This window comes from Gossypium hirsutum, chromosome D01, assembly GCF_007990345.1.
Source record: "Gossypium hirsutum isolate 1008001.06 chromosome D01, Gossypium_hirsutum_v2.1, whole genome shotgun sequence".
Taxonomy (NCBI): Eukaryota; Viridiplantae; Streptophyta; class Magnoliopsida; order Malvales; family Malvaceae; genus Gossypium; species Gossypium hirsutum.
The window spans coordinates 57,034,037-57,089,937 of record NC_053437.1 but is presented as its reverse complement, the minus strand read 5'-3'; the positions used below and the strand labels follow the sequence as shown (position 1 = coordinate 57,089,937).

General features: G+C 31.7%; 4 protein-coding genes and 3 pseudogenes across 10 annotated transcripts; 2 read left to right on the top strand and 5 right to left on the bottom strand.

Moving 5' to 3' along the window:
- Positions 1-10,358: 10,358 nt before the first annotated feature.
- On the bottom strand, positions 10,359-13,294 carry LOC107922468 (U-box domain-containing protein 15). The gene is made up of 4 exons (XM_016852517.2): positions 12,638-13,294; positions 12,414-12,530; positions 11,606-12,028; positions 10,359-11,519 (listed from the first exon to the last, which is right to left on the bottom strand). Exons 1-4 carry the CDS (start codon positions 12,932-12,934, stop codon positions 10,464-10,466), a joined length of 1,893 nt encoding a protein of 630 aa, XP_016708006.1. The 5' UTR covers positions 12,935-13,294; the 3' UTR covers positions 10,359-10,463.
- Positions 13,295-14,813: 1,519 nt separating this feature from the next.
- On the bottom strand, positions 14,814-15,629 carry LOC121213603 (photosystem I P700 chlorophyll a apoprotein A2-like; annotated as a pseudogene).
- Positions 15,630-19,275: 3,646 nt separating this feature from the next.
- Positions 19,276-22,394, top strand: LOC107922605 (G2/mitotic-specific cyclin-2). 4 transcript variants are annotated; one of them, XM_016852713.2, is made up of 12 exons: positions 19,276-19,504; positions 19,619-19,719; positions 19,938-20,076; positions 20,163-20,216; positions 20,337-20,382; positions 20,518-20,670; positions 20,764-20,883; positions 20,996-21,085; positions 21,274-21,495; positions 21,571-21,669; positions 21,779-21,957; positions 22,054-22,394. In XM_016852713.2, the coding sequence occupies exons 2-12, from the start codon at positions 19,671-19,673 to the stop codon at positions 22,190-22,192; spliced, it is 1,290 nt and encodes a 429-aa protein (XP_016708202.1). In that variant the 5' UTR covers positions 19,276-19,504; positions 19,619-19,670; the 3' UTR covers positions 22,193-22,394. The 4 variants fall into 4 exon arrangements, with proteins under 4 accessions (XP_016708202.1, XP_016708201.1, XP_016708204.1 ...); XM_016852712.2 differs by having other exon boundaries at positions 19,323-19,405; XM_016852715.2 differs by lacking the exon at positions 20,764-20,883 and having other exon boundaries at positions 19,323-19,405.
- A 310-nt stretch (positions 22,395-22,704) lies between these two features.
- On the bottom strand, positions 22,705-25,839 carry LOC107922604 (SEC1 family transport protein SLY1-like; annotated as a pseudogene).
- A 603-nt stretch (positions 25,840-26,442) lies between these two features.
- Positions 26,443-34,926, bottom strand: LOC107922391 (ubiquinone biosynthesis O-methyltransferase, mitochondrial). 2 transcript variants are annotated; one of them, XM_016852409.2, is made up of 11 exons: positions 34,584-34,926; positions 33,147-33,290; positions 31,582-31,823; positions 31,391-31,480; positions 31,165-31,243; positions 29,833-29,910; positions 28,863-28,911; positions 27,957-28,006; positions 27,554-27,703; positions 26,952-27,032; positions 26,443-26,856 (listed from the first exon to the last, which is right to left on the bottom strand). In XM_016852409.2, the coding sequence occupies exons 3-11, from the start codon at positions 31,806-31,808 to the stop codon at positions 26,752-26,754; spliced, it is 909 nt and encodes a 302-aa protein (XP_016707898.1). In that variant the 5' UTR covers positions 31,809-31,823; positions 33,147-33,290; positions 34,584-34,926; the 3' UTR covers positions 26,443-26,751. The 2 variants fall into 2 exon arrangements, with proteins under 2 accessions (XP_016707898.1, XP_016707899.1); XM_016852410.2 differs by having other exon boundaries at positions 33,147-33,242; positions 34,584-34,828.
- An 818-nt stretch (positions 34,927-35,744) lies between these two features.
- On the bottom strand, positions 35,745-40,135 carry LOC107922566 (protein LAZ1). 3 transcript variants are annotated; one of them, XM_016852653.2, is made up of 8 exons: positions 39,709-40,135; positions 39,546-39,602; positions 38,817-38,925; positions 37,701-37,885; positions 37,519-37,607; positions 36,918-37,179; positions 36,495-36,746; positions 35,745-36,423 (listed from the first exon to the last, which is right to left on the bottom strand). In XM_016852653.2, the coding sequence occupies exons 1-8, from the start codon at positions 39,844-39,846 to the stop codon at positions 36,097-36,099; spliced, it is 1,419 nt and encodes a 472-aa protein (XP_016708142.2). In that variant the 5' UTR covers positions 39,847-40,135; the 3' UTR covers positions 35,745-36,096. The 3 variants fall into 3 exon arrangements, with proteins under 3 accessions (XP_016708142.2, XP_016708144.2, XP_040943406.1); XM_016852655.2 differs by lacking the exon at positions 35,745-36,423 and having other exon boundaries at positions 36,495-36,780; positions 39,709-40,127; XM_041087472.1 differs by lacking the exon at positions 35,745-36,423 and having other exon boundaries at positions 36,495-36,751; positions 39,709-40,124.
- A 15,143-nt stretch (positions 40,136-55,278) lies between these two features.
- Positions 55,279-55,901, top strand: part of LOC107921161 (probable flavin-containing monooxygenase 1) — a 2,126-nt pseudogene continuing 1,503 nt past the window's right edge.

Here is a 55,901-nt window from a genome sequence, read left to right as displayed (position 1 = left end):
GTCAGCACGTTCAGATCCATCTGACATCTATACAATCTATAAGAAAACAAAGGTTAGATTGGATCATACACCTCACACTATCACACATTTATATGACATGTGTTTCTAGACATTTCGCATGCTATGTTCAGTCTAAGAACCAACTAAACCATAACTCTAATACCACTAAATGTAACACCCCTAACCCTTATCTGTCACCAGACCAGGGTTACAGAGCATTACCGAACTTTTCAAATCAAATACTAACATTTCATATCAATTAACATACATATCAGAAACTAATCATAGTCACTCATCTTGTCCTTTATATGAGCCATTGAGACCCAAAATATGCACTTAAAATGAATCAGAACTAAATCAGGAACTCAGAGAATTTTTCACAAAACTTCAAAATTTTTCCTAGGTGCAGGGGACACACGCCTGTGTGGCTAGGCCGCGTGCCTCACTTCGAATACCCACACGGCCTAAGACACGGGTGTGTCTCTTGACCGTGTAAGCCACACGACCTGGCCACACAGGCGCGTGTCCCCTGCACCTAGGAAACATTTTGAAGTTCTGTGAAAAATTCTTTGAGTTCCTAGTTTAGTTCCGATTCATTTTAAGTGCATATTTTGTGTCTTGAGGGCTCATATAAGAGAAAATATGAGTGACTATGATTAGTTTTTGATATTTATGTTAATGGATATGAAATTTTCGTATTTAATTTGAAAAGTTCGGTAATGCTCTGTAACCCTATCTCGGTAACGGATAAGAGTTAAGGGTGTTACATTTTTGAACTTGTTAGATTTGGGGGTAACATTATTTTGAGGTCCAAAAACAGAAACAGGGTCTTGAAAAGGTAAAGCAGAGAAGAACCGAACCACCGACGTTGGGCTAGGAACATTCAAGAAGTCATTACAGAGATAGGTATCTTTAGGAGCCAGGAAGAAAGGCTTAGGGTCTAGGGTATAAGTTAGACATTTAACTTCAATTAGTAGGCTAGCCAACCAGGATCTAGCCCATGAATTTTTTTTTATTTTTTTATATATATTTCCATATAAGAATTTTGAAAAAAAATAAAAACAAAAAGTCCAAATTTTTTATGCTACTTTAAAAAATAATAAATAAAAGGCCTAATTGCAAATTTTAATCTTTTAATCTTTATCAGATAAATTAGAATTAGATGTGGCAGTTAGTTGACTAATGATCAACTATATTTGCTGATGTACATGTACTTAATTGTAGAGTGGACTATTTCATCATATATATCACATCAATAAATTATTTAAAGATTATAATTTTTTTTAAAAAAATTCAAAAAATGTGAAAATTTCTGTAAATTAAAAAAATTATAAAATTTTAGAAATTCTTATATTTTATAAACATACTTTCAGATTAAAAAATATTTATAAAAATAAAAAATCAGGGAAAATCCAAATATTACAGAAAATTCATTGAAATATTTGAAGAAAACTGATATGGATCAGGGTTGTAGGGGAAGGAATAGAACTGAACAGTGACATATTGCAATAATCAATGCAATTAATGTCATTACTTTGCTCTCTTACGTCTTCTTCAACATTATTTTTATTTCTGAATTTTGTTTTGACGCCTGACTTTATTTTTCTCACAAAATTCTACGATCACATTTTATGCCCTTTTCATTCCATCCTTCAAGTCATTGCTTATTCCTCTTCTTGAGAAAATTTACAAATGAAATTAGCTAAATAATTGATTAGTAAATGGTTACAAGAATGCACATAAATAGTCAAATGAGGAAAAAATCTAACCAGTTAAACGAGAAATTGGAGGTCGGTGGTTAGTAGTCAACGGTAAACAGTTGACGGTGCTTAACCGGTACTAGACAGTGGTTAGGACAACTTGAGAGTCGAGGGCTGGGGGATTTGGGGGAAATTTTAGGTTTTGACCTTTTGGGAAATTTGAAATGGGACTTGGAAGTCGATGGCTGTGAGTTTCAATTGGGGGAAAAAAAATCTTTTAATAAATTGGGCATTGTAGAATTTTCTTTAAAATTTGTTGTAGGTTTATGTTGGGCTAATACTTATATGTCCAACTTTAAAGAGAATTAATAAAAATTTTATTTTCATTAAAAATTGTATAAATTATAATAATATTTAATAGTATTTAAAATTTCATATTAAAAAAAATCATAAATTAGATTTTAAATTTCAAGTGTTATTTATTATATTATTGTCAATGGGTCCATTATTTAATATTTATACTTATAATCTTATATTAAACTTCTGATTGAGTTGGTGATAAGTCAACTAAGCACCAATTCAGTTAAAAAATTACTAAAATACTATTACTTTACATATTAACAAATATCAGTGTAAGGATATTTTTATCTTTTCATATTTTTTAGTAAAATAATACTAGAAAAAGATTTGAACTTAAGGTTTAAGATCATTAATATAACAATGTGCATTATAATAACTTAGTTGTATAGGGTTACATATCATTAGTAATCTACTTTAATTATATAATGCTAATTGTATATATTATAATTGTTAATACACAATATCAATGGAAGTGGAGAAGGATGAGAGGGGGTGGTGTTGAAGAAGGTTAGTTCACTTGTTCTAAGGTCGATAGTCGAAAAGAAGTCTCCCTACTATGTTAGTCCTTAGGGTATTTATAGGCAGGCGAGGGTTCTTACCCAATTATGCCACTCATTGGATCTTGAATGGCTCAAAGGAGAGTCCAATTGGGTCTAAATTGAGGTAAGGGTATAAGTATAACAATAATATATGATAAGGTTAGCTGCACATTTAGAGTTTAAGGTTGCGTATCATTAATATACAAATGTACATTATAGTGGCATAGTTGTATATACTATATAGGGTTACACATTATTACTATATAAGGTAAGGATATAAGTATAACAATAATATACGATAAGGTTAGTTGCACATTTAGGGTTTAAGGTTACGTATCATTAATATACAAATGTACATTATAGTAACATAGTTGTATATACTATATAGGGTTACACATTATTACTAATCTACCTTAATTATATAATGTTAATTTTATATACTATAAATCTACGATAAAGTTATTTACATGTAGGGATGATATCAGTTTGTTTCAATTAGGTTTTTAGTGTCCATCATAATTCAACTCAATTCAGGTTGGTTTGGTTCTCGATTTTTCGTTGTTTTACTTTTTGTTTTAAATTTTTTAAACTTTTTTAGAACTTTTAAATTATTTTCACTATTTTAAATATAAAATATTTTTATATAATAAAAATAAAAATGAATTATTTATGAAATAAGAAATAGAATTCAGCTTGGTTTCGTGTAATTGCAGTTTTTAAACTTGCATTGTGTAAACCATCCAAATATAATGATTCAAATAATAAAAAGAATAATCTCAAATTATTGATTGAGTTTTAACTAAGTTGACATCAACATTATTGTTAGTTCAAATCTCCGGTGAGGAAAATCTCGAACACATGAACGGAACTCGAACTCGAACAGAAAAAAAATAGGACAAAGCTCCAAGGCTTATATCAATCCATTATCTTTAAGGTTATATTCTCCCCCACCTATCTTCGGTGTGCAAATGAGTTCCAAGCAAATTAACCTCGAGGATACAATGAAGCCAATGACTATTTGCGTTTTGTACTGACGAGAATAGTCCACTACACACTGAGCAATGTATAACAAAAACTCAATTTCTACAAAGGATTTCTGTAGTAATAATTTATAGAATAATCTAATAATATTAGAAAATGAAGGAAAGAAAGAAAGAATATTAGAATTTGTTGGTGTGTTTTCCAAATGAAATCCTATTCCACTAGTAGATGCATGATCTTCCAAACTTGTAATCCAACTAGCATCCGAACACCCTTCTAAAACTGGAGGATATCCATTATAACACAATCCATAGTTAATAGTTTTCTTTAAGTACCTAAGTACTCTATTCAAAGCTTGCCAATGCAAACTACTTGGATTACTTTTGTACCTACTCAATTTTCCAACAGCATATGCAATATTTGGTCTTGTACAAGTCATTATGTACATAAGACAACAAATTAGACTTGCATATTTTAATTGATCAATTTTCCTACCAGCATTAAATACTAATTTTATTTGAGGATCCATAGGTGTAAATTCTGGTATACAGTTGAAAAGATCAAACTTTTTGAGCACATTTTCAATGTAATGTGATTGTGATAAAGCTATAGTGCTTTCATCTCGAGTTATTTTAATCCCAAGAATAACATCTGCTACACCTATATCCTTCATAGCAAAGTTGTTTGACAAGAATTTCTTTGTGTTTTCTATTTTTTCCAAATCCATGCCAAAAATGAGCATGTCATCTACATATAAGCAAATTATAACACCTTTTCCATTTTTAAATTTGCTATATATGCACTTATCAGATTCATTTATTTTATAGCCATTAGCTAAAACAACCTTACCAAACTTTTGATGTCATTGTTTTGGTGCTTGTTTAAGCCCATATAAAGATTTAACAAGCTTACATACCTTATGCTCTTGTTCTGGGACAACAAATCCTTCCGGTTGCTCCATGTACACTTCCTCTTCCAATTCACCATTTAAAAATGTAGTTTTAACATATATTTGGTGAACAACCAAATTATATATAGAGGTAAGTGATATTAAGAGTCTAATTGTAGCAATTCTTGCTACTGGAGCATAGGTATCAAAGTAATCAGTAAAACCTTTGGCTACCAACCTTGCTTTAAATTTATCAATGGTTCCATCGACCTTCATTTTCTTTTTGAAGATCCATTTATAACCTATTGGTTTGAAACCTGGTTGAAGATCAACTAAGATCCAAGTTTGATTTCCCATTATTGAATCCATCTCATCATTTATTGCTTCTTTCCAAAAAGCAGAGTCTTAAGATTTCATTGCCTCTTCAAATGTAATAGGATCAGATTCCGTATTAGAACAATAAGGTATCTTATTGCATATACTTTTACCTTTTCCTTCTATAAGAAACATAATGAAATCTGGTCCAAAATCTTTGACCTTTTTAATCCTCTTACTTCTTCTTAATTCTTGACAAGATTCATCATTATTATCAATTTGTTCCAATGGGATCTCATTCTTATTTGAAGAATGAATCAATTGTTGTGGCTGTAATTGTCTTGATATAAAATTAAATCTATTTTCATAAAAAATAGAATCTCTTGATTCAATAACAGTATTAATTGAAATTGAATCATTTGGTTCAATTACCATGAACCTATATGCCTTGCTATTATGTGCATAACCTGTAAATATGCATTCAATTCCTCTTTTACCTAACTTTTTATGTTTAGGTGTTGGAACTTTGACAATAGCTCTACAACCCTAAACCTTCAAATAATTAAGGTTTGGTTTCCTTTTCTTCCATTGTTTATAGGGGCTTATTTTAGTTTCCTTATTAGGAACTCTATTCAATGTATAACAAGCTGTTAGAACAGCTTCTCCCCAAAAACCTTGTCCAAGACCTGAATATGATAACATTCAATTTACCATTTCAGTCAAGACTCTATTTTTCCTTTCAACTATACCATTTTGTTGTGGTGTGTAAGAGGCTGAAACTTGATGAAAAATTCCAGTAGATTCAAAATAACTTGGATTATAGTATTCTTCACCTCTATCCGATCTTAAGCACTTGATAAATGATTCACACTAAAGTTCAACTTTAGATTTATAAACTTTAAATTTATCAAGCGCTTCATCTTTTGAATACAATAAATATACATAACAATATCTAGAACAATCATCAATAAAAGTAACAAAATATTTCTTTCCACTTAATGTAGGAGTATTATGTATGTCACATAAATCACTATGTATCAAATCAAGCAATTTTGTTTTCCTTTTAACCTTAAGGAAATGGTTTCTTGTAATTTTAGTCAACATACATGTATTGCATTTTTCAATATTATTATTAAAAACAGGAATTAAATCTAACTTATACATGTTATTCAATTTTCTATAATTCAAATGACCTAATCTATAATGCCACAAACAAAAAGATTCAACCATATAAGCAGAAATAGTATTTTTATTCTTATTAATAATATTGAGTTTGAATATACTCTCATACGTATATCATTTCCCCACAAAAATTCCTCCCTTAGACAAAATAAACTTATCTGCCTCAAAAACAAGTTTGAAACCAAACTTATTCAACAAACTTCCAGACACTAAATTCTTCCTAACTTCTGGTACATAATTTACATCATTTAAGGTTAAAACCTTTCCAGAAGTGAATTGTAGTTCAACAAACCCTTTGCCTTTGATTGCTACGGTGAAAGAATTTCCCATGTACAAGACATTGTCATTTTCACATTGTGTGAATTTTGTGAACATGCTTTTGTCTTTGCTCACATGTTTGGTTGCTTCAATATCAATCCACCATGTATTATCATCTTGTGCCATATTAATTTCAGATATCATTGCAACGAACTTTTCGTTATTATTAGCCTTAGAAGATGATTTCTTCTTTAAAAATTGACATTCATTCTTGAAATGTCCCGACTTTCCACTATGATAGCTGTAATATGCCAATTTAGCCCGGGCTCATAAAAAATAATAAACCCAAAATAATAAAACAAAGTCCAAAACTATATCATTTGGCCCGATCGGGATGGCCTATTACTTGAAAAGGTTGAAGGTCTATCTACAAGCTTGATGCATATGGAAACATAATCTTCAAGGATATGCAATCTTAGATATAATATGCAATCTTAGATATGATATATAATCTTAGATATGATATGCAATCTTAGAAGATATGATTTTGTAATCTTAGAGATTTAATTTGTAGATACCTTTTAATCTTAGCCGTTGATGTAATTCATCTGTACCGTTGGATTTGGGGAGGTTCAACTATAAATAGATGCCTCTCCCTTCATTGTAAAAGACGGAAGTGGGGAGTAATAATAATTCTTAAGAGTATTTACTCAAATTTCTCTCTCTCTCTTGCGTTCTTATTTTGTTGATTTGTGTATAATTTATTATTTGATTTGTATATTGTTGATTTCAAATCTCTTTTTCCCTTATTATTCATTTTCAAATTCATTATTTTCAAATTTTTTTACATTTTATTTGGCCTTATTTTTTTTATACTCTTTGTTTTAAATTTATTGGTCTTTGATTATTGATGCGATTTAATCCTCTATTTGTTATTTTAATTTTTTTATTAAATTAATTATTTTAATATTATTAATACTATTATGTGGCATCATTAATCTTGTATCATTATTATTATTTATATTTTTATTTTTATTTTTATTTTTATATTCATGCGCATGCATCGTTTTTATGTAATATATATATTGTTTTATATATAGTATACGTATGCTTATATATATTTTATACATATGTTTTTGTTTTTATTTTACTTCCTAACTTTTATATACATATATATACTTTTATATTTAGTTTCAAATTTTTTTTTACTTTTGTATATATGTACATGTATATATTTTTTTCTAATGAATATTTTTTTATATTTATATATATACATATATATCTATGTTTTTTATTTTTGAAAATGCTTAAATACATACTTATATTTTTAATGCATATTTTATAATTTATATGTATATATTTATATATTTTTCTTATGTATTTTGTTTGTATAAATTTATAATCCAAAATTTTATATGTAAATCATATGTTTGTCTTTTATTCCTCATAATTTCAATGTATATATTTTGTATTTTTTATTTTTTATTTCCTTCATTTGTCTATTGATTTATGTTTTCATTTATATTTTGTTCATTTATTTGATACTTTGCATATCATGGATTATTGTTTTTTTTTGTATATTAATTTCGTTTATTTATTTGTTTATATTATTTATATGCCATTGATGTATTTGTTATTGTAACATTTATGCATACATTCAATCACATCATCTTTTTACTCGAATTTAAAATAGAACTTTTCAAAATAGAGATAATACTCGTATTTAGGATTTTCAAAAAAGTTGAGCCCTAACGTATTGAGTTCCGATTTTCTTCGTTAAATCTAGCAATCGAGAATAAAACTTGTCATCGAGAATTCAATATGTTGTGTCCTAACGTATTGGATGTGACACGTTGATTTCTCGAGATAAAGATTTTTTTTAAAATAAAATAATAAAGAAAATATTGAATGTTTGAGATTTTAGGAAATCGTGCCCTAACATATTGGGCTGCGATTTCTTCATAAATTTTAAACAATTAAATATTTTCTTAAGTTTTATTACACGAGTTTTTTGGACCAACTCATCTTGAAAGGAATAAAATATTGTGCCCTAACGCATTGGGTGTGATATTTTCTTTTTTTAAAATGAGAAAGTCTTAATAAATAATTTAATTTAACTAAGGATTGTATTTATTAATTCTCGACATTACGACACTAATTAATCAACTTGGTACCAAATTTTGGGCATTACGAGGGTGCTAATCCTTCCTCGTACGTAACTGACTCCCGAACCTGTTTTTCTAAAACTCGTAGACCAAAATCATTCTAGGTGATCCAATCACACCTTAATAAAATATTGGTGGCGACTCTAAATTTTCATTGACAACTAAATTTTGTTTTTTTTTTCAAAAATAAAAATGGTTTCGACAATAGCATGAGCCCTTTTGTTTCTTTTTGAACTTAGGTGCTCTATCAGTCTGTTTGAACTTTCTCTTAAATGGTTTAGTAGTCTGTACTTCCTCCGTAACATGCACTTTGGCATTTTTAGAATTTAGGTTCTGATCTTGTTTTCGATATTCTTTTTCAATACGAAGATGATTTGCCAAAGTCTCAAGAGATATTTCCTCTTTCTTATGTTTTAGACTTCTTTTTAAAGTCTTTTCAAGATGGAGGAAGTTTGTCTATTATGGAGGATACAACAATCATTTCATCCATTTTCATGTCATATTGCTTGAATTGATTCAACATATTTTCAATATCACGGAATTGTTCCATAACAGAATGACCATCAACCATTTGATAATTATTGAAACAACTGACAAGAAATTTCTTACTTGTAACATCTTCGGTCATGTATCTTGTCTCCAATTTGTCCCATAATTCTTTAGCGGTGACCTCGTTTTGGTAGGTATCGAACAAATCATCAGATAAACCATTCAATATGTGGCCCATGCACATGTAATCAGCATTGTCCCATTTTTGTCTTTCTCGGGTTACAGCAACAGATTCGTTATCATTCTCTTCAGGTCTTGGAGTATCCAAAACAGAAGCAATCTTTAAAGTTGATAATAAGAAGTGCATCTTTTTCTGCCATCGTCAAAAATTGTCACCATCAAACCGATCAAGTTTGACAAAATTGGAAGCCAACTCTCTTATTGTTCCACTTTCATGTGTTGTGGTAGTCATCATGAATGTTATAACCTTAAAATTGTTAGTTCAAATCTCCGGTGAGGAAAATCTCGAACACACGAAAGAAACTCAAATAGAAAAAAAAAAGGACAAGGCTCCAAGGCGTGTTTCAAGCCACTATCTTTAAGGTTATATTCGGCCTTACCTATCTTCGGTGTGCAAATGAGTTCCAAGCAAATTAACCTCGAGGATACAATGAAGCCAATGACTATTTACGTTTTGCACTGACAAGAATAGTCTACTACGCACTGAGCAATGTATAACAAAAACTCAATTTCTACAAAGGATTTCTACAGTAATACTTTATAGAAGAATCTAATAATATTAGAAAATGAAGGATGGAAAGAATATTAGAATTTGTTGCTGTGTTTTTCAAATGAAATCCTATTCCAATTTATAGGAATTTTCATGTCTCTTCATAGAGACATCTTTCATCAATAGGTGTCTTTCTGAATAATAATGTCTTTAAAATAAACACATAATTATTCATTTAATATTATAACTATTCAAATAATATTATTTAGATAGTTATAATTTTTTTTCAAAAAATTAAATAATATAATATTTTGATTAATTACACCCATTCATTCATAGTTGTTGGAACACTATAAATATTTGAAAATGTTCCAACAATTATTGCTAGTGCAGAAAAACGTGGGTTTGAATGCGTTAAAGCGCAATATCCTCTTATTTAAAGGTTGGGGAGGGATTGTGAATTAAACATGAATTAAACAGATTTATAGCCTTCCCTTGTAAAAGGTCATGCTAGAAGCAAAATGATAAACATTTTGTAACCCTTATTTGGATTGGATATTTGTGAATATTCGATCCGCAATCTAAATTGTCGTCCCTAAATTAACCATGTTTTATAGCATAAGTATTTTTCTAGTTTCATTGTGTCACTATTAAGAAATAATTTTTCAAGAGAGTTATCTTTAGAAAAACAAAAATATATTTTAAGAATATTAGAAAAAAACCAAAAACAAGTTGTTTGAACAACATAACTGACACAAAAATCACAATCTCTAATACGTTGTGAAGCTGCAAAATTTACAATGACAGACTGAAACAAGGGAAAATATATTAGCAATTGGAACCATTTGAGGAAGTTCAAGGAATATGTTCACACTTACTCATATGTTGTAATAACGAATTAGCTTTTCTTTGAGCTCTGTTTGTTCCAGATATGGAGATTTCTCTTAGGGGTTCATAAACACCAAACTGGAGAGCAGCTAAAATAAGGGATGAATTGTTTAACCCCAACTCTAGCAGAACTGAAACCGCACATTCCTTGTTCTTGGGGGTCCCGTTTCTAATGATTTCTACCAGAGTTTCGATGAATGACAATTGACCGATTTCGTTCTGGCCCTCGGGATGAGATGCAAGAAGTAACAAGATGGAGAGTGCTTCATCAATCATACCCAGATTTTTGTCAGCCAGTAAGTGAAGTAATGGTGGTATAATGCCAGCTTTAATGGCTCTGGACTTGTTGGCTTGGTTCAAAGACAAGTTAAAAAGTGCAGTGGCTGCATCCTTTTTACCCCTCATTGTCCCGTTTTTTAACAGAGCTACTAATGGTGGGATCCCATTGAAGTTCCCTACAAGAACTTTGTTCTCATCAAGCATTGACAAGCTAAATAAGGCTGCTGCAGAGTTCTCTCTAGCTTCATCAGTTCCATTTTGCAGTATCTCAATAATGGCAGGAATAGCTCCTTCTCTAGCTATAAGCCTTTTGTTGGTCTCATCAATTGATAAGTTCAAGAGGGCGGTGACAGTGTGTTCTTGAATGTTGGAATCTGGATAAGATAATAGCTGAACTAAACGTGGGATTCCTCCATCGTTGGCAATGAAAATTCTGTTCTCCGGATTCTCTTTCGAAAGCATACGGATCTTCACAATGGCATCTCTACGCACATTTGGCTGACTAGAAGATAGGTTTAGAACCAATGAAGACATTTCTTCCATGATTTCTGCAGAATAATTAACTGAAGAAGCATAATTATCCTTTTTGGGCAGTTCAAGGTTGTTCTTCTCACACCATTGCAGAATAAGGTTGCGGAGTGCGAAGTTTGGTGCTAGAGACAAGTGTTCTAAAGTTTGTCCAGTCTTTGGACAGGTTCGATGGTTGGAATTTAACCACTTCCGAATGCTGTCTCTTTCATAAGTCTTCAACCAAAAACAAAAACAAAAAACCTTTCTCAGTTTGCTTGAAAAATGTGGAACAGTAATAAATGCAGTAATGTGAGGATTACCTGTCCAGTTGCTACAATAACAGGATCTGTCATGATTTCCAACATAATTGGGCAGACAAATTCATGAGGTACTAAAGGAGATTGACATGTTTGGGCAGTTCTAGTTGAAATAGGACCATCAAGTGAAACGGTTTCATCAATCCCTGCAATTTGCTTGAACTTTCCCAGGAGATCTACAATTTGGTGCATGGTTTCATTATATCCACCTCTTTGCTTTACCAGTTTTGCTATAGCTGTTTTTTCAGCTTTCAACTCTGCATTGGTATGCAATTCTAGCTTGTTTGCCAGCCTTTCAAGTATAGCAATGTCTGCATTCCTTTCATCTTTTTTAGAGAAAATCACTATCATATCCATTGCTAACTCCATATCTTGTGTATCTGTCCTCCTCTTTGCTCTTTTAAGTTGCATTCGCATTAGCTCAACCTGAAGGAATTCAATCAAAAAACATAACCACCCCTTTATTGAACAAGCTAAAAGGAAAAATGAGTCTTTTCCAGGGCTAATTCACAAACTCAACCAATGTAATAAGAAGTGTCACAGGTACAAGCGGCTAATTGGATACACTCATTTCCCTGTGCTGTTTAATGCCGTGCCTGTAATCTGGTATTGTCCCGATTGTGAACACGATACGGTGCGGCATAGAGAAACGAGAGTATCTATCTTGTCCATCGGTTGAAACAATGATTAAGAACTAAACCAAACCAGGCAATGATTCATTGTATATATTGATTTAACAATGTGAAAAAATGGGAGTTCAAGCAATCTATTTAGAAAGATGAAATTAAGATACACATAAATGAAACATTACTTGTTCTTTCACTTCAATTGAAACTCCAAGTTTATCAAAAGGGATGTTATCAAGCGCCTGGTTTATTTTGTGATAAACAGCATGAAATCTACACATCACCGCCTCACTTTCCATTGCCTAATTTTAACAAACAGAAAAAATGCAACATCTTGAATCAGCCAAATGAAAAAATTGAAAAAAATACAAATAAAGTAGGCAAATCAATCGGCATTATAAATGATTACCAAATATATCTTGCTTCCATAGTTACAATTCTTCAACAGCTTCTTTGCTCCAAGTAGTGCTTTCTTCAAGTTAAGCAGAGAATTCAAAGCCAAACCCAAACCCGAAACTGAGTAATCAAGCTCCTTTATCTCCTCCAAAAGTGGCACCAAAAGCTTCAATCTCCTCACCAAATTCAAGCACTCCTTCCTTTGAGTTACCCTGAATCCAGCGTAGGATCCAACCGTCTCTATCACCTCCATCATTTCCCTAACTAATTCACTCGATGAACTCGAATCCATCACAAATTGCCTCTCCATTTCGAACCAACAAGCTTAAATCCCCAAAGGGTATTCAGAAAATTTGTGATCTTTGAGTAAAAAGAAAAAAAAAGGGGGTGTGTCAGCTGATAGTGTGAGCATTAATACAATGAACATGGTCATTTTCTTTTTTCAAATTTGGCGGTTTTATTAATGAGGATGATTAATAACGGTTAGTTCGCGGGATTTCCGGTTTACTAAAATTGGAATCAGCAAAAAAGATGTAATTGAAAGCAAACAGTAATGCTCTTATTGCCAATGCTAAAATTTTGATATTTTTTTTTACTGAAGATTTTGAGTTAGAACATGAACCAATATTAATCAAATTTTGAAGATCTTATTTTTATATAATAATAATATCGAATAAATTAACTAAAATCAAATGAATCTAATGCTAAATATTGAGATACCAAGGTCAAAGACAAAAAGAAAAGGGAAATAATGGAGTTCACGCGGTTTTTTGACATTGTGACGCGTATTCACGTGCAAATCCTGTTTTACAAACTGACCCACGCTCTACATCTCTATCTCCAACTCATTCAAACCTTCGGAATTTCCTTTCCCTTTTTATCAACTCCCCTCATGTTTAATATCCCTTCTCCCGAGTGTATGATGGTTCTTCTTTTCTCCTTATTATTACACCTAACCATTTGTTGATGAGCTTGTATTTTTCCAATCCTGAATATATTCATTATATCTACCAACTTTAAATGAAAAGTTACCAATAATTAAAAGTTGTTACTGTTTCTATTAAATAATTATGTCACTATTTATAAAAGCAAAATTTCATTTGTATGACACACCTAAAACCATAGAAATAAAGTTTCTTTTTATTTCTCCCACCATATTTTATATTCCTAGATTATTCTATAAAAAATTACAGTAAAAATTCTTTATAGAAATTGATATCATTGCTATACTCCGCTCAATACTCAGTAAATTATTTTTGTCAATACAAAATATAAATAGTCGTTGAGCTAATTTCTTATAAATTTATTTTTATCTACTTGAAATTGAGGGGTTGATAATATCACGGATGGTTATGAATTTTTGGTGCAAAAACAAAAGTAGGGAACAGCGGGAAATCATCATGAAGGTACATCATTATTTGATTGGATTTCATCCATCTAAATTGACTAATTGTCATATAAAAATCCCAAAACTTTAATTTGGCAAAAAAGGGGTTCTAAGTTAGTAATATTTGAGATTGGTTTAGATATGAAATTTACTTGATTTTGTTATAGTTTAATAAAATTCACACCCAAATTTCGATTCAGAGTTGAATCTTTTACCATCATTGTCTTGATTTATGCTCATTAAAACAATTCACAAAGTCAACGGGAAACCTTTGAAAAAAAAATTAAATTTCTCTATTTTATAAAATTGAAAAGTTAACTATTCATATTTTATGAAAGGGATAATTGCAAAATAATCCTTTGTACATTAACAAAATTTTCAATATAGTCCCTTTTGCTTTCCATTTGTCTAATGTGGTATCTGACCTTTTATTCCGTCTATCAATATGGTACTCTCATTTAACGGTATTAATTTCTGATGCAAAATGACACATGTTCCAAAGAAAGAATGACACGTGGCACTTTGGGTTAGGGATATCCTGATATATAGTAGTGGAGGATTATAGGACAAAAAATAAATCAACTTAGTTTCAAACTTGGTACAACCCAAAGTCATCATTCTCTTTAGTTTTCACAATCTAAAAAGTATTTCAAAGGTCTATAAGAAGATAAAAAAAAAAAAAGACTGTATCAAGAATTATGTACAAAAAAATATGAGACTATTTTATGGTGTCGAGGGAATTGCAATATAGAGATTAAAAAAAGACTGAATCTAATTCAGGTGATAATCTATATGAGATCTCCTAAATTATTAATTGAAGATAAGCCACAAAAACTTGAAGTACTACAATTTCAATCAATTCTTACCAATATCCGCGCCAATAAATTAAGAACATAAATCCGTAAGATGTCCAAATAAGAACATCCACGCCTAGGCTGATAAACTATTCATACCAAATAGGTTATACCTATTGATAAGTTGTGTAGAGTTTAACTATAGATAATCTCTTAACCATTCCATCAAATAAGTAGAAGATTCATTAAACTGTGAGACGTTACCTTGCCATAATGTGATGTGTTTTCAATGCCAATAAAAAGTAACCCATCCAATGGTATTTAACATCCAGAAAACCGCCAAATAAAATGTGTCCTTCACCGAAATATCACAAGTACCCCCTCGCCCCAAATCATCGCAAGGAAAACTATAACCGAAATCCTTTTTATCCAACATTAACTTGGAACCGCGCACAACTAAAGAGCCCTTTACTAAGATCAATGTAGTTGTATGTAAACCTAGAGCAATAGCACAATGAACCAAGAAATCTCCAAGACCTACTATTAAGAATAGTGAATTATTATTTTCATTAACAATATTTAACCAGCCAGGCAACCGTATGCTTTGACCCGCATTGAATGCTAAGCCATTCGTTGAAGATAAAAGCACATCAAACCCAACTTAAACGGTTAAAAAGAGGACTTAAAAAAAATTCTCCTTTTTTTTAAAAGCCAAAAGTAAAAAATAAAAATTGTTCTTTTTGCCAGTAAAAAGAATGATTTATTTCTTCAAATTTTCTTCTCTTTATTCTCTAACATATTTTTCTCGCTTTTCTTAAATCCATTGCTCATTTTTTCTTCTCAATCAGTGTCTTTCACCATGCAAAGAGCTCCCTTTGAGCTATAAGAATGATTCATCCCAATAGCTAATTTTTAAGAATTTTGGGAAACTCGATTGGGATTAAGGAATCAACGATTTTTTTTTGTTTTTATTTTATTTAACAAATTGGAAATAAAAAAAATCAGAGGGTTTTTGCTTAACTCAATTGTTGGGTTTTTTATTTTTTGTTTTAATTTGCTTAACTCGATTGGGATTAGGGAATAACGATTTCTAGGTTTTTATTTTTTGCTTTAATTTGTCTAACAAATTAGAAATCAACAAATTTTTTTTATTTCATTTAACTCCATTGAGATTATTGGATTTGAGAAATTGAGTTTTTGTTACACTTCCTCATTTTAATCGACCTAGGTTTACTTGAGAAAAGTCATTATTTGAGGATTAAGGGAAGCCCGAAAAGGAGTTGGAAGAGAAGTGTAACACCTTGAAAATTATAGTGTCACTAATAGCAGTATTTCGAAAGATAAATAGCAAATTTTCTCAAAAATAAAAATTTATCGATTGAATAATAATAGCAACGTAAAAAAATTGAATTGGACAAGAATGAATGAATAGTGAATTTTTAGTGAAAATTAAATTGAAAATTTATGAAAAATGTACTAAAAGTGTAAATTTAGTAAAAGAAAACTGAATTTAGCATGATAAAAATGTTGAAATTGTAGTTGAGATGTAGAACATGATGAAATTCGGGGATTTTCAAATTTTGAATTTTTATTTAATTATTGTTTAAATGTTAAATGATTTTTGAGGTTTAAATGTTTTATTTATTTGTTTGGATTATTTAAGTTGAGACTCTTAGCATATTCTGACATAAAAAAATTCCGATCAAAATGACACTTGACAGCTTATCATTAGGTTACATGTCAAATGGTATCAGAAATTAACACCGTTAAATAAAATTATCATATTGATAGGCTAAATAAAAACTTAGGTACCACATTAAATAAATTAAAAGTAGAGGTACCACATTAAAACTTTTTTAAAGTAGAGACAAAATTGTGATAAATTAAAAGGTAAAGTAATATGTTGAGTCTCAATTTCGGTGCCATGATACTTAGATTGGATTGCAATCTATAAGATCTTTTAACAATGATAAATATTAGGAATTATTTATCTTACCCTAAAATTTATACCTAAATAAATTTGAAATTTAAATTTAATATCCTCTAATAAATTTTTTTTACGTAATCTATTCATACTTGTTGCTATACAGATCAACAGTTGTGGAATAAGATAGAGTTGAGTGGTTAAATTAGAGGAAGAAGAAAGTCCCCTCCCTTTTAAGATGTCTGTCGACTTTTATTAAATTAGATCGGATCCCGAATCAAATTTAGAGTCGGATTATAGTGATATAACAATACTAAAACAACTACAAATTTAACATCTTTACTTGTTAGTATTATTTAACTTTTTTGCAAAGAATTTTGTTAATTCATGTTATATCCTCATTCACGATTATAGTGTATGAAATATTAATAACAATAAAAATGAGGGTTGTCAATCTAATATTTCTTTTTAAGTTACGTAGAATTGAAATTGAAATTAAAACTTATGCTACAAATATGTGGTCTCGCAAAAAAAAAAAATATTTAGATATTTTATAATTTATGAAATTTTAAATTAATAAAAAATTAATTTAATCTATTAAAAATTATAAAAATATAAACTATTAAAATAATAAAATTATATTTTTATTATTATAATTTAATTCTAAAATTTCTGACTTCGCCTTGTCAACTAAGTCTTATTTTTTGATCTGATTTAAAAATTAATTAAAAAAAAAAAAAAAGGAACGTGGGTGTCCCGAACTACAAGATGCAGAGAAGAAGAAGGGAGGGTGAGGCGATTTGCGTTAGGTAGGTTTGAACGCAAGAAGAAGGGCTGCCTGCACAGTGTTAAGTCCATGAAGCAAACGACAGGGGGCGTGGGTGGGGGATCCTATCCAAGGCTTCTTCCTCATTCTCCCCACCATTTCCGTTGGAATGGGGCCGCCATTAAAACTAAAGTTGGAGCTGAGAATCAAATAATGGTGCCAGCTCATTTTGCCTCTTCCTTTACGTAATATAAGAATATAGAATCAATCAATGAAGTTTACTTCACCTTCATATTTTATTTATATTTCTACACTCATCCCTTCTTAACTCCAATTAATTATCCTTTTCCCCCTTTTTTTTTTTAATGTCAAGTAATTTACGGTAAATTTGAATGAGCGTAACATTTAATTTATTTTTTGACTTATGTTATAATATTTAATATCACTGTAATTATTATTTTTACATTAACTGCAAGTAAACGTATCAATTATCTAAATCTACCTTTAGTATAATATCTCTTGAAGGTTTGATATTTATTTTGTTATCGCTCGACTAATAATTTAGTTGGCTAATTTCCTTTTATGAGTTAAATAAAATGTTTATTTTAGAAAAAAATTATTACAAGATTTGGAACATAAATTACATAATAATAACTGTAGTATTCTTACACGATTTAATAATTCTTAGTAATGAATTTTTATTATTTGCAAGTGTTTTAAGACTTGCATATTATATTTTAACTAACAATATTTTAGACATTTTTTTGTTCCTCTAAATTCTAATCTCATAAATTTGTTGAACAACGCAACAATAAAATTACTTAATTCAATTTAAAAAAAAAATATTTTAACATTTTATTTATTTTTTCGTCTCTTTTAGTTTTTGAACATATATATTTTTTGTTAAATCATTCAAACTGGATGAAAAAGTTAACGATAACTTTGCTAACATAACATGTCAACATTTAATTAAAATTTTTAAAATATTTTTATACTTTTTTTAATAATTTAATGATTTTTTTATTTTTCTGCATTTTTAAAATTTAATTAAATGCTTATGTGTCATCCACGTTTATGCCACGTCGGCAAAGTAAAAAAAAAAGAAAAACGTTAAATTTTCCATCTATTTTGAGATGATTTAACAAAAAATGCTAGTTCAAAAGCTAAAAGATGTGAAAAATCAAATGGGAGCTAAAATGATTTTTTTAATAAAATTAGAAAGCCAAATAAATAATTATGCGAAATTAAACCAATCCAAAAATCATATTATTGGTTTAATCCAGGGATTCAATTAAATTGAATTATCGATCTCATTCAACGGAATTTAGATTGGAATCAGATGAGACTTTTGATAAATTTGGTGAAGTTGGACTTAAATAATAAATATGTTTTTATTTAGTTTTAATTTTATAAATATAAAAATAAAAACAATAATTTTTCTAATTCATTATATTAAAAACATTTTCGAACCTTAAAAGACACGAGGGGCCGAGTGAACCAAAAGTCCAAAACCCAGATATTGCCATAAAGTATAGGGACCTATCTCAAACATGAACATAGTAAAGGGACGAAAGTGATAATTTGACAAAAACCGACTTCTCAGCTCTTTTATAGTGGAGAAGAGCGGAAGCAGGGCTCGATATTAAGCTCCTGGGTTCGATCCAGACCCCACATAGCCGAAAAGGCTTTTAACAACGTGGCGTAATTTTAATAGTCCAATGAACCATCGTGACTTTTTTTTTCAATTTTATTTACATCCAACGGTAACCATTTACTAGCCGTTGAGGTTTCAAATAAAAAGAAGGATTAATGTGCAAAAGCACACCCCACTTGTTGGTTCTTTCCTAATTCTTTTCCTTTCCTTTTCATCAAACAGAGATAAAGAGAGATACAAGGCTTAATCACTGGGGGTTTGTCTCGTCTCCCCTTCTTTTTTGTTTTCAATATCAAAATTAAGGATTTGTTTTAGTTTGAAAAATTCATGATTTTACAGTTTCGTTTAAGTGGAGGTGATCAAGTTAGCTTAGTTTTCTTTATTTTTTCTTCCATTTAATTCTTTTAGAAAATGGGTGTTTTTTTCCAATCAATCTAAAGTTTGTTTGATATTCTTGGTTCTCTTGAAGGGTCTTGGAAGTGGGGTTTTTTAGTCTTAAAGAAAAACAAAAGAACAAAAGAATGAGAAGATCAAAGGAGAACAATCCAGGTTCAATTGCAGCACCAAATGGTAAGTCTCTTTTATCATATGATCAGTCCTGACTAAGTCCAGAGTGGAGTTAGGTCGGATCCCATTTGTAGGTTCAAATTCTCTCAATGCAGGAACTCGAGACCTTGCATAAGGGACATCGAGCTCCTTGCTACTCTACACTACCTGTACACTTGTTCCATTTTTCATGAATATTTTTTTCCCTTTTGTTCTTATTGGAATCTTTTGTAAACTGAAAGATGGGCTAAGAATGGGTGGTGCCAAGATGGTAAAGGACATGGAACAAAATCAAAGAAGGGCATTGAGTAGCATCAATCAGAACATTATAGGAGCTTCACTCCACCACTCTGGTGTGGTTAATAAAAGAGAACTTCCAGGGTACTTTCGACTGTCAAAATTCCAAGCTCCATTATTACAGTTTTCTTTGTACATCTTGGGATTGACTTGAGTTGTGTCTTACACAGGAAAGATGAATTTTGCAATAAGAAATCAGCTCTGGAACAAAGATCAGACACTAGGTTCTATCTAGTTGGCTCTTTGTTTTTTGCTTTTCTGTCCTTTATGCTTTGACCTCTTTGGTTTTTTTTTTTGGGTAAATTTTGCTTCAAAAACTTAAAATTTCTTTTTTATATGTTTAGGAGTTTGGCTGTTCAAAGGGTTAGCAACCAGCATCACTTCCTAGAAGTACTATCTACACTGACCACATATTGTGGAAGCTTTATGATTTCCATTAAACTATTTGTTAAGCAACTTCAAATCACTGTAGAAACCAAAACCATAGGAAACTAAATAGAAATTGTTGGATTGAATGTATTGTAGGACGCTAAGAACCAAAGTGAGTTGACAGTGAAGCCCGGTGGTCTAGACGATTTCGAAATCGTTGATGTGGAACAGTGTGGGGAGGGTAATGATGTTACACTCCCTATGTTTGTGAAACACACAGAGGCAGTCTTAGATGAAACTGATGAAATGGTATGTGTATTTATTAACTATTGAAAATGGTTATTTTTTGGGAAGGCAAAGCAGCATGATTACTACATCATCTTTATATTGAACAATATATAGGACATTGAAATGGAAGATATGGAGAACTCTATCATTGATATTGACTGCAGTGATTCTAAAGATCCACTTGCAGTTGTTGAGTATGTAGATGATATCTATGCTTACTACAAGAAAACTGAGGTAAGCTTTGATTTAAATTTGCCAATGAGGCAATTTATGGCAGAGTAGGTGGAGAAACATTCTTTGGAATTATTGGTCTTTTGAGTTACTTATTTAGGGTTCATTTGTGCAGGTTTCTTCCTGTGTTTCTCCAAATTACATGGACAGGCAATTTGACATCAATGAGAAGATGAGGGCCATCCTCATTGATTGGCTCATTGAGGTATGGTCTAACCTTAGTTTGTTTTCTTTTTCCTCAAGGCAATTAGGGTGCAGCAATCAAGAATATACTTTGCATGCAGTAGAACTGTCTCATTGGAAAGATGTGCTACTACTATTGACTTGAAAAATTTGTACTTAATTGTTGTTCAAAGTATGTCTAGAGATTACTAACAATATCATTTTGAGCAGGTTCACTACAAATTTGATCTTATGGAAGAAACATTGTTCCTTACAATCAATCTCATAGACAGATTCTTAGAGCGTTGCACTGTGATCCGAAAGAAGCTTCAATTGGTTGGCATGACAGCCATGTTATTAGCATGCAAGTATGAGGAAGTTTCTGTCCCAATAGTGGAGGACTTTGTTCTGATTTCAGATAAAGCATATACGAGGAAGGATGTTCTAGATATGGTAATTTCCTACAGCAGTCCTGTATTTTCCTTGCATTTCTCTAGACATATTTAATAGTAATCTCTATGTTTCTAGGAGAAATTAATGGTGAACACTTTACAATTCCACATGTCCGTGCCAACCCCATATGTTTTCATGAGGAGATTTCTCAAGGCAGCCCAATCTGAGAAAAAGGTAGATAATTCATAATGGATTACTGTTTGTTAAACCTTTTTTGTTAGTTAAGCCTCACACAAGAAAAAAAAAACTGATAAGATATATACATTACCCTGTGGCATACCAGCTTGAATTTCTCTCGTTCTTCCTGATTGAGTTGTGCATGGTTGAATATGAAATGCTCAAGTTTCAGCCATCTCTGCTAGTTGCTGCAGCAATTTACACAGCACAGTGTAGTCTTTTCCGGTTCAAGAACTGGACAAAGACCAGTGAGTGGCATACTAAATACACAGAAGATCAGCTGTTGTAAGTTATTATATTTGGATTGCTAGGCTTTCCTAGCTTTATTTGACCTTTGTGTAGAACACTAATGAAGGATGCTTTTGTCATGCATGTCAACAGGGAATGTTCAAAGTTGATGGTTACTTACCATCAGAAAGCAGGATCCGGAAAACTCAAGGGAGTACATAGAAAGTATAGTTCATACAAGTTTGGATATGCAGCAAAAACTGAACCAGCACTATTTCTCCTAGATCCCTGACACAACTGCTTGATGACAGTTCATGGGTTGACTATTTTTTAAGTATCTAATCTCGACTAAGGAATTTCCAGTTGCAAAATTTAGCAACACCTAGAAACAGAAGACGAGTTCTTTTTATATCATATGTTCATACTCTGTGTTCTGTTATTTTGGTCTTGTATATTGGAGACTAATCTTTGAAAATCATTCGTGTTACTCTTAATTGCCTTCAAATTTAATTTGTGACTTACATTTTTGCATAATAAATTCAAACATAAAAGGAGTCTAAAGGATACTGTGAATTGATTCTGTGATTTCTTCTCCTTGTCAGAAGAGAAATATAATCAGTGATTTGCTAATCTAGCGCTGATATATTGTTTGAGAATATAAATTATTGTCGTGTCCAAAAATGGATCCAATCCAGTAATCAAAATTTATTGCCATAACCATGAGCATGTGCATTCACACCACCAATCAGGAAAGAAATTACACAAATGAATCATGTTAATGGAACAAAAATATATGTTCTCCTAGTTAGTTGAAGGTTCAAATCACGATTGAAACCAGCAAGAAAAAATAAGGCATGGGTGCTCAGATAATCACCTTCGGATCTGCGTTTACTTGGTAACATGGCATGTTATCTCCATTTTGCATGATGCTGCCTTCTTTATGCACTTGACCAGCGAATTGTAGGCTCTGCAAATTAAACAACAGGCTGCATTAATGGCTTGCTGAAGAAGTAGCAACAGAATTGCCCAATCCCATCTTCTGCCCCAACAGTGAGAGTTGCTCAACAAACTCCATTCCGGTTAAAATTTCTATTGTTCCATATATAATATGCTTGACAGGTTGCTGATGCTGGACAAGGTCTTACAAGCTGCCATACTCCCCTAAATTTCCACCACCAATCATGAACACAATAGCTTCTTTAAAGGGTCCTTTCAGATGGCTACTACTAGTTCCAGAGCTCGATTTAGGGGCACGAGGATCAAATACAAGGTAAGAATCAATTTCAGGGTTTGGTTTCCCCTCCATCAATGCTTCCACAGTCCTGGTCAAAGCCAACTGTCTATCACTAGATAATAGGTTCTTCACACCTGCCGTGACCGCACTAATTGACTGGCCATAGAGCTTCTCAGCCCAATCAACAATATTATTTCTACTAGCAGAATTTGCAGACGCCAATGAAACATTCAATGACTTGATCTTCTTTACATACCGAAATGCACTTGTATTAACCTCAGATTCTACTATTGCTGCTTCCACTGCTTCTGCTTCTGCTGGATTAATGGTTTCAGAAGAGATAATATACTTATAGCAAAACGCAGCTTATCCATCTTGGTACCTTTTCCCTTAAGTACAGCCAGCAACTCATTTCGGTCAATGCCACCTCTCAGCATCATATCATTCTCCTTCTTTACATAAGAGTCAAGAGATCTCTCCTTTATTTCACCCAAGAGCACTGTTGCAATGTTTGTGTGTTTATCAATGACCTGCTTCCGTTCGGTCAGTTCAGGCAGGGAGTTCACTGCATTCATTAAGTGCTTCGTGTTCCCAATCAAGTCTGTCCCGTCAAACTCTGCTCCTGCAGTCCCACCAGTTCTATTCACCTCATCAACATCTTTCTTATATGTGTTCAACTGGGTTTCAATCTCAACAGCAACTTCAGGGAATTCCAATGATCCATTTGCCATCCAAAATGGGTCTGACCTATCCAGCTCGTATGATTTCATTCTACCTTTCTCTCCTGGCACACTCAACCTATTAAGCTTCAATCTAAGAATATCATGTACAAGTGGGCGGTACCTAAAATCATGTTATATGGCAGCCGACAACTCGAAGTTCCTATCAAACATACACAAAATCGGACGCTGAAATGAGCTCACAAAACTCCCACTTTCAGAAAACAAATTGTTCTTTGACAACAAATGATCCCTCAACTTCTGATCCAATGCCGAAGCAACCATCTCTGCCGGTCCACTGCGCAGGCATCTTATTATGGGAACCACAGCCAGTGTAGCCAAAACACAAAATAATCCACTAACAATCCTCTCTATAATATCCTCGATCTCTTTATCCCCTGCTGATGGATCATTCAATTGCACATACGTAGACTTCTGGGACAATGAGAACAAATTATCCTCCAATAACATGAATTCCAAATACTGATCATAAACCTTCGAAATCTTATGGATTGAATCTGAATTCAAAGTCCCAGAAGCCAGATCCTCCAAAAGCGGCCTTGGTATAGACGCAGAGAAATTCAAATGGAAACTATCATAGAGAGAACGCGAAGCATCGGCTACGATTCTCTGGATATTAGATTGATTAGGCTGAACAAAGTAGACAGCTGGTACATCATGGACAGGTTTTCGATCTTTGTCAATAAGGAAGTATAGTGTAACACCGTGTTTTCGAAGATCCTTGACATGTATCAAAGGGGACAGTATATTCTGACAAAATTTGTCATAAATCAAAATCTTGTAAACCTCATCATTAGCAGTTCCAGTGGAATTCACAGGTTGATTCAGATTAAGCATTCGGATTATACATTCTGTAAAAGCAAACCAAAACAGCCAATACGATCAAAGCTCCAAAATGACAGATCAAATTCAACCGCCCAGTAAAGGAAGAATCAGACAAAACTAAATCCGAAAGGTTATAAAATTTAACAAAACAATCGGTAGAATAACGCTACTTTTATAGATTCACATTCAAAGAACATATCAAAGTTAACAAAATTGTAACAGGGTCAAAATGAGAGTTCGATGCAACTGCATTTACATGAAATCTAGAAAGAGAAACGGAATGGGGGTACTGGTAATTTAGGGGAAACGGAAGAAGAGAGATCAAAACAGAAAATTACCTGTTTGTTTCTGGTGAAGATTGAGAGCCATAGGAGACTGGAAAACTGAGCTCTTTGAGTACAAGTCTCAATTTTGTTGCATTCATTTGGTGATATCTTATTTTGTCAATATGACATTCATGTGGATTGGAGTTGATCGATCTATAATTTATCATTGATACATTGATTAATCTTTGTCTCACTTTGATTAATTAATTTGTTTTTTTTGTTTTATATTTTTTGATTGTCATGCTTCATTGGTATATTTTTTACAAGATTTGTCGGTTGATAATAAGTTAAATGTTTATGCGATTGAAAGATTCGTAAATTAATTGAAATATAAGTGAAAATTGATTTAGATTAAGTAGAAGTGATGTTTAGTTTAATAGAAATATTAAAGGGAAAGTGCCGAAGGGTTAATTGAAATCGTATGAAGCTTACTCTTGTCTTTAGTAATGAAAGAAACATTCTTGCGATATAACCTAAGTTTATGCACTGCTTGTCTTACAGTCATAGAGGTATGAAGTTAGGAAGAAGGGGTGCAGGACCTTTCGCCACTAGTAGCCATGACTGTGAGTAAAATTTCTAATCCAAAAAGTAGCACTGTTTCGACACAAACATCATTTTTTTTTGTAACTGATGGTAACAAAGCATGTTAAGGAACCATCAGTTGTTACTACAAGCATTCTTAGGTAACTTGTGTGAAAGAACTACCCTTACCTCTGATCCCAACTTCATCGCTTTAGACGAGCAGGTGCTAGGAAATTCAATCTAGTATCCCTTTATGCTTCCTCAGTGGAATGTGATTGTTTGTCTGGTAAGTTGTGCCACTTTAAATGATTTATTGACACGAAAACAAACCCCAAAGAAAAAAAGCAGCAAAAGAATAAAATATGTCACAAAAAAAAACAATGCATATATAATATTTTGTATAAATTACGATTAAGTGACTACAAATGAAGAGAAAATCTCTATTTATAGTTAGATTTCTCTAAATTCAACGGTTTATACTGAATTACAATCTATACATTTAAACATTTCACTAATCACTAAAGCTTCAAGTAGATGAATTTTTTTATATTTTCCATGAATGGAGTCAACTCATTAGTTGACATCCATAAAATATTCCGCGAGAACATTCGTCGTGAGCTTTCATCCACCGGTGACACTTGCCAAAGATGTTTTCACCTACATTCTTTGATTTGATTCAATGTCAAACCATTGTAGCATCTTATATGCGTAAGATAGATTGCGAGAGTCCAAGCAACCTTTTTAATCCATCTCTATAAATCTTAATTCCTAAAACATAGGCTGCTTCTATCGAATCTTTCATGGAAAATCGAGCCGTTCTAGTCTACAACATAGTTATATTGTTTTCCATCATTAAAATGTCATGGACTTTAAATATTAGCTTGACACAAGGAAATCCACCAAGATCTGAATATTTGAATATTTGAATATTTCCTTATAGTCGCATGTTTATTGTTAAATACTCAAAACATTACAAACAAAATCGAAAGTTTGACAATACAACAAATCAAAAAATAAAGATACATTAGAGAACTCCAACCATGTGATTTAATTAAAAAAAAAAACCTTCATTATGCGCATACCATCTTTCAAAAAGGGAGAGTGGGCGCACTAGATGTGTGCCTCATCAAATGAGGCTCACTCAAAACGAATTTGCGGCGCTACGTTGTTCCAGTCTGGCACACCTCAACAACCCTATTCTTCATTACTTTTCTTTAGTACCATAAGCAATAAAATTTACACTAATATCATCCGATAGTGACCATCTCCCTGTTAAAGGGTTGTACACAAATCCCGCCATCTCTTTCACCTATTCACCCAACAATTCAGCAGCGCAGAGGTTAGTCATAACGCACAATGGTTAGTTCAGTTTCAGATATCAAAGGGATTGCTTGGTTTGCTTACATCAACCCCTGCACGTTTTAGAATCATGGTGAGTTCTTCTGGGGTCAAGAAACTCGACCATTGATGTGTACCTTTAGGTAGCTGCATAGAATCAACAGACATTATGAGTTACAAAGCATATCTTAGAACTAACTGTTTTTTAAAATTATAAAAAAAGGAATGGTTTCTATTTTCTTTTTGGAGGTAATAGCTTTGTCTTAGCTAGTTTCAGGGACAATAGCTACACATGTATTCACATGTCAGTTTCTCCTTACAATGCTAATCTGTTTCAATACAAGGTCCCTTACATGATTTGAAGGACACTGAATCCAAGTTCTGAACAATACTATTTCATTGGAATTTTATATTTGTAATATTGTGTAGACAAAACTTCAAACCCATGTTCAACATTTTAGCCTATGAATTAAAAAATGTAGATGTGAAAAAGCATGGAAATAAGATCCCAATTAGATCAAATTTCAAACAAGATGTGAATACGAAAAGAAATCCTAAAAGTAAGGGTTAAATCTCTACAAGGCATTTGTATAGAACAGATACATAATTACATATCGAAATAGAAAAATAAATAAAGTGTTGGTACTTAAAAGATGACAGAATCATACCCACTGTAGCAGGTACTCTGCTGCAACAATGGCAGTTGCATATGATCTCATAGAGCGGTTAATTGTTGAAACAACAGTCGCTCCTTCATGAGCAGTTAATGCTGAGAGAGACTTGCAGAATTCAGCAGCATCTGCTACGTGCTCAATCACCTTAAGTAAAAGTTAATAATTTACCAAAAAAAAGCAACAAAATTTACAACGAAAAGTATATAAAGAATTAGCAAATGACCAAGGTGTGTGAAACCCTAGATAACTTGAATCTTGAATAGTCCATAAAAATGCTCTTAGCAGTAATGAGTGCATCATTATTACACCAAAATAAAAAATGTAGCAGTCTTTAAACAACCAATAGAGACAAATGGAGGGAGTGAGAGAGAGACGTAGTTGTCCAAAGAGTGCATACCTCTAAAGCAATCACTGCATCAAACTTTCTCTGCTCTTCAACCAGCTTTTCTGTTCATGAAAATGTATCCACGTAAGCTATCACTAAAAATAAACAACAAAAAAACTCAGGAAAGGACAGAAAACTCAAAGAGTTCAGTATGATTGTTTAACCAATCCAAATTGTCAATGTTGTGACAGTTATCAAAGTTCACCAATCAATTATAGTGGCAAGCATTTATAGATACAAAAGAACATATATCCATCACAGACATCAAGAAGAAAATGGTTATGATTTCAATTGTCTTCAATATCTTTCATATGAAAAGAGGGGAAAAAGAAGTTACCAAAGAGTTCAGTAATAGCTGTATTTATAGGTTTCACACAGAAAATATGTAGTAAGAGGGGAAGAGAGCGCTGAAGAGATCACATTGATGGAATACTGATCCCAAGAAATCTAATGTTCACCACTAACCAAAGAAATTTATTACAGTTCTGGTAAATTTGAGTAAAAAAACCCGGCTACAGAAAACTCAGCTAGCATTTATCCTTTTTTCAATTGTAAATTTTTCAGGTTATTTGCTCCGACAGTTTATCCAACAACATCAAGTTACTAGTAGAGGGCTACTTTGAGAGAATTTTACATATGGCAGTTCTATCATATGATGATTTTATTTCCATGAGAACTACTACTAAATTTGGCTGCATGTTCTCATTCACATTTCAACCCGATTCAGTGTCAGAGACGCAGCCCAACTAGTAGTTTGTCCTGATGTCCTCCACATCCACATTCCACTCATCCAGAAACGTCACCATCTCAAAAGGTTTAAAAGTTTGAAAAAGAACAGAAAGCAACGCTCATTTAACTAATTATAGATCTAGATTAGCAGAGAGATTAACCTACAGAAGAATTAAGCTTAGAATGTACCTGCTGTTGTACAACAGTATTCAATAGTTGAAGTTGTTGGATCCAAATTCTGTAGAGGAAGTTATATCATAAAATCCAAGTTCAAGTCTAGAACACAATAATATGAATGAGTTACAGGCACTCAGAACTGTAAACTTTTAGACTTGTAATTCGGTGCAATAGTATTCAGGTACAAAAGATTCATCTTAAAAAATTTGTAGCAGGAAGCAAATATATATAAATGATAACATATGCCAAATTATTGCTGGAAAGAGAACTCAAGTCACACTCTGCTTGCTTAAGAAGTAACAGTTCTAAGAGGGAGGCTTTCAAATGATGGGTCCAGCTATTTATTTCAAAAGAAACCAAATGAATGATAGGAATGAATGAATGAAAGACACAGATAGACAAGGTAGGAAACCATTAATTTGTTTAGGATGATTTTATAAATTGAAAATAACTTGGAAAATATTTCAGATATTGTGGAAAAGCTAGAATGATTTGATTATTGAGTATAAACCTGTTGCTTAAAACTTGAAGACTTCTTTACATGAAAAATACTCAACATATATCCACTCACCTACCTAACTAGCTAGTTGTGCCACGGTAGAACCAGTTAAGAGCTTTCCATTTCAAGAAGTTTTCATATAAAGTAAGTCATGCCTGATAAAGTAACAGAATCTTATATGACCTTATTCTTTCAAAGACAAGTAGAAAGCCTTGAGACAACACAATATCTTCAAAACCATAGACCTAAAATGGAGTTATCATTAAATAAGCAAATAATAATCTTTTCTTACAACCCCATGTACAGTTATAACTAAAATCAACCTAAGATGTAGACATGCTCAGGCTAACATGAATGGAAGAAATAATGCTCCAAAAACTGGAATATTTCTAGTAATAAGAAAATTATGAAAGACTACACTTGCATGTACAAAAAATAACACCATCAACATATCATGAAATGGTTGAAAAGAAAATAACATACAGCATGAAGACGGGCAATCTTGATGTTTTTCTCTATTGCATCAATTCCAGTGACAGTTGCTCCCATTCGAGCCAGCGGCTGAGAAGATAAAGGAACATTATAGATACCAACAAAATAGCAGATCTAACTTTAGAAGTTTGTACCAATGTCTACTAGGAGAAAAAAGCAAAAAGGGAAAAAGGAAAGAAAGAAAAAACAGACAAAAGTGGAATGAAGCATCATAGGCCATAGCATCCATTAATAAATATATGAAATTTAAAAAGGTTATTTTCCTACTCAGATGCTTGATGTTTTCGTAAGTAGATGGAACTATCTGAAATTCTGCACAAACTCCTCAAAAGAATATAAATTTAAAAGGAAAATGAAAAAAAGCATTTAGATCAATATTTCTTGAACCTTAACACAGTCAAATCAAATATAATAGCTACAAAAAGAATATTCTTTTCTGATAACACCTGAAAATATATAGTAGGTTTCCCAGTCATCTTTATGGTTTCCATGTTACCTCTTTGGGGATAATGTCCAAATACCTAACTTCACTAAGAGTAAAAAAAAAATGCTTTTGATCTTTTATTGCATGGAATTAAAGACCGTGGACTTCATTTGACTATAATGAGAACCTTGACATTACAAAATATTACACATCTGTTGGATGATTTATGTATCCATAGAAAAAGTGTTTCTAAACTTAGTTGAGTTGGATGACAAATACTATAGAGATGCTGTTTTAATAGTTTTTGAATTGAATTATATTCAGCCATTTTTAAATTTAATAGGTATAATTACATTGGAAAAAGAAAAACTTGCCTTAGTTCCACGTAGTAAAAGATCACTAGCTTATTTGGGTATTAACCTTTTCTTTTTCCCAAATTAGTTGACCAATCAACCATTTCCACTGCTCTATGCCCAAGCTCGTCTTGATCCTCAATAGTTGACCAAGTGCAAATTTAAAAGACAATAGAGAACCTCATAATATCATATTGTTATAGGGTTATGCTAACCGATTCTTCCATAGATTTCCTGAAATCTAGATTACCAATGAATGGAAGTAATGTAAAACAGTCAAATGCCTAAAGAGGATTAATTGCTTACAGTAGCCCATTCAATAAAAAGGCACTAAACACTAGATTTTCAAGAAATCTTAAGTAACAAATAGAGATGTCATTTAATGAGAATGCCAACAAGATTTTATGTGAGTGCTCGTTGGAGCTTTTCAATGAACAAGGCAGGGACCAACTAGAAATTGATGCTCTTCCAGATTTAATAATGTTAAGCATGAAAGAATATTAAGTATAAGAAAAATGAATTCCAGTGGCAGACATGTGTAAATACCTCTGACAGAATACCACCACCGCAACCGACATCGATAAACCTTAGTCCTTCAAAGGGCCTAGCAGAGAGAGGATCCTTTCTACAATAACAAACATGCACAAACGAATGCAATTAGGGATTAAATTGAAAAATCCATAAATGTTGAAATCAGTATTCCAAAACACAGTTACCAAACAAGTTCAGTTAGTAAAAGATTCTGTCTTTTTGAAACACAAGTGATATATACCGGAAATGTCGACAAAGAGTAGAGCGTAAAAAAGCGAGCCTGGTAGGATTCATTTTATGCAATGGTTTAAATGGTCCTTCAGAATCCCACCTGCACATAATAAAAAAGTTAAAAAAAAAAGAAGCAACATCTTAGAGCATTTCAAAGTCTTTGTTGAATAGAACTGAAATAATCCCAAATTATTTTCAGACCAAGTATCGGCAATTGCAGAGAACTTGGCAAGTTCAGGTTCCTTCAACGAAGAGGGAGCTGAAGAAGCCTTTTCGAACTTGTTAGATTCAGGGCCAACATTGTTTTGAGGTCCAGAAACAGAAACAGGGTGTTCAGAAGGTAAAGCAGAGAAGAACCGAGCATTGGAAAGGTTTCTTGGAAGGGAAAGGAACCACCGACGTTGGGCTAGGAACATTGAAGAAGCCATTACAAAAATAGGTATCTGCAGGAGCCAGGAAGAGAGGCTTAGGGTCTAGGGTATAAGTTAGACATTTAACTTCAATTAGTAGGCTAGCCAACTAGGATCAAGCCCATGAATTTTTATGTTTATATATATTTCCAAATAAGAATATTGAAAAAAATAAAAACAAAAAGTCCAAATTTTTTATGCTACTTTAAAAAATAATAAAGGCCTAATTGCAAATTTTGCTCTTAACATTTGACTGTTTTGTAAATTTCGCACTGATTCTTTTTTTTCCCTATTGCCACCTTAATCTTTTAATCTTTATCAAATAAATCAGGATTAGATGTGGCAGCTAGTTGACTAATGCTTTTAATCTTTATCAAATAAATCAGAATTAGATGTGGCAGTTAGTTGACCAATGGTCAATGATATTTGCTGATGTACATGCACTAAAATGCAGACCGGACTATTTTATCATATATGCCACATCAATAAATTATTTAAAAATTATAATTTTTATAAAAAGATTCAAAAAATGTGAAAAATTCTGTAAATTAAATAAAAAAGAAAATTTATAAAATTTTAGAAATTCCTAGTTTTTATAAACGTACTTTCAAATTAAAAAATATTTTATAAAAACCAAAAATCAGGGAAAATCTAAATATTACAGAAAATTCCACCAGATCTGGAAGCTGATATGATAGGTGATTAGATACTAATTTTTAATCTACTTAGGTAATTAGATATATGTATATACAGATAAAGAGAAATATATACAATCAAGTCTTACTTGCTTTGTTTTTTTTTTTTTTTGCTTCATATTTTTACTTTAGTTGATGTGGCAAACTAATTTGTAGCCGATAAGATTGGATCAATATTAAATTCAATTCTTAACCTTAATGGTATTTTTTCCCTACATTCCTATATTTTCCTATGATCCTAAAACAAAATCAAACCTTCTTGATCTTAAAAACTGACAAGAATTTCTTCATTATTACATCATAAAAACAGCATGCCTCAATTTTTTAATTAAAGCATAACCGGAAGATTTAAAATTTGTTAAATTTAAAGAGCAAAATCACAAACAATAACAAAAAATTGGAAAAGCATCCTCCTTTAGGAGGCAAATCTTTATTGAACAAAAATAATACCTATAGATCCAATATAACAAATTATTAAATATAATGCAAACCAAACAAACTAAAAAAAAAAGACAGCATACCTAGATATAATTCTGGAATGAGGAAACAATTAAAAAGGAGCCAAATTTATAAAAAGGGTATCTCTGATTTTGCTCATGAACCACAAAAAAACTAAATTTACTATTAAAAAAACAACCCAAAATAAATTAAAACAACCAACCTTTCAGATTCTGCTCACTATTCTTCTGTCTTCTTCTTCAATTGACAAAAGGACTTGCTTTTATAATTTCAAACTAAGTTGAATCTTGATACATATCTGGAAAAAAGTTTCTTAATCTTCGTTCCATATATCAACCATGGAAAACTGATATGAAACATAATTAGATACTGATTGATTAAAGTTTTGGTCTTTAAATTGCAGTCGTAATAATACTAACAAAGTAAACAATTAATATTTCAGGGAAGCTAGAGAGAGACTTTATTCAACGATGGTGAAAGCGAAAATTTCAGAATGAATTCTCAAGTCAAATCAGGACTGCCAAGAAGGTTGAAAATAATTCAAAATTAAAAATAATCGAAATTAAAATAGGAGTTGATTGAGTGAGTGAATAAGGCATTAAAAGTAATACAAAATTAAAATTACCACTCCAAGGTTGAAAATAATTCAAAAGTAAAAATGATCCAAAATTAAAGTAGGAATTGATTGGTTGAGTGATTAAAAGGGCGGTCCTAACTGAATGAAGTGAGGTTGAGTAAAAGCCATTTGCTTGAGAACAATTTGGCGATTGGAACTTGAACTGGGATTGGGATCTTAGGGCACTGATAACATACTGTATAGTACTAATCATAAAAAAATTACAGAAAAAATTCAAGGCCCTGATGGTCACTCCCTATGCGCTCTACTACAGGAAAGCTAGCCTGGTTGATCACTACATGCTAAGAAGCAAGTCCCGACTAACCAAGTAAATCAGGGCTAGACTGAAACTGACCAGAAATTGCAATCTTCTTTCACAGACTACAGACTAGTGATAGTTAAAAGAACAAAAAAATATATATATATCATGATAACATTTTTTGAAACAAATTACATCTGTAATTAGATTGATAAGAAAACATTATCTTACATCTAATTTGAAACATATAACTACTCAGTGTCTGCGAATATGTATACACCAAAACAGCATTCAAAGTAGAAACTATGTTAGCAGAACAAGTTGAAAATAATTAGTGACAGATTAACACGCTGACAAGCACATTACAACGCTCAAAAACATGACATGGTTTGAGTGAAAATTATCAGAAAGTGGAGCCAACTGTAGCTGAACATGCTAAAACTCCATCAGTAGCCCAAGTTGGGAGCTATACTTTATGATAAACACTGCAACCTGCAGTCCATGTTAAAAAGAGTATAGAACCAAACTAAATAAATAGTCTTGATTTTGGCTCAAACCATCTTGATTCCCAATCAAAATCGAAATCAAAACCCAGTAAACTCATCTCCCCTTTTAAAAAATCCCAAACGATATCAGTAAAAACCCTAAACCCAAACTGATTTTAAGCACGAGTGAATGATATTGAGAGTATGTACTCAAAAATCCAGTCAATACCGAAGCTGATAGAGGAAAGGAAGCAATTAAAGAACTCAAACTAATCTTACCAACATTCTTCGCTTTCTTTGGGTTCTCACTAGTTGCTACCTTTGATTTCGACAAACCTTCACGTATTGCTTCAGCTTGGGGAGAACAGAATTTTTTAGTAGGGAGACAACCCCTTTTTCCTCTTTTATTTTTTCCCTAAAATAAAATGAACTAAAAACTTCAATAAAAAATCATTTTCCATCGTTATTTTTTGCCTAAATTACTGATAATAAGTCGTTTTTTCGAAAAGTTGGGAAAATCGGTTTATTTGGCGAATATAACTTTTTTCTTTAGCATATATGGTTAATTTAGTTTTATTTTTTATACAATTAGGATTAGATTAAAACTCCCAAACATGAGTGTATTAAGATCTTACATATATATATATATAATTGTGTATGGGAAGTTTTAAACATTGGTACTCAGAACATAAGTCCTCTGTTTTTGCTAACTAAATCAAAATCCCTTCATTAACATTTTTAAATTTAAAAAATTACAAAGATTTAATTTCTCAAAATTAAAATATAATGATTAAATTTTAAACAGATAATTAGGACAAATTAGTGCATAATTTGTGAATATCAAATTAAGAGATTAAAAAAAAACCCAAACTATGAAACAGCAATGGTAATCAACAGCACGGATTAAAGATATATAATGTTTTAAATTTTTTTTTATAATTTTTCTATAATTTTTTATTTTTTATAAAATTTTTACTGTTTAAATATGGTTTATTTATTCGGGAAATTTTATATTTTTTAAATGATAATGTATTACCATGAGTCAATTATTCAAATCGGATTTATTGGTAAAGTTTACAAACAAACTAAATCTAGACCGATTTATATAATTGGGCATGATGTATTTTAAATCTGAGTACTTAAATAAAAAATCTTTACTTTTGTCATCTATACCAAAGTCTATTGATAATTATTTATTATATAATAAAAATATAAGTATATTTATAATAATTTAAAAAATATTAGATATTAAGTCTTGGTTGAATTAAAGTATTCCCCAAAGGAGGCATTGAAATTTCTAAGAACTTGGTTTCAACCTTTACTTTTCTTGATTGTATAAACTATAGATCATTTGGGCACTTTTTAGCCTTTCCTAGCTTGAGATATACATTAAAAACAGTTTCAAGAAATATGGAAGAAAACGATGATCCATGTGGAAAATGATCTCAAATACCGTACATATATATTCAGAGCCAGAATACAAAACAGCTGTTAATGTGTTTATAACTCTCTTTTTTCCCTGGGCAATGATTTCCAGACATTACTCAAGCTTGATTCGACCTGAAAACACTTGCCTAGACGGACTATAAATAGAACAATGGTTCTAAAATTTCAGGAAAGTGAAAGAAAAAAAAAAGTTCTTCAACCGCCTTAGGCAGAAAATAATGAATGCTGTTAGGCATGTGAAGCAAGCTAGCAGTCCAGAAACTAAGAGTAGGAGATGACTATATTTTAAGCCATCACAAGGTGTGTTTGTAGTTCATCATATAACCACAATAATTCATATAAGCTTTTAATCCTTTGTGACCCATCTACGGCCCCTAATAAGATATCCGCCAGAGTTTAGATAGCAGCTACTGTCTCCACTTTCCGCACTGGTAGTGCTTCCTGATTTTTTACAATGTTTCTTTCCCCTTGCTACCGCACTATCACTCATGCTCCCAGTTAAGAGGGGATCGTCTATTCCACGAATTACCCTCGGTTCGGCAGTGGCAATGCAACTATCATCCTTTGTCTTTCTCCGGTCTTTGATCTTGTGCAGCTTCTCATTGAACTTGGTAATCCCCTTCTCAACTGGCTCAACTGCTTGGTTTACAGTAAATTTTACATCATTTACGATCTGCAAAACAAAAGAGCAGTTTCAACAATAGTAATAATGTCCACTAATCTCCATTTACAAAGTGGCCTTACATATTCACCACCACCAATGAATACGTCCTTCACACTTTCTTTTATGGTCATTCCACTTCGAGCCTCTATGTCAGGCTGCGGTAAGCGTAGTTTTGTGGGTCGCTCACTTTCCCTAATCTCATCAGGATCCGGAGCGCAATCAACACATGCATAGTCTCCAAGGACTGAAACACTTCCAGGAATGGGATCTCCCATTAGCTCATATGGTTTGGAAGGGAAAACGTATAGGTGAACAACAGAAGCAATGCCCATCTGCGCTGGAGGAATACCATGACATGTCAAAGTTCTGTATTAGAATTTGCAAGCTGTTTGAGATTACATACGGATAGGTAAATCTTCTGCTTATTTATTACATAGTTGCATTTCATATCATAAATCGAAGTACGAACTAGAAGAAATACATTGGTGATTGAAGACATCTACCTCTATACAAATGATGAAGTCTTGGACACTTGACTTCAGATGCAAGCCTTCGGTAACTGGATGTCTAAACAGATCAAGAGCATAAAAAAGGGCAATCGCCACACCTTGCCACCAAGTCAAAAATACAATTGATTTAAAAGTCAAAAACTTGGCCAATGGTTTTATGGGTGCCAGTTCATCCTTTGTAACAGTATAAAATTGAACTAAACAATAAAAAGCCCATGTTTGACTGAAATTGAGAACCACTGCCATATAAGGATATCTGCACAATCAGGAAACAAATTGCCAAGATAATGAGAAATTTCTTAAGAGGGGCCATTCAAATATTTCTGTTTCAGTAATGAATGTTCACCATTTTCAATGCAACAATGGAATACCAGAATATTTTAAACACAAACTTGGGCTCACAAGTGAAACAACATCATAAGTTTAGGTTTTAGGTGGCTTGTTGCTTAACGGGTGAAGCACCAAAAGAGGCATCCATGTGGATCACAATCTTTTAGAATTACTTTCTTCTAACCAGAAAAAAAGGTCTTTCTACTGATAAATCACACAAAATCCTCAATATCACCAGCAACATTCTACATTAAGATCATCTTACCCACATTCCCAGTTGAATTCTCCTTCACAATACACACCAAAAGCTTCAAGAATTACTGCTAAAAGAGCAGTCAATATCTTGATTATCATCTGTTAAGGAAGCATACAAATCTATTAAAAAAGGAAACCAACAACAAAATAAAAAATAAGTATTTCAGTTTCTTCAAGCTAAAGAGAACTTACATATTGAACAATGCCGAACTTGACAACTTGGTAAAACCATCGACCAAGTTTCCATGGTTTTAGGAAATATTTCATAGGAAATGGGTGCTTAATAGTTCCTTTTTCACAACTGTGTCCCAATAGTGGAGTTTTAGAACTTGCACGTCCCAGTCTTCTCATGAAAGCAATTGTCCTCTCTTCCCCACCTTAAAGCAGAAATTGAAGGAAAGATTCCAAAAAGAAAATAAATTTTCTCAACATCAGCCACAACTATAAACAATATTAACGCCGAAAAATGAAGAGCATTAGAAAATAAAAGGGAGAAGAACAATGCAAAATGAAATATTTAAAATTAACTTGTGCTGTCAAAGCACAAAAAACTATTTCTGCACTTTGACGCGTGTCCTGTGAGATAGAGTTTTGAAAAATCCATAAACCATAAATTCATATATCTTGACTAGCTTTAATTTATGAATTCTGACAAATAGATCCATAATGTCAAATACATGAAGAGAAAAAAAGCATGTATAAATAAGTTTAACATAAGTTCAGAACTATCCATTCTTCTTTCAAATCTCTTTAATGAAATATTTACAGTACCCCTTTTTTCAATGGCTATGCATCTTAATGCATGTTGTTTCAAATGTTTGTCATCAATAACTCAATGCAAGACATTGCTAGCACCAAATAACTTTAAAACTAAAACCAGTCGTTGGCTAGTAACTGAAACAGCCTATGGCCACCATGTAGAACATGCAATGTCGAGCCTTGAGCTGGTCATCAATGCTAAAGGGAAGAGCTGCAAATCACATCCTGTACCTTGCTTACTAACAAAAAGTAGTGCATATTCCTTTTAGTACATTAAGGGGAATTATGATTATGGTATGTTAGACATCAAAAGAACCTATATATTCTAAAACAGTAAAGATATGAAAAAGCGAAGTGTTGAAATGACTATTCAATGACATTGAAAATAATATTTGGGTGTCCAAAATTCAGATTCAAGGGCATAAGCAAAGCAAATAACGACAATGTCACCACAGAAACTGTAAACTAAATGAAATATCATGCAAGGCTGATCCAGAGATAAGAAATAAAATCTTTATTTGAAGTTCAAGGTCTTTGAAGTGAACATACCCAAGCAAGCAACAAGGTATCTTCCAAAGCAATACATCGCAAATGATTCATAGCAATCACGTAGTATCGAACAATCAACACTAATTGATGGATGCACCAATGATACAAACTGTTAAAATAATCCAAGTTAGTAAGACTGAAAATAACATATAATTACACCAGATGCATGGTGCAAAATTAACATGTTGCATGCTGTGCCAAAACTATACTCAAAACTTAAATAGTAACCTAGGTTGAATATAGGTCAATTTTTTTATGAACAAACGTATCCAACTAACAACCACACCTTTCAATGTAGATTAACTTCATAGCTTCAAATAAGCATGTTAGCAATATCAGATCAGACTGTTAAAGAGTCATAAAAGAAGTCATAGGAGTCTAACAACAAAAATTCCCACTGCAAGCATCTTTAGAAGCAAAAGTTTCCAGCATTGATCATAAAACATTTAGCTAGTGAATTCACTCAGACATGCATTCCATTATACCGCCAAAGGACCAACTATCACCTAACGGTCCAGAAAATGGAGCAACAATAAACAACAATTTCAAGCATTGTAAAAATTTTAATTTATAATGATTTTAGCCTTACATTATTAGAGACTCTTATTTTAATCAAACAATATAGAAGAAATTAATGCAAAACACTAGGAGTGTCACGATCTAAAATTACATAAAATATGTATTTGTAAGATTCAAATGCTTCCATTCAACTAATACAAATAAACTCACTGATTCTATAGAATAGCAAGGAACCATAAGAACAACTCCGATCAAGAACTTTTGCTCCTGTCAATCCAAGAACACAGAATTTTTTTTTTAAAGAAAAAGCAAAACCAAATAAGAAAAAAAATGAAATTTTCAATTAGAAAAAAAGAAAAACACAAAAACTTACCTCAGGATTCTTGTATGAAGAAAGGTGCTCGAAAATAAGAAACAACGAAAGGGAAATTGTTATGACTGAAAAAACTCCAGCAACAAAAGTCGCCCAAATGGGAGGCGAATAGCCCAATAGGTAATCTGTAATCTTCATCTGCCACTACACTTTCTCTCAATTTGATGATAATCAGCATAATTCATTTAAAATAAAAATGTTAGAAATCAAAGAACGATCATCGCCTTTTCCATTTAATTCAAAAAAGGAAGGTTTTAATTGAAATGAAACGGAAATTTGAAAGCACAAGAAAAAGCTTTGATCGATTGAACATTGGGGGCCAAAAACGCCAAAAGTGAGTCGAGACTCAGAATGAGAGATGAAGCTTTGGCACGGACCCCTCACGTGTTCATGTTCTAACCATTATCCGTTACTTTACTTTAATGCCTCTTCTCTTTTTGCCAAATGTAAATGCCTCTTTAGAATTTAGAGAATTTCGACTTTTCACCTATGTTTCAAAAATTGGGCTGGTGTTCGATTCAATTTGATTGATTGGATAGATGGTCCAATAACAATTGATTAATTATATAAGTTCATATAAAATTTTAAAAATATTATAAAAAATTATTTGAAAAGTATATTGATGGATACTAAAATTGATTCGGCCAAAATATTATACTTCACTTACCCAAAATTTTTTAAGAGTAAGGAAGAGAGATAATAAAAGTTTAGTTTTTTTTGCTTTACTTGAATACCACCCATTTTTTAGCATCTTGCATGGAGGCCTTCATGTTTTTGAAGGGATATAACATCCCATAAATTATAAAGTAACTTTACATTTAAAATCATCAAATTAAGCCAATTGAGTCTTAACTCGATTAGCACAGTGCTTCCAGTGTAGGAGGACGTGAGTTCATGTGCTGAAATGCATTATCCTTCTATTTAAGGGTTGGGGAGGGGTTACGTGTAGTTCTAAGCATGGTATAAAAAAGAGCAGATATGATAAGAACCTATAATGAGATGACATAATTGTCGAAAATACCCTCAATGTTTATGGGTTTTGAGTTTGAGTCCTTAACCTTTTCTTTTGGATTGACACCCTCAACGTTACTATTTTTCCAAAAATCAGCCCAATTTTAATAGGAAACATGAGTTGATCGTCAATCAAACTGCAGGTCGACGAAGTAGCCTATGTGGTGTGTCACATAAGCATAAAGTCATAGATGATATCATTTATAAAAAAATGCTTAACAAAATTCTTCTTTTGTTCATTTTGTTTCCATTTTCTGTGTTCTTCTCCTCTTTCTCTCTTCCCCTCTAGCTGTTGTCATCATTGTGTCCAACCATCGATCGATCAGACTTGCTACTAGGACTTCCATTACCCACCTTCAAAGAGCTAAGTGAGCCATAGTGTTTGTAACACCTCTAACCCATATCCGTCGCTGGAACAAGGTTACAGAGCATTACTAGTCAAATGGAATAGTAAACTATTCAATTCATACACCAATGCAAACATAATCTAATTACAATCAAAACATTCATAATATCCCTTAATCGAGCCCTCGAGGCCCTAAAAATACTATAGAAAAAGTTTGGGACTAAATCGAAAACATTTAGAAATTTTTGGAAAAAGTTAAAAATATTTAGACTACAGGGGTCACACAGTCGTGTGAGTCACACGGCTGAGACACACTATAAAATGTGACTCAAAACTATCACTTTTGCTCCCCTCTGATAAAATGTGACTCTATTGACCATCCTTCCTTATTGATGAGCAATGTCCCTTAACCGAGGGTGAGATTTGAAACGCAGAAGGAAGAACCTTCTCCTCCATTGAAACCTATTCTCCTATCTACCCAGCGTGCAGTTCAATCCCTTGACTTTTAGTCGAATTTGCCGTCGAATCTTTGCTGAGTTCTTGCTTTCTCGTGATGTCACTTCCCTGTTCATTTTTGTTTGATGGAGAGCAGGAATTTGAAATCTATTTTTTAACAGTTCTCCGTCCCTTTTGAGTTTTACCTTTAGCTAGAATACTACTAACCACCATGCTATTGATGATGATGAGGGAGGGAGGATGAGGATGGAGATAGAGATGGAGAAGGTTTTGGGGCATTTGTGGTGAGATCGACGGTGAGGAGTGAGAGGAAAATGAGCGGTGGTGGAGGTTGGGACGATGAGGAGTGAGAGGGAAAGGGTAAGCATCTTGAAATTGATCAAGCATCCTTGAGACGTCATTTTACTTGCAGTTGACTGACGGTTAACTCACGCTTCCTGTTAAAATTGGGTTAATTTATGAAAAAATCGTAATGTTGAGGGTGTCAATAAAAAAAAGGTTAAGGGGTCAAACCCAAAAACCCATAAACATTGAGGGTATTTTCAAAAATTATGCCTAGTGAGATTAATGTTAAAAAAATTCATCAAATTAATCACACTCATTAAGGTAGGACTTTTCGCTAAAACATTTTGTTGCGGAGTATTTGGTATAAAAAAATCGAACATTCTTGCTACTCCAGATCATATGAAAGGGTCTAAAACTCTAATTATATAAGTACCATTCACAACTTTTAAATTGTTTTATATATTTAATTTTGTTTAAAAATTGTTACTTAAACATGATGAAATCATAATCTTCAAAACAATTTGAATGAATTATGGCATTAATCGTACAACCATTAATCGAATTGAATGGATTATCCAAGTAATTATGCAATCATTATCCAAGTCAATAATTTATAGAATTAATCATACAATCATTGATCAACTTGAATCAATCCATGTACAAATGTAATGATATTGTAGTGTTCAAATAATTTCAAGAATATTGATCAACTGCACATTCTTCTAATTATTGGAGTATTGATGAATTATACATTCATCTAGTTATCGGTGTAATCAAATGTATTATGACATTAATCATACAACTATTAATCTAATTGAGCTAACGATCATACTAATCAACTAACGGTTTCCGTTAACAGAAGGGGCCAAATGATTTTTTTTTGGGTCACTGAGGACTCAAATGGGTGCATTTTTTTCCTTAAGGGCTCAATTGATGTTTTTACTAAGGACTTTTTTTGACCCTTTAGCCTAAATTAATTAATTTAATTTGATAACTCATATCAATTAATTAAATTTGTTATACTTATAAACTTCATAAATAATTATGTTAAAAGAACGTAAAATAAAATATGCATAAAAGCAATAATGTATGCACCTACCATATATCTTTTAATTTTGTTGATTTGATTTCCGCTTTTTTTATTCGATAAAAATTCACGATATGGATTTATTATAAGTTTACAACAATTGTCTTTCTATAATAACACATTGTTATTGATGTATAACAACTACCTCCTTATGTCACGGACTTAGATTACGCAATCCATAACCGCAAAATATTAATAAGCAAATGGGGTTGTGTATTACAATTTTATAAAAAGCTTCGGTTCTTTTTAAATTTTACTCCTTGAAAACTATATTTCCCTTCAAAAATTACCATTTTTTAAAAAATATTAATATATTAAAAAATTAATTATATAATTTTTAAGAAATTATCCAAAAAAAAACTGCAACTCATATTTAAAAAACTAATAAAAATAAAACTTTTATTCAAATAAATATAATTTCGCACTTAGGTATCAGTATATCTAGTTTTAACATTGCTTTTCAAAATACACTTAAGATAGATACAGACATTAATTTTTCCTTTTTGTTTTACACACAAAAATAATTTATTAAAGAGGGTAAAAACTATTATATAGTAATCAATCTAGGAAAAACTAAATTACTAACATTCTTATGCAGTATATTTAAAGCAAAATTAAGAGATTGAAATAAAAAGAAAGCTAATAATCATTTCTTCTGTAATCTTTTCTAAGCAATCAACCATCTTATTACATTCTCGATGCACATGCATAATATCAATATCTCAATTTCAATGTAATAAGTCTCGAATGACATAAATGGTATATAAATCTGATTGTTGTTTCATCAAAATACCCTTAATATAATATAGTGTTTTTAAACCATTTGTTTCAAGCAATATATCATGACAGTCATATTCCTTTTTGTTTTGTTTTTATTTTTTATTTTTTTTGCCTAACTTGGACGACTCATGAATGCGTAGCAGTAAACACTGACCACCGCTCCTAACTAGAACAAGTAGACAAGCGAGGCGAGTGTAGAGTAGCCGTGTTCTAGAAGCAAGCTCAACACTTTCAAACTTGAAAAGCACTAATAAAAGTCGATAATGAACACTCGAATAGTGTAAAACAAGTCTATACATACATCATTAATTTGAATATATTAAAAGTATTATTTAAATTTAATTAAAAATAAAATTATTTTTTATTTTTTAAGGTATCTATTGAAATGAATTCAATAATTAATTCTTCATGTTTTATAAATTCATTAAAAAAATAAATATTAATCACGAATTTTAAAATTACTGTGAAAATCGAATTCTCGACCATTGGTTAAATATTGAATTATTTATTTATTTTTTTTTGTTATGAATGCATTTCGATGGAGAGACTAAAATATCTTATGAAATTGATAGGAATGCTGTAGATAATGGACTGATGGTGACTAATGAAATGATTTCCTTTTGAAATATTTAAATATTCTTATCTATTAAATATTCTCATAGATAATTAATAGGAAAGTTGCATATTATATTATTAACAAAATTCTGACTAAGTTTGTGTCACGGATTATTTGAGAAATTATGAAAATATTATTCTATAATTAAAATAGGTCATATTATTTAAAAATATTTTAGTTTTTTTATTTAACAAACACTAAAAAAAGTATTCATATAATGAGATTTGAACTCATGCCAATTTGATTAATAAAGTTTCAAATTTACCACTCAACCAAAATTTTATTTAATGTTTTTTTATACATTTTTCTAATATGCATAATTTAGTATCTCCACCAGTTGTATATATAAAAATAATTTTCTTAATTGAGTTGGTCTCAAAAGTTAATTCGATATTAACTCACAATTGATGACAAAACCATGATAAATAATTATAGTACATTTAGTATTATTTATCTCTTGTATTTATGTATTTAAATTTCGTTTACTCATAATTTAATCTAATTTTTAAATTTTAATATAGTACATATTTAATGTGTTATTATGATTAATTAGTTTACAACCATACGTTTCGTTGTTTCTTGTATGTTATTTTTAAACACACATATGTATTCTAAATCTATGGTTTCCACAAACATACCCGTGTGATAGGATTTCTAGTAACAGTAAAATATTTAAAAATAAAGGCTTATATGTAAAAAAAAATCCTTTATGAAAATGCAAAAAAAAAAATCAATTAAGCCCCTTTCGTTAACTAAAACGATCAATTAAGCTCTTCTGTTAACGATTTTTATCATTGACCGCATTGATTGTTAAAATAAATTGACGAATCAATTAGAAGGTGAAATGTGGTAGCTTTGGGTTTAATCTAATGTTTTTCCTATAAAATTATAAAAAATCATAAAAAAACTATAAAAATAAAAATATTAAATATTAAAATTGATATAAACTTATTAAAATTATAAAAAAAACTTATAAATATTATAAATTTAGTAAAGCTTATTTAAAATATTTAAATTAAAAAACATATTGCAATTATTAAAAATTGTAAAAATATTAAAATTGATATAAACTTATAAAAAAGTCATAAAAAAGTCATAAAAACTTGAAATAGACCGATTAACTTGTAATTAGCACGGGTATTGTTTCGGGAAAAGCCATTAGATTGGTAGACCTAGGAACCGGGAGGTTGAACTAATTGTTTTTTTAATATTTTTATTAAATAAAAATTTCATTATCCAACTATTAGCATATGCCAGATTGAAATATTCTAACCAAAGTTTTCAAAACCAGATCAGTGGTTGAATTAATTAGGCCACCGGTTTGCTAGTTCAACTGATTCGTCTAGTTCAATTAAATAAAAAATTTAATAAACTCAAAAAAATAAAACATTGTTTCAACCGTTCGGTTCCCAGGTTAATCGATCTCATTCCTTTCTTTAGACCGACGCCCTTATCGATTTTGATCTAATCTGTCTAACCAATTAATTTGGTTCAATTCAAGTTTTTATGATTTTTTTATAATTTGTATAAGTTTATATCATTTTAATAATTTTTATGATTTTTATATAATTTTAATAATTTTTATATAATTTTATATATTTTAATATGTGTCGAAACCATTTTTTTGTGAAAAGGATCGACTTTGATTTTGAAAACGAAAACGAACATGGGAGTCTCCACCAATCCTTTTTATTAGGTGTGGTCGGATCACCTTATGATTTAATCGTTTTAATTAAAGATTTGATTTACTAAAACAACAATTTTCGGTCTACAAAAATTTAGGAAATGGGTTCAGAAGTCGGTTACGTACGAGGAAGGATTAGCACTCTCGTAACGCCCAAAATTGGTACCTAATTGATTAATTAATGTCTTAGTGTCAAAAATTGAAAATTTTGAAAAGATTTGAAATACGATCCTTTGTTAAAATATCACTTAATTGAATTTTTTTTAGAAAAGGGCATATTTTACGTCAATCGAGAAAAAGAATTATATCCCGTGAGTTAGGACACAATGTCTTAAACTCCTGAAACGAGAATAAACACCAAAAGTTTTATTTATTTTAAAAGATATTTGATTATCTCGGTTTTAGAAAAGAAATCATATTCCGTAAGTTAGAACGCGATCTTTTTTAATTCCCGGGATTATTTAAAAACTTATGTTTAAAAAGGTTCGTGTATTTGGATTTATCGAGAAAATTGAAACCCCGTAAGTTAGAGAACGACTTTTCGAATCCCAAAATACGACATATCGCTTATTTAAAAAATTATGTATTGGATAATTATTAATGTAACACGAATTGGTAGAAATAAAGTACGGTGTTGATATGCATAGCAGAATAACAATAAATGCGTTAATGTAAATGATAATATAAAGAACGAAAATAAAATAAAATAAACGAGCCAAAAATAAAAAGACAAATAATAAGGATAACGAACTAAAAATTTGAAGCTAAAGACCTAATATTAAAGAAATAAATAAATAAATATTGTATAAAACAATTTAAGAATAATAATATTAATAATAATGATGGTGATATTAAAAATAATATAATAATAAAAATCTAAAGTTTTAAATTATATAAAATGATATAAATAGATAAATGACATGATGTAATAAAATAAATGTATTTAAAATATTTAGGTAAATAAATAAATAAATATAATAGAAATAATAATGCAAAACTAATTTATTTAATAATATGGTAATAATAAAAAATAAATAAATAAAAAGGAAAATAGTAATAGTAATAGTAAAAATAATATTAAATTAATTAATTTTAATAATAAAATAGCAAAAATAACAAAAAGGGACTAAATTGAATTTTAAAATAGAAATTTGGGGCAAATCAAAAAATAATAAAAGGAAAAGGACCAAGTTGAATGCGCGAATAACAAGGAGGGACCAAATGGGTAATAATCCTCACCCTCCAAAACACGCAATTTTAGAGTGGACCAATTTGTAAATCGAAATAAATTATAGGGCGCAATTAAAAAATGAAAGAAACTTGATTGCAAACCATAAAGAAAAAAGCGGAAGGGCTAAAGGCGCAAATAGCCCATTAATAAAAAACACACGGATCCTCCTAGACGGGTCGGGTCGCGCGCAGGTCAGCCTCAAAACGACTTTGTTTTGGAGCTTTCTAAATCCCACCAAAACGGCGCCGTTTTAGCACCCTATAAAAGTCAAATTTTTGCCCCAAAAAAATTCATTTAGACCATCATTTAAAAAAAAAACCTTCAAAAAGCCTCTCAAAACTCTCTCCCCTCTTGTAACTTTCGGCCGTTGAACTGCCGGCCGCCCGCCATGCCAGCCGCCAGTCACTGGCGATGGTGCCACCGTCCGTGGTGGCCAAAAAACACCAAAAACCCCAGTTTTACTATTTTAACCCCTAAACCTAAATTAAGGCCCAAAATTCCCAAAATCCTCACGAAAACGACTTGAAAGTAAAGAAAACCTTTCGGTTCCGGCTACTTTTTATCAGAAGTGGCTACCTCAGCCGTGCGCGAAGATTTGTCTTCTAAACCTTACTTTTGTTGTCTTTTTTATTATTTTCTATTTATAAAATGAATCTATTCGAAAAAATAACACAAAAAAAAGAACCACCTTTAGAAAATTGCTATTATGTTTTTGATTGATACTTGAGTGTCCGATTCTCTGTGTTTTTTATGTGTAAAAAAACATACATGGTGGTTTCGTGGCTTTTATAGCCGAAAATACAACGTTTTTTTTCTCTCTCTCTCTCTCTTTTTTATTTCTACTGTTATTTGTGTCTGTAGGTGTGGTTTTGGTGCAAGGCCAGCTGTTTTGGGGGAGGGTACGAAGGCGCTAACGTGGAGGCACGAGGGGGAGCAACAGGGGGTGCGGCGCTAGAGGCTATTAGGGTTTATGTTTTTTCTGAAAATGTTTAAGTTGTGGGCTAGGACTTTAGGTTAGGGTTTGGGTTAATTTTGGGTTTGTAAATTAGGCTTTTTGGGTTTAATGTATTTTTTTTGGTTTGTAATTTATTTGTAAACTGGGACCGGGCGAAATTGGGCCATTACAATATGTTTTATTAATTTTATACATTTTATAATTTATAATTTATAATTTTTATATTTTTATAATATTTATAATATGTTTATAATGTTTATATATTTATATCAATTTTCATATTTTTAAATATTAATATTTTTTTGATAATTTCTTTTATTTTAATCATTTTTATGATTTTTCAATTATTTCTATAGGAAAAATATTAGATTAAAGAAGAAACTATCACGTGTCACCATCTAATTGATCTTTCAATTTATTTTAGTGGTCAATATGATCAATTACCGAACTATTAACGAATGGACTTAAGTAGATACAAATTTAATACAGGGACTTAATTGATTTTTCACATTTTCTTAAAGGCTCTTTTGAGAAAAAAAAAGACTGTCTTATATCCGATTTACCAGCATTCTCAGCTCACCCAAGCAAAATAAATTATTGTAACATCTCAAAAATTGGGTTAGAAGAAATTAGGTTTTGAAACCATGTATGGTCATCCTTCGATTTTAAGTTTAGATTTTGGAAATTTTTGAAAAGGAAATTGATCTGGTTTAGGTGTTTTGGTCATGTGTGAGAGGTTTTAGGTTTGAACCCTATTCCTTGAACTTTTGTTATTTTTATCAAACCCTTATTCGTGATCGCCTGACATAAGTTCTAATTCTGATCAACTAATAATAAGAATGAGCTTGTTGGTTCAATGGTTAAGTGTTTGTATATCCTTTGGTCTTGTGTTTGAGTCTTTGTGTACATAATAGGGAAATATTTTTGCACCATTTCGTAATTTAGTTGTTTTGTTTGATTTGTAAAGAAAACAAGTTAATTAACTTTCGAAAAGGATATTCAGAACGTTCTCTTCTCCTTCTATTTTTTTTCTTTTGCTTCTCTCTATTCAATATTATTTTTTTCTCTTTTCTTTCTTCTACTCCGTTATTCTGTCTTTGAATCCTTCCTTTGTGCGATTAATCTTCAATCAAATTGTAAGTGCCTTTGTCAAGTTTATTTGTTTGAGTTTGATGATGGTCGAAGTTACGTTTAGTTCTTTTCATTGGAATGGATTCTGAGTTGTGTAAGTCTTTGTCAGACGAAGTTCTCAAGAGTAACGTTTTTTCAATGTTCTAAATTTGTGCTGTTGATTTCGTGCGAGGAGGACGAGAAGTCATCCTGGTTGTTTCTGCATCGAATCCATATCAGGTGCATACTGAAACTCCCTGTCTTTGCGAATTTTGAACGATGAAAAATGTGGTTGTCAGCGCTACATGGACAGGGACATAGGCGTGTGCCCAGGCCGTGTAAGCCACACGAGCAAGGACATGGGCGTGTACCCAAGCCATGTAACTCACTATTTATGATTTAACACGGGCATGGACATGGGCGTGTGTCTAGGTCGTGTAACTCACTTTTTATGATTTAGGACCACAAGAGCATGGACATAGGCGTGTGCCCAGGCAGTGTGAGCCACACGGACAAGGACATGAGTATGTGTCCAGACCGTGTAACTCACTGTTTGCGAATTAGGACCACAAGGGGGAGTACACGAGCGTGTGCTAGACCGTGTGAAACCACACGGGCCAGTTCTCCAAGCCATGTGAAACCGCACGGCGTGTGAATCTATATTTGGAATTTTTCCCTAGGGCCACAAGAGTCGTCCGAAACGGGCGTAGGCCTACTGTAGGGTCCGTACAATCTAAATTAGACTATATAACTTGATATCTGATGATCTGATAATGAACAACTTGTGATCTGTATGTATATCTATTATGGTTGAACCTAAGTGAGTAGGATCTGTCAGAACGTAATGTGCTATTGTCTATGTGTGTGAATTATCCAGGTACATATTTTATGTAATTAAATTGGTTAATTTATGAGAGTGCACCACTAATTTTTCCATGTTTTTATTGAATTTTGTGCAGGGATGCAATTTGGGACTAAATAGAAGAAAAATGAAACAATTGGGCTAGATTGAAGAAAGAAGCAAAGAAGGAGGGCCAAAGCAGAATTTTTCCAATATTAATTAGCTGAAATTTTTGTTGCTTTGTGGGAGATTATTTTGGGATTTTTTTTATATCATAGAATATTTTTCCTTGATTTTCTATACTAGTTGGCTCTTAATTTAGCAAAGCCACTAGTATAAATAGTGGTCTATTTTGTTCATTTTAATCATCAAGTGAAATATCAAGCTTTTATCTTTCAATACATTCTCTCCTTTCTACTCACGAATTTATTTTGTTGCTTTTAGTTTCTTTTTCTTCAATTTATTAATTCTTAGTTAGCCACCAACTTAAACCATTTGCAATTCCTTTTCCAAATTCCCTTTTCATTTCCCGTAGCTAACCATCCTTTCCACCCATTTTACCTTATTTAATTTATGCCCAATACCAACATGCCCCAAACCTTAGTTAACTAAATCCATTTTCAGCTTTAGGTCGGAGTTAGCCTCGTCAAAACCCATGAGTTACGAACCCGAGCAATTAAACTCCTAAATTCCAGTACTTATTATTTCTCTGGATTGAGAGTATGATTTTGTCAACTCATAAAGTCAGATCAACACTGAGTCAAAAAAGACGTCGTTTGATTTAGTGTGGTTAAACGTACAGTTGGAATTCCGAAAGGATCGATTCTAATTGGTTTTCTGTGAACACATTGGCGTGCCAAGTGGAGATTGTTGTTTGGTTCCGTCAAGGGAAGTAATAACCGGATTTAAATGTCCCACGCGGTTGAGGGCATTGGTTCGAGCTAGGCTCTTCTAGAACGCAAAGCTGCCGAAGTTCTAAATCACAAACGTTTCGTTAGTTGTTCGATCGGTAAGGGTTAGTTATTGGACGTTCCATAACTAATTTACACAAGGAAGAGTTGGTGTCCAAGGCGTCCTTGGTAGCTATAACTAGCTTATTGGAAAAGAGGAGTTCATCTAATTTCGAGGATCGGTTCAAAGACGAGGAAAACCCGTGCCTAAAGCTGAGCTTAGTTTAATTCATTTTTCTTCAAATTTATTTAACTGCTTTTTATTATTTTATCTTCAACTTTTACTTTTACGCATTTTATTTATTTATTTCAGGTTCCAGGTTTTCGATTTTTTTCCCTCCCCCTAACTTCTTGGGCACGACAACTGCCCTGACATAAATCTGGTCAATAGAGCAACAATTTGCAATAAACCCAGTCTCTGAGGGATCGACCCTACTCCCTATACTACTTAAATTTGAAAAATTAGGTGTAGGTTTATATTGGTGGATTCGACACCCATCAGTGCCTCTGCGTCATTCTGTTGATGAGGAATATACGATATCTGAACCTGTTGGATTGATTGTTACTTATTCTAATTTATAACCGTATATGTGATTTCATGGCAAATCTGATATGGTCTGTTGAGGTTTGATAAATCTGTTTTACAAAACATGGACTCCCATATTTACTAATTCTATTATTGAGAGATAGCATGACTTACATTCTCATTACTTTAATTCTGCAATAGCATGCCGTGACACATTGCATAGGATTTGGGTTAATATAAAAGGAGAAAGTTTCTGGCAGTTTAATTATTTGCATTATCTAGTGGTTTATCCACACTTTTGTTCCTGTAGTTCGATTGTATTGTAGTGGCTTGACCACATGTACTCGATTTGGTAGTTTTAATTGCAAAATACTGGTGGCACTGTCCATTGTTATTTGTTGGTGTGATCTGGTTGGACGAGTTTTGAGGAACTCTTTTTCGGTGTGTAGTGAGTTGGGTTGTAACACCCCTATACTAGACCCGGTCGCCAAGTCAAGACATCAGGATGCCACATTCGTTGCTGAAGCAACTATTGAAAATTTCAGATCAATTTATCTTATTATTTAATTAATGTAGATCATTAACTAATTTTAGTAATAATTGAATTTACGATAGAACTAATTATGAGTTAAAGGAGCTTATTAAAACATCCACAATTGATCAAAGGCCAAATTGTAAAGTTCATAAAAGTTTTTGAACTGTCGTCGCGACGTTGGGGTTTTCCACGTCGTGACATGGCGAACTTGTCATTGTGACGCCGTCTCCATTTCCTACAAGTTCCAAGCTTTATTTTTATTTATTTATTTTATATCATTACCTGAACCGTATTCAGATGTCATAACCACCACTTCATTTTACATATCATCCATTTACATCTATTTCTAATCTCAGGTCCTCATAAAAACACGATATTCAATTAAATATAACAAAGTTTATAAAATTAACACAAATATTAAAATTTTACAAATAAGACCATAGGAGGACTTGCACTTGCAAAATTAGTTTACCCACTTTATGTATATTTCATATTTATTTCTAAATTGTGCCAATCAATTTAATTCTTCATAAAATTTTAACAAAGAATTCACATCAATTAACAATTATTCACTTATTATGTTATCAATTCGTTTAAACATACTCATATGTATCAATCATTCCATCACCTACAACCATTTCAAAACATCTCAAATTCATCTACTATATATATATATATAAATTCATGTATTTTTCCTCCTCTTCCTCTCCATTCCACATCTTTTATGTATATATATTTGTTAGAATCTTTGGCTTTTAGTATATAACATGCTTATATGTAACATTATCTATAATTCCACTATTTACTTATATGTTCATATCAAAGCTGCCTACTTGAGTCATAGTCACTAAATTATTTATATCTTAATCTACAAAATTCTAAATTAAGATCCGCTTGATGTTTTTTTGAAACTAGACTCAAATATCTTTTTACCATAAAAATTTCAGAATTTATAATTTAGTCAATAAGTACAGTAAAATCTTCAAATTTATCCCTGGTCTGCTGTTTGACAGCTTTGACCTTTCTTTACTAAAAATTAATTATCTCTTAGTACGAGGTTTGGATGATATTTCTGTTTGTTTATCTTGAAAATAGACTCATTAATAATTTAAAAATTATTTTTTTTACAATTTTTGATGATTTTTCAAAGTCAGAACAGGGAAACCCGAAATCAATCTGACATTGTCTCACAAAAATTCATATATCTCATCATATGAAATTCTTTTGCTTACACCGTTTCTTCTATGCAAAACGAGACTCAATAGGCCTTAATTTATTACTTTAATTAATCTATAATTCAATTTCTACAATTTTTGGTGAATTTTCAAAGTCAAACTACTGCTGCCGTCCAAAACTGTGTTTAGTGCCAAATGTTGATAACCAAGTTTATAACACCCATCTTTCCTTTCTCTACAATATTTCCCATCACTTCCTGTTATTTCCGTTCACTAACATATCAAGAACCTAAAACCTTATATAAGAGAACTCTACTTTAACATCATTTTCATGCTTTTTCAATAATATCAAACTTAAAAATATATTGAAATCTTGATGTTCTTACCTTGTCCTATTGATTTCAATCTTTAACTTGATTTTCTCTCTCCTCTAACTTCCATTTTCTTGAATCCAAGGTGATTTTCTTGTTCTCCATAGTCTCCTTATCACTTTTCTCTCTTGGTGATTATGAATTTTTTTTGAAATTCTTGGTAAAAATGGTGGATTTTTTGTGGAAGGACCAAATTGTAAAGACAACAAAGTTTTCTTCTTCTCTCCCCCTCACTCACGTTGGAAAGATGGGAGGATCCTCTCTCTTTTCTTTTATTTTTTTTCATCTTCCTCTTCTTTTATACTAGCTATTTATAACAAAATATTAATAAATTAATATTTATCTAATTAAATAATTATAAAATATCATCAAAATATCTCCAACATCATTATTTCCTTCTAAAGTTCTCTCTCTTTCTAATTGACCATTTTACCCTTTATGATCTTTTAAAATTTCATCATTGAATTATCACTTAATTTGGTAAAATTGTGATTAAGTCCCTCATAATTCTTCATCTATTCAATTTGGTCCCTGCATGCCAATTCCGTATCATAATAAATTGGATTAGTTTCACTTTTGGTCCTTCAACTTTCTCATTTTTACACTTTGATCCCTAAATTTTGAATATTTACACTTGAGCCAAAAAATTTTCACTTATTTACGATTTAGTCCTTAGTTTAAATCAATATACTAAAACATACTTCTTAATTATTATTATTTTTAATACTCCTCAATATTCTCTTTTATCATCTTTATATCATTTTCTCATTTTATCTAGAAATCAATTATACATCATGTCATGCTTCTTGATTTAACTCTCTTCTGATATCTTACAACTTCATTTTCTTTGATCTTATACCTTATGTCACTAAAATTTTATCTCATATTATTTATGACCAAGGGGGTTTTGAGGATGTTACATGGGTAGAATGTTTTTGATAAATCTGCATTCTGGTCTGTTGAAAAATATTGCATCTGTATAAACATACATGCTCTGTTCTGTGCTATTCCATTCTGTTCCGTTTAGCATTACTCTGCTCTGTTCCATTTGATTATGTTTTGTTTGAATTGCGTTGTTCTGTTCTATTCTATTTTTCTTTGTTTTGTTGTACTACCTCTGTTGAAATTCCTGTGATACTCTAGATCTGTTCCGTACTGGTTATACAACTATTATCAAATGCTTGCGTTACTACAACTTATATATATATATATATATTAAGTTTTGTTTATTGTTATTTGAGTTTGGTTATACTCGGTGCTTGGTGACTCACCCTTTGTCTTACTTTTATCTGTCAGGAAAATATTTGATTTAGGATTGGACGGTGTGCAGGAGCTCGAATTGTTTTGCATTGAGATAACTACAATTTAATCCTTTGGATTTGTAATATGTTTTGGACTTGTTTTATTTTTCTTTTTATAATCTCGTCAGTATCTGTCAAGTTTTAAAACGAAACTTCAAAATCATTTAAATCGTCTAAAATGAATTTCTGGTTTTCAAAGTTAAAACTTTGGAAAGAAATACGTTTTTACTACGTTGGTGTAACTCGTCCAAATTCGACTTAAACTTCTAGACTGGGTTTGGAGTGTTACAATTAAAGCAACTTCAAATTTATTATTTAATTCCTTCAAAATAACTGCACATATATCATAAAATATCAGTCACTGCTATTGGTCTTATACAAAGAGATATATAAATAGAGAGGCAAAGAAGAGTAGAGCATTATGAAGGTACCAGAGAGATAAGACGGCAATGGAGAGGAAGGTAGGTATCGTTGGAGCAGGTGTAAGTGGCCTCCTTGCCTGTAAATACATCTTATCTAAAGGTTTCCATCCAATTGTTTTTGAATCCCAAAGCTCGATTGGAGGGGTTTGGACCAAAGCGCTTGAGACTACAAAGCTCCAAACTCCCAAGCCATTTTATCAGTTCTCTGATTTTGCTTGGCCATCATTTGTCACTGAATATTTTCCCGACAAACACGTGGTATTGGATTATGTTGAGGCCTATGCAAAGCACTTCCACTTGCTTAACCACATCAAATTCAACACCAAAGTTGCTGGTAGTATGAAGGTCCCCGGGATGAAGAGATCCAGTCTTGGAGTTTATGGGGTGGCACTGGCGAGCCTTTCAGCTCCAGAGGCAAGTGGAAGCTCATTGTGGAAGACTTGAATACTCTTTCAACTGAGGTAGGTATTTACTTACATGTCACTCCATCATCCATGTCCATCCATCATCC

What these genes read in the sequence shown, in the direction of transcription:
- LOC107922468 (XM_016852517.2), bottom strand. Translation starts at nt 12,934, where the DNA reads ATGGAGAGGCAATTTGTGATGGATTCGAGTTCATCGAGTGAATTAGTT. An exon ending in ATGGAAGCAAGATATATTTG is followed by an intron (nt 12,531 to 12,637) that starts GTAATCATTTAT and finishes TGTTAAAATTAG; the next exon opens with GCAATGGAAAGTGAGGCGGT. An exon ending in CAATTGAAGTGAAAGAACAA is followed by an intron (nt 12,029 to 12,413) that starts GTAATGTTTCAT and finishes GAATTCCTTCAG; the next exon opens with GTTGAGCTAATGCGAATGCA.
- LOC107922605 (XM_016852713.2), top strand. Translation starts at nt 19,671, where the DNA reads ATGAGAAGATCAAAGGAGAACAATCCAGGTTCAATTGCAGCACCAAAT. An exon ending in GAACAAAGATCAGACACTAG is followed by an intron (nt 20,217 to 20,336) that starts GTTCTATCTAGT and finishes TTATATGTTTAG; the next exon opens with GAGTTTGGCTGTTCAAAGGG. An exon ending in TAGATGAAACTGATGAAATG is followed by an intron (nt 20,671 to 20,763) that starts GTATGTGTATTT and finishes AACAATATATAG; the next exon opens with GACATTGAAATGGAAGATAT.
- LOC107922391 (XM_016852409.2), bottom strand. Translation starts at nt 31,808, where the DNA reads ATGGCTTCTTCAATGTTCCTAGCCCAACGTCGGTGGTTCCTTTCCCTT. An exon ending in ATGCAGTGATTGCTTTAGAG is followed by an intron (nt 27,704 to 27,956) that starts GTATGCACTCTT and finishes CTTTTACTTAAG; the next exon opens with GTGATTGAGCACGTAGCAGA. An exon ending in CAGAGTACCTGCTACAGTGG is followed by an intron (nt 27,033 to 27,553) that starts GTATGATTCTGT and finishes GATTCTATGCAG; the next exon opens with CTACCTAAAGGTACACATCA.
- LOC107922566 (XM_016852653.2), bottom strand. Translation starts at nt 39,846, where the DNA reads ATGAAGATTACAGATTACCTATTGGGCTATTCGCCTCCCATTTGGGCG. An exon ending in AGTTCGGCATTGTTCAATAT is followed by an intron (nt 37,608 to 37,700) that starts GTAAGTTCTCTT and finishes CTTCCTTAACAG; the next exon opens with ATGATAATCAAGATATTGAC. An exon ending in GAATTCAACTGGGAATGTGG is followed by an intron (nt 37,180 to 37,518) that starts GTAAGATGATCT and finishes CTGATTGTGCAG; the next exon opens with ATATCCTTATATGGCAGTGG.